This window comes from Podarcis gaigeae (genome assembly GCF_964106915.1).
Source record: "Podarcis gaigeae genome assembly, chromosome: 16".
Lineage (NCBI taxonomy): Eukaryota > Metazoa > Chordata > Lepidosauria > Squamata > Lacertidae > Podarcis > Podarcis gaigeae.
Window position 1 is genome coordinate 14,167,197 of NC_139693.1, and position 57,657 is coordinate 14,224,853.

The window sequence follows — 57,657 nt, forward strand, 5'->3', positions numbered from 1 at the left end:
CAGCCTCCCAGTGGACCTTGGTGCCTTGGCCAGTGGCAGAGGCCTCCTTTCAAACCCAGTTTGGCCCAAAGTAACAGACTTATCCTTGCAACCAGCTAGGATGGAGTGGACCATCTCAGGGAGAGGAGGATGAGCACAGCTGGTGTTCCAGCATCACCCAAAGAGCAGCCCCTGCTTCCCGTCTCTCCCTGAGAGATGGGAAGGGTCATAGAAGCACGATATAGAACCTCTGTTGCATCCAGGAGGTCCCAGGTCCCATCTCCATGTAGAGACTCCATTTTCGAAACCTTACAGAGCCATTGCCAGTAGTCCGACTTGGTATAAGCTGCTTTGGAACTGCTTGGTATAATTCCTTTGGAGTGAGGTTTAGAGACGGCTGGCATGTTGAGATCAGGGCCTGTGTGATATGCTGCCTTGTCCCCCCCCCCATATTCTGCCTGGCCACCCCTGACTCTTTTCCCTTTCCTCTAGGGCTGTGATCACTGCCATCAGCACTGGGGAGGTTTGGCTGCGCAGGGAAGACGGCAGCAAGACCAAAATCTACGTCTCGCAACTCCAGAAGGGCAAGTATTCCGTGCGCAAGGTCTAGCAGCACAGACTTTGGCTCTCTTGCTTCTCCTGGAACAGGCACAGCTTCTCTCTCTTGGAAACCAAGGGACTTCGGAGCAGCAAAGACCACCCCGAACCACCCCAGTTTGGGCTGCAGCAGGTGGAAGGGAGAAGGGCTTGCTTGCAGTTACCTTGGAATCATACCAGCATCGCTGCCCCTAGTGACGGGGGCCCTTGGCGTGGAGCCCTCCCCCTCCAGCCCCCTGTTGGTTCTGCGGCAGTTTTGATTGTGCTTGTCCAGCGTGCCCCTCCCTCCGTGTTTGGGGCTGGGCGTTGACGGCAGCTCCTCTCTTTCTGGAAGAAACATCCAATAAAACACCAAAGTGAAATACCTCCCTTCAGCTTCCAGGCCTGGCTTTTTAATTGGAGACCATCTGTCTATGAGGTTTGCTTGTTTGGACTGAGAAGGGAGGAAATGCTGCTTTGGGGTGGGGTGGGGGGAAGGGGAGGGGAGGGAGCAGTGGCGTAGCGTGGGGGTGCAGGGGGGGCCAGCCGCACCGGGCACAACATATGGGGGCTAGGGTTAGGGGGCGCAAATCCACGGGTTAGGGGGCACAAATTACTTGCCTTGCCCGGGTGCTGACAACCCACGCTACACCACTGGGAGGGAGAGATGGCAGTTAGAAGGCAGATCGCAGACCCTACAACCTCCATTGTCCTCATATTATTGTCCATGCTTGCTGGGGCTGATGGGAGTTCCAATCATTTGGTTGGCTACCACTGTCCTGACCACTTCCCTGTTACTTTTGAGGAGGCAGTAGCAGTGGTGGTATCTGTAAGGCCGGGCGATACATGGTTTTCAGCAATGCAATGTATCATCAGCTAAACATTGCAATATATGGATAAATCACAATGACTGACATAAGGATGGGACTATTATAGAGGCGAACCACAGGGCGGGGCGATAACTGGTTTTCAACATCGAGATATCACCATCTAAGCATCGTGGTATACCGTATTTTTCTCTCTATAAGACTCACCCGACCATAAGATGCACCTAGTTTTTAGAGGAGGAAAACAAGAAAACAGCGCAAAGCCTCCTGAGCGAAGAGGGAGCGCTCCTCCCTCTTTGCTCAGGAGGCTTTGCAGAGCTATCCCTGAAGCCAGGAGAGCAAAAGGGATTGGTGTGCACCGATCCCTCTTGCTCTTCTGGCTTCTGGGATAGCTGCGCAGCCTGCATTCGCTCCATAAGACGCACACACATTTCCCCTTACTTTTTAGGAGGGGGGAAGTGTGTCTTATAGAGTGAAAAATACGGTACCAATAGATCACGATGCCTGAAATAAGCATGGAGCTATGGAGAGGCATTGGCTGGCTTCACGGTTTTTCCCATCTTGTGATTTTTGCCGTGCCTGCCCTTGTGATTCTCTGCGCCCCCCCCCCCCAGCCTGCGTGGGAGAGCTGAGCCATCAGAGTTAACAGGGGCTGCAGAAATCGAAGAGAAGCATCGGCTGGCTTCAAGGTTTCCCCCCACATTGTGATTTTCGCATAGCACACAGACCACAAACACATTGTGATCTGTGGTATGTTGCCAGGTCAGAAATTATGAAACTGATAGCAAAAAATTGACTTCACAAAATGGTTTTGGATATATATATATATAATTGTCCAGCCGTGTGTGTGTTGGGCAACTGATATAAAAGCTTAATGAAATTCATGGGGGCTGAGGGTATCCATGGCTACTAGCCATAATGACTTTCTTCTCCCTCGGCTGTCAGAGGCAACAGGCCCCTGAATTCTAGTTGCTGGAAACTGCAAGTGGGGAGAATTGCTGTTGCTCTCAGGTCCTGCTTTCCGGCTTCCCCAAAATCATCTGGCTGGCCACCGTGAGAACAGGATACTGCACTACACAGGTGTTTGGCCTGATCCTGCAGGGCTCTCCTTAAGTTCTTAAGATGTTTTTGCCCGGGAATTGGCCGAGGCAGTTGGAACAAGAGCAGAAAGACTCAAAGGGATTCCTGACTCCCACCAACCAACCGGATCCTTCCCCACCCCGCTCCCCCCTACCCACTCCCCGCCGTGGCTCCTTCCTTCCTTCTTTCTTCAAAGCTGGGCTAGACCTTTGTTCTGTCTCTTTCCTGCCCGTTTCTCCTTTGCTCACAAGCTCTGCTTCTCAGAAAGCACAGAAACGAACGAGAAACTCTCAGGTGCTAAAACAGAAGAGATGGGAAAACTTTATTGCGGCTAAACAAGAAGAGCCAATTAAGGGTTGTGAGCAGAGGCTTTGACCAAGATGATCATAGAATCATAGAGTTGGAAGAGACCACAAAGGCCATCGAGTCCAACCCCCTGATCTTCAAGAAGACAAACAAAAAACAAAAAAACATCTGGCCAAAATGAAATATTTTGCTGCAGATGAAGAAAATTCCTTCCCGACCTCACATTATTAGCTGGGATGAGTGGTTCCCATTTGAATGCTTGACAGGCAACTCAAAGCAATGAGGCTGCTGTACAGGAAGCTATACAGTCCTACCTCGGGTTACAGACGCTTCAGGTTGCACGTTTTCAGGATATGGACACGCCGAAACCCGGAAGTACCAGAACGGGTTACTTCCGGGTTTCGGCGCTTGCTGAATCGCAACCTGCGCAGACGCAGCACTGCGGGTTGCGAACGTGCCTCCCACATGGATCACGTTCGCAACCCGAGCGTCCACTGTACTTAGGAACTGCCTCATTCAGCCCTACTTGTGTCTGGCAAATACAGCGGTACCTCGGGTTAAGAACTCAATTCGTTCTGGAGGTCCGTTCTTAACCTGAAACTGTTCTTAACCTGAAGCACCACTTTAGCTAATGGGGCCTCCTGCCGCTGCTGCCGCCGTGCAATTTCTGTTCTCATCCTGAAGCAAAGTTCTTAACCCGAGGTACTATTTCTGGGTTAGCGGAGTCTGTAATCTGAAGCATCTGTAACCTGAAGCATCTGTAACCGAGGTACCACTGTAGAACTTCTGCCTTGTTTTGAGCTCTGGGACATGAGCTATGGCACTCGGGTTCCTTTGTTCCTTTGCCCTGTAGAGATCTTCCCTTATAAAATGTTTGGGTAGCTTGGCAAGGGCAATGCAAGCTTTTCATGGAAGTTGCAACCTATATTCTTTGGTAGAGGGCGGCATTCCTTCAAGGGGTGACCTGTCAGGGGGCGGGGCTGAATATTGACAGTGGGCGGAGCCACCAGCAGTGGTGGGTGGAGCCAGAGAGGCAATGGAAACAGGGACTGTGCTGGGGCAGAAGATTAAGGCAGCTTCTGGACACACCAGGGGCCACACAAAATAAAGCGAGGGGCCGCAGGTGGCAGCTGAGCTGGTGGTTGCCCACCGGCACCCAGGATGCTGTTCAGCCCTCAGGGCACTCCCCCAGGCGACACCCCTCATGGACCCTGTTCCCAAGCCATCTTTAGGGGTTTTGGCCTGACTGGAATGAATCCTTGAATTGCGATGCTTCTTACTTGCCTGGATGGGAGTATGTGGAGAGGAAGAGTGCATGCACTCTTTGACCTTTTCCCTCTGGCCCTGCCCACCACTGAGCAGCGGCCCCTTGGCGGTTGTCCACAAGGGAGTGTGGCCCTCGGGCTGAAAGATGCATGCCAGAAATGTAGGTTTCTGCAATTAAAAGACATTTAAGTGCTCTGCCACCCTAGCACAATAAATCCACTTTAAAAAAACCAAAAAAAACCCTGACTTTTTGCTGTTTGGAAAGTGATGGGGAAATGCACTGCAAAGTGTAGGTTGAACAAATGATTAATGGGAAAGTGTATGGTCACCCCACAAGCAATTCAGGATGAATGCTCAGTAAACAGGTTGTCTGGAGGCACCACAAGTGAGACCATATCCCCATTGGATTTAGTTTTGCCTGCACTGACCGGCAGCTGCCGTCCAGGATTTCACACAATGTCTCTTTCCCAGTCCTACCTGTTGCTGCCAGGGACTGAACCAGGGACTGTTCTGTGGCCCTTCCCCTAAAAATGACATAATATTCTAGTCCTCACGATCCTGAATAAAGAGCTGGTTTAAACCACTAGCTCAGTATTGCCCCCAACTGGCAGATGTTTTCCAGGGTTCCATGTAGTGCTATTTTGCAGGCCTGTTTGGAAAGTGTTGGAAATTGAATGCTTCCTTATTACCCTAATGAAAGAAATGTTTTGCCTCTTTCAACATAATTTTAAAACTGTACTGTCAACAGAGTGCATGGCAATTTGATTCCACCTCTGGCCAGGTAGCACTCAGAGAAGATGCCTTCCTTGGCCTACCTTAGACTGTTTGGAAAGTCATTATTATCATTTCTCTCTTTTTCAGCTGTGATCCCTGCATTGCAGGGGGTTGGACTAAATGACCCCTGAGGTCCCTTCCAAGCCTATGATTCTGTGATTCTCACTACTTGGGAGCTGAACTCTGGGAACTGATTTTCCATTCTAGGGCTCCCTGACAAACCTAGAGAAGTAGCAAAAAAAAAAAAATGAGAGTGGGAATCTGAATAAACCTTCCCTGCTAAACAATAATACTTCTGGAGCAAACTTTGCCAATCTGGGACTCTCCAGGTGTTTCTGGCTGCATATCCCATCACCGTGGGAGCCCTAGGTTGGTAAAAGCTATTACAGAGGGGTTTGAAACATGGAAGGCTTTCTGCACTTGCTCAGAGACTCCCCCCTTTTTGTGCTTTCTTCCCCTTTTCTGTTTCCAATCAAACTGACCTGGATAGCTCAGTTGGTAAGAGCATGAGACTCTTAACCTCAGGGGCGTGAGTTCGAGCCTCACATTGGGCAAAAAGATTCCTGCATTGCAGGGGGTTGGACTGGATGACCCCGGGGTCCCTTCCAACCATTTTATGATTCTGTGAAATCTGCTGCTGCTACTCCTTGGCATTTTGCAAAGCCAGCCGCCTCTTCCGTGGCAGGAGCCCTGCGGTGAGCTCAGCCTTCTCAAGATTTCAGCCCATGAAGTAAGAGTTTGTTGTTGAGAGCCAGGTGCCCACCCTCCTTCCCGGTGCCGCTTGCCCAAGCCTCGCCCCGGAGCTGGATCTCAGCCAAGACGTCTTCAGGCAGCTGAGATGAGCGCAGCCGAGAGAGAAACCGAGTGCAATAGGGGAGGCAAAGGAGCACGCCGTGGAGTTGCCGGAGAGAGGAGAGGTGAGTGGCGAGGATGGGGTGGGGGGCTTGCTTGGGGTACCCTGGATTGGGGAGGGGGGCGTTGTAGATGGGAATTCCCTCCCTTCCTCTATTGACCAAACTCGATTGCTGGGAACTGGTGCCAACGGCGCTTCCCCGCAGCAGTTGATTTCCTGGTTTGTGGACTCCTTGCTTCGGGGAGGGCAGTGCCGTCTAAAGGATACAGCTGGTCACGTGGAGGCCACCTCTGTAGTCCCGTTGCTAGAAAGTGTGCTGCGTGTGTGTTTTGTGCGGGGATGTTATACTGGGGTGTGCTGCTGATCAGGAAGGAACTGGGAGCTGAAACTCCTGAGGTCATTTCCAGCTCTGGTTTCTCAGCCGCATGGCAGAGGAGGAAAAAGTTAAGACTTTGCTCCCCCAGGGGCTGTTCAAACCCATCTCCCAACAGCCGGTATGCATGGCCAATGGTCAGGGCTGTGTAGAGCTGGATTTCAGCAAGATCTGTGGAGCAGTTGCCGGTTCCCCCATCTCTAGGGTGAAGGGACAAGCCTCCTTCTGTATCTGGCGCCAGAGGATGGGAGTCACTCTGGATTAAGTGGGTTGCTAGCGTCTGGGGGCACTGGGAAAGCTTTATTTTATTCTGCAGTATTTTATATCCTGCCTTTCCTCCAAGGGATATGATGTGGCGCACAGCACTTTCTCCCTCCCCGTTTTTTATCCTACAACAACGCTGCGAGGTAGACTTAAGGTGAGAAGTTGTGCCTGGCCCAAGGCTTCGTGGCTGGGGATTTTGAACCCAAGACTTCTAAATCGCAGCCTTGACATGCTGAGCCACACTGGCCCTGACCCTACACTCTCTTAACCTGCCCCCCTACTCCACAACTCGTCGGGGGTTGTGCCTGAGTCAGCATGCATAAGGTTGTATCCAGCTCAGTCCTACTCTTAATAGACCCGTTGAAATCAAAACTTAAGTCAGTCGCGCAGCCATTGATTTCAAAGGGTTCTACTCTGAGTAGGACTGAGCGGGATGCTTACCCATGTCCCCGGGGGGCATCTCACAGCTATTATATCTTAGATGGTCCCTGGGCACTAAGACTTTTGGGTTTGCAGAAATGGGCTTACTGGTGTTCACTGGTGAAAGGTGGGAGGTTTGGTTCCTGCGTTGCTGAGCTCAAGAGTGGGATGCTGGCCAGGGCATCTTCATGAACAACGCAAACAAACACCCATCCCTGACCGCTGGCCTTGCTGGCAGGCGCTGATGGGAGTTTGAGTCTACTGTTTGGAGGGCACCAGGTTCCCCAGCCCAGGATTTGTGTATTACTGGCAAAAAAGGCCTTGTCCAGCTCCAGTTGAAAGGCATGCATCCCGGGCCCCCAATTATACGATGTCAGGAGGAAGGAAGAAAGGAAACACCATTCTTCCTCTTTCCCTCTTCCCGCATGTCTTTGCATGTGATTCTGCACCTCATCTTTGGCCTTATGTTGATGTCACTCCTGCCCTGCCCCCTGTGCATGTCAAGAGTTGTGGGGATGGATTATAGAATTGTAGAATTGGAAGGGACATGAGGGTCACTAGTCCAGCCCCCTGTATGAATGTAGGAATCTTCTTGCCCAATGCGTGGCTCAAACCCACAGCCCCGAGATTAAGAGTCTCATGCTCTACCAACTGTACTATGGGAGCCTGACCTAGCTGAGGCCAGCATTTTTGGCTAACTGGCTCAAGTTCCCATCGCCTGGAGTGGTTTTCTTCCCCGCCCCCACCTCCCAACAACCCTGTGAGGTAGTTAGACTTCATTTCCTTTTGTTTCTTACATTTATATCCTGCTTTCCCACACTAGGAGCTCAAGGCGGCATACGTGGTGTGCCCCCCTCCCCATTTTAGCCTCACAACCAAATCAGGTAGGTCACCCGCTGGGCTTAATGGGTGGCTGAGAAGAGATTCAAATCGGTCCTAGCCTGATCCATTGCAACAGATGGATCTGATAGGTTCCTCCCCCCCCCCAAAAAACCCCTAAATATTGTGTGAGGTGGATGTGTGTGTGTTTGAGGATTGTATGTCATAGCTGGGAAATGAAAGATTAACCCTTCTCTACCTGTGTGACCTTCCCCCTCTCGTGCTACAATTAGGCTTGCAGTGGGGAGGGAAAGAAAACGCCTATTGGCTCCATTAGGAGGGTCTTTTGAGAAGAGGACATTGTAGAACTGCCAGGGTCCATGGTTTCCCCAACCACAAGCACTGCAGCTCAGGAGAGGCCTTGATGACTGTTTAGTATTATTATTATGAATTGCCAGCCGTGAATATAGCACTTGTTGTCTCACACGCTCTGCTTGCCGCTGCTTTCATCTCGCTTCTGCTGCTGCTTTCTTTTGTCTCTCCTCCTGCTGGTCCATCCCCTGGAACTGCTCAGGGAGTGCTGAAATTCAGACCTCTCACTGTTTTGACTTCAGGCACACTTTTGCTCCCAGGCCTTCTCCTCTAGGAAACACAGATCTCACTTCTAACCCTCCCCCCCCGTGTTGCTGGTGGGCCCTTGGCACTTAACCAGGTTTTGTGCTCCTTTGGAATGAGGCATAGGGGAGAATGGCGTGTCTTTAAGAAATATAGTTCATTCACACATATTTTTTAATAATAATAATAATAATAATAATAATAATAATAATAATAATAATTTTATTATTTATACCCCGCCCATCTGGGTTTCCCCAGCCACTTTGGGCGGCTCCCAACAGAACATTAAAAACAGAATAAAACTTCAAACATTAAAAACTTCCCTAAACAGGGCTGCCTTCAGATGTCTTCTAAAAGCCAGATAGTTGTTTATTTCCATGACATCTGATAGGAGGGTGTTCCACAGGGTGGGCACCACTGCCAAGAAGGCCCCTGTAACCTCACTTCTTGCAGTAAGGGAACTGCCAGAAGGCCCTCAGTGCTGGATGGTCACCTGTCATGTATGATTCCTGCATCACAGTGGGTTGGGCTAGATGACCCTAGGGGTCCCTTCCAACTCTATGATTCTATGATATTTACATGGCCCGTTTCATTTTTTCCTTGATTTATTTTTACTATTGTTTTAAAGGAGTTTTAGTGTATTTTATTGTTGCTGTTTTTATTTTCCCGTGAGCTGCCAAATTAGCTAAACGAAAGCCATAAGCAAGAATATCACAGCTAAGGGGAGATTAATCCAGATTCCTTCCATCACCCTGTTCCCCTGCTTGCTTTCCTCTTCCCTCCCCATTCCTTTTCCTTCTGTGTCATGCCTTTGAGATGGCTGAGCCTGCAGTCAGGAAACTGCCTTATTTTATTTAAAAAAAAAATTGTATTGATAGCACATGGGAAATGCCATGTGGTTTATACATGTGATGGTGGTTAAGGAACTTGTGGGTGGGAGAGATGGCAAATGGAACAAAGGGGGTCGTTAAGCCAAGCTTTTTCAGCTTTGTTTTGGGTTGGGGGTGAGGACAAAGGGGTTAGCTCTCCCCACCCCAGTGGGAGGCCCATTTCCACAGGCTTCTCCTTCCCCCTGTGGGGCAGGGCAGCTGCTAAGTGATCCACTCAATGCTGTGCTCCTCCCCTGTCTCCAAATTGCAGCTTCTCATGCCACGGAGCTGATTCATAGCCTGCCTTACTTTCTTGTCTCTCGCCCCCGCTGTGTTTTGTAACAGCTCGAGGATGGCTCCCGCCTTCAGCTCATGTTCGATCCAGCTGTGTCTCTGCAGAGGGTGGCAACTTTCCCCTCCCTGGCATGCTCCTGTGCTTAAAAAAAACCAACAACAATGCGATGGTGCTGCAGAAACTCAACAGGTCTCCTTGTATTTCCACACAAGGATAATCTGCACCTGTTGGATTTCTGCAGAGAATGAAAATAAAACGCATAGGACGGAGCTGTTTCTCCATCTAACATAAAAAGAGGATCAGGGCCAAAGACCCATCTAAGTTCAGCCTCCTGTTCTCACGCTAGCCAACCAGATACGTCTGGAAATCCTGAATCTACCCACTTGCGATTTCCATACTACGATTTCCAGAGCCATACTGCCTCTGACTGTGGAGGAAGAAAATGGCCATTGTGGCTACTAGTGTCCTAGCCATGGGCACACATATGTCTGTAGGCCTTCCTTGGTGCCTGCCAGATATCCTTCCCTTTCCCCTCCCCTTGATTTCTCTCTCTCTCTCTTTCTCTCTCTCTCTTTCGAGGTAGGGCTGGGGAAGACCTTTCTCTGCTGGAGAGATGCTGCTGGCCAGTGTAGGAATGGATCTACTGTAGTATGAAACCAATGAAGCTTAAGCTTCAGAGACCCTCAAGCCCACATTGCTTAAAAAATGCGGATCTGGTAGACCCAATTTGAGTCGCACAATTTGAATTGACTCATTTTGTTGTTGTGGGTGGCGCTGTGGGTTAAACCACAGAGCCTAGGACTTGCCGATCAGAAGGTTGGCGGTTCGAATCCCCGCGACAGGATGAGCTCCAGTTGCTCAGTCCCTGCTCCTGCCAACCTAGCAGTTCAAAAGCACGTCAAAGTGCAAGTAGATAAATAGATACCAATCCGGCGGGAAGGTAAACGGCGTTTCCATGCTCTGCTCTGGTTTGCCAGAAACGGCTTAGTCATGCTGGCCACATGACCCGGAAGCTGTACGCCGGCTCCCTCGGCCAATAAAGCGAGATGAGCGCCGCAACTCCAGAGTCGGCCACGACTGGACCTAATGGTCAGGGGTCCCTTTACCTTTTATATTTCAACAAGTTTGAGTCCGTAGCACCAATGTTAGAAAAGTGTGGTGATCTGTCGTGGAACAACACCACCGAAGTCAAGAACAGTGGTGACCCAGACCTCATTGCTGGTTGTGAAAGGGCCCCCAAGAGGGTTCAAGCTTCAGGGCCCCAAAAATGTAGGTCTGCCACCGAGTCAGCATAGACTATACTGAGCTAGGCGGAAGAGCCTTTAGACGCCATGCAAGACAGCTTCCTGTGCCCCAGGTGCTCTGTCATATTTCGGCCACAAGTATACACGCAAAGGCTGCGTACACAGCAATGCCTTTCAAGCACATTCTTCCTGGCACTGCTATTTACCCCTCGCAGAGTTACTATTCTCAGCAAACCTTAACAGATTAACTACAGCGCCCATATTTCTCTGAGGGGGAAACATGCGCTTCAAATGTGCTTCAAAAGCCATAGGCACCAAATCTATGGGCTTGCGGACACCCCTCAAAGTATGTTGGGACAGGGCTGAGCCCCCGCCAATCTTGAGGGGCCAGGCCTTGCAGCCTCCTCCCAACATGCGTGATGTCATAGGATAGAAATGGAATAAAGCAAGACTGGCAGATGAAATTATTAGACTATGCAGAGATGGCAAGATTGACCAGGGAAATCAGAAATCAGGAGGACCAAAACTTCAACAGAGAGTGGGGCAAATATAGACTGTATTTGAAAGACCACTGTAAACACTTGAGCTCTTTGGCAGGCTTTAAATAACTCTTGCAATGATCCATAGACTTTGGATACACTGGAGGACGGTAAACTAGATGGATTTATAATACGCAGTAGAAAAAGTTATTTAAAGAACCCACAGGGGGGAGGAGGGAAGTCCTAGGATTTGGAAGAATCCTGTGTAAAATTTTAACTTTTGCAAGAATAACATTTGTGTGAATGAATTTGCAAAATCTAATTTTTTAAAAATAAGAGAATAAAGTAAAGTCATGCTAAGCAGGGCAGGTCTCTTGGGTTGCCTGTTGTTTGCGCTCCTTTCAGTTCCTGATGCTGGACTCAGGGGAGGTTTTTGTTCCCTCGCAGGATGACTCGGAATCCGATCTATGACTATCCCGAGCCTTATGCCAACCCACGGCACGGGACGGTGGCCTCCCCCCGGAGCATCAGCCTCGTGGGACGACTGCGCCTCACTCAGCCAGTTTGGCTCCAGCTGGGCATCAACTCAGCCGCTGCACTTCACATCCTTCAGCGTGAACCTCCTGGGGTGAGGATCGACAGGGTTTCATCATTAGCACCCCACTTTAGAGCATAGGAGTGATGAGAATAGTTCTTCTGAGCATACTCTGAGTGACCTCTGCCCCACTGGCTTGGGCTGCAACATTTCCCTTTCGACAGAGGCTCCTTTCCATTCAGGAAGCACCTGAACGTCTGAAATTCAGGCTGCAGTGTAGGAATGCATTTGTGAGGGAGACAGCTTCACCTGTTGGATGTCTCCATTTCCACAAAAGTGAGAAGGCAGAACTCCCAGAACAGTTTAACAGTCAATCCGTCTTCACAAGTGACTCTGGAAAATGTAGCGCTGTGAGGGGAATAGGGGCCCCCTAACAATTCTCAGCACCCTTAAAAAACTATAGTTCCCAGAATTTCTTGTGGCCATAGAATCAGAGTGGGCCTCACACACCATTTACTTTAATCCCTTCGCTCATACAGGAAATTTACAACACCAGCATCCCACCTGCAAAAAAAAGGTAATCCAAATGCAGCTGTGATTTCTTGGTATATTCTTGGTATATTCTACAGATTTTGCATTTTTTTTAAAGTTAGCATTTGGAACCTCTTCCCACCTAATGATGCTGCTGTCTGTGTGTCCCTGTTATTATAGTCTACCTTAACCTGCTTTCGTGCTTCTCTTCCCCCTTCTCCCCACTCCCAGACATTTTTAGTGCGGAGATCAAATACGCGGCAATGTCAAGTCCTGTGTTTACGTCTCCCTGACAATTCATCGCCGGCTTTTGTGACGACCCATTGCTTATGCCAGGAGCGTGCAGGTGAGGGTGGCGAATGCATTTGCCTTGCAAGTTCGGGGGATTATTCAAGTGTTCTGGGAATAATTTTCATGGAGGAGAATTTTGGGGAGGAAATTCGTCCCAACTCTGGCCTGGGGTTAACTTTTCTCCATCTGGTTTCTTATGTTCTCCAGTCATCTTCCTAGAGGGCTCGGATTTGACCTTCCCCAGCCTCCTGCACCTCATTGCTTCCTACTGCATAACACCGTAAGTGGCTTGCCACCTTTGAAGACCATCATTATCCCCTATGGTGGTTCAATGACAACTGAGACTCCTGAATATATATATATGAGGGGAGAAGGTCCTTGAGTGAATTGTCTAGTGCTCCTATCTGACCATCTTCTTTTAAAATGTCAGCTTTTGGGGGAAGTGTCAGGGCACAGGGGTTGAGCACAATCACTGTAGGTATGGCCAGGTGTGACTGTGAAAGACACCGCCTGAAACTCTGGAATGCTGGTCAGTGTAGTGCAGGGATGGGGAACTTGTGACCCTCCAGGTGTTGGGAGTGACTCTCCAGATGTTAATCTCAGGGTTGTGGGTTCGAGCCCCAGGCATGGGTGTAGCCAAGGGGGGGGGGGCAAGGAGCAGCTGCCCCCATCAAGTAAAACAATAGAAAAACTTAACTGACCAATCACACCGGTTCTGCCCCCCTAATAAAAATCCTGGCTACGCCCACAACCCCATATTGGATGAAAGATTGCTGAATTGCAGGAGGTTGGACTAGATTATTCTTGTGGTTCCTTCCAAATCTATGATTCTATGATTTCCCACTTAGAAAAAGATATAAATTGAATGTTCTGGTTTCTGGTTTCCAAGTGCATTGTTTTTTCTTCAAAGTTTTGGCTGAGTTTTGACAGACTTTCTCTTCTTCCCTCCCCCTGCCCACTGCCTCAGGGACATCCTTCCTCTCTCTCTGCGCCTTCCTCTGCTCATCTGGGAGGCCTCATCCTGCCAGCAGCTGGAGGCCATCGCTCACTTGGGGCTTGGTGAGTGGCTCAGTGTTGACTCGGTGGTAGAAATCTCCATCCAGCACCAAACCCTGAACAGCAACCTCACTTCAGCACCCCACACTCACCTGCATGGCTTTTAACCTCCTAGGCTCCTTGACAGGGGTGGGGGATACACAGCTCAGTGACAGGCGGGGTCAGGGGTGGAGAACCTTCTCTATCTCACGGGCTGCATTATTTCCTGAGGTCCACTTACCAAAAGTGGGCAGGGCCAGTGGGAAAAGTGGATGGAGCAACTAATCCTACAGTTGGCTAAGTTTCCAGAGACACCTCCCCTCCCTGACTTTCATCCAAGCAAGAGCTCTAGGGCAGATTTTCAGCCAGGCAAAGGACACTCAAGGGGGGGGGGGGTGCGAGGCAGGGCAAGTCAGAGGCAAGGCCTGGGGGAATCCCAAAGGCCAAACAGAGAGGTCTGGGAGGCCACATCCAGCCAGATGATCCCCCAAGAAACATTACAGTGGCACCTCAGGTTACAGACGCTTCAGGTTACAGACTCCGCTAACCCAGAAATAGTACCTCGGGTTAAGAACTTTGCTTCAGGATGAGAACAGAAATTGCGTCACGGCGGTGCTGGGAGGCCCCATTAGCTAAAGTGGTACCTCAGGTTAAGAACAGTTTCAGGTTAAGAACGGACCTCCAGAACGAATTAAGTTATTAACCTGAGGTAACACTGTACTGATCAAGGCCACTGAAAGCCGTATTATGCCTCCTTAACAGTTGTAGCTTCCTGCAAAAAATTCTGGGAACTGCAGTTTGTTGAATGCAGCTTTTTGAGAGGAAGAAGGGCGGGGGTCTCTCAATATCTTTCAGCAACCATAAACTACAGTTTCCCAGGATTCTTTGAGGGGAAGCCATGACTGTTTAAAGCAGTACAGTACAACTCTTAAATATAAAGGTGCAGATGTGGCTCAAGTATAAAACTGCTTCCTAACAATATTAGTCACTGATGGATGCAGATTGCTCCCAGTGGTTGCCTAGCAACCACAACCAATGCATCTCCACCTTCTTCTTTTTTCTGGCCTGACAGATAATCATAGCCAGGCTAGGGCTTTGAGCACCCAGCAAACACTTTTTTAACACAGTTTGTTCTCTCTCTTTTCATCCTCATTCCCTGCCTCCAGAATTTTGGAGCTCATCCCTGAACACTAAGGATTTCAGCAGGCCTATTCCGCCGGTGCCTCTTTCCGGCCCGGACAAGGGCCCCACGAGCGACACCCAGGTGGGGAGCTGTGCAAAGCTGGTTTGTGGACAACCCGCCAGATCCCATGATATTCCAACCCCTCCGCCAGCTGATGGAACACTGCACAAGGATGTGGGCACCCGGCGCCAGGGCTTCAAGAACAACGTCAAGGTCCAAGTGTCCACAGAGGCTGTCAGCCCCCTGTCCCCACCGGCGGTCCCACCGCCCCCCATACCCGTTGGGAAAAAGAAGAAAAAGAACCTGGCCCACCCTCCTGTCCCCGGTGGGAGAAGCCACTTACCCAACCGCAACCCTTTCCCTCAAGATTCCTCACAGGCTGCGGCGAGGTTGGAAACTTACAGCATACCCCAGAGCAAGAAGGAGGAGCTTATGGGTCAAGCTGGGCGCCCTTTAACCCCTGGTCCTTCTTCACAGCAGCCGCTGCATGTTACAGAAGAGGACCAGTCAGGGTTATCTTGCCTGGGTCACTTTTTCCAGGAACAAGAAAGGGGCAGGTTCGGCAACGGAGTAAAAGGCTGCCTTCTTCCGTCTTCCGAGCCTTCTTGAGCGCCGATTCCTGGAGCTGGGCTTTTGGGGGAACTTTGATGACGCAAACGGGGCCAGGAGGTGTTCCCAAAGAAGGCAAGGATGTCAACATTATTAGAGCAAGTGGGTGAATGGGTCCTATCCTAGTTTTTGAATGGGAATCTGGAGCCAGGAAGCGACACTCTAGCCTTCAATGCTTAGGAGAGAGAGAGAGAGAGAGAGAGAGAGAGAGAGAGAGAGAGAAGAAAATGTAATCGAAGGACGGGGAGGGTTGGCGCTCTGGCTTTCCATTTGCCAGCAGGGTGGATGGGATTTGTAGTTTCACAACATCTGGAAGGCTACAGGCTCCCCACCCAAAATATAATTGCATCCAATAAGCTACTGGAACTTTTCTTGTGGTTTTTTCCCTTGCACCTTTAGTTTTTTTAAACTAAACTTGTTGCTGTTTGATGTCTTCTCTCCTAGAGGGGGAAGAGTGTTACACCATTGCTCAGTCATGTTTTGCTGTTAATAAATATAAACTACAATTTCTTAACACAGAAATACTTTGTTTATTGGTCAAATGCATATAAATAACACCAGTATAGACAGACAAAGACCCTGTAAAATAAAATGTTGGCAGGGAGGACTATAAAGATATCCTTTATATTCTTATTTAACTATTAAAAGTGATTTTCACCGCATTGCCTATTGGGAAGTAAATCTTGCTCAGTTCAATGAGCCTTTATTCTGACACATATTTTGCATTGTGGGGATAGCTCAGTTGCTGGGGATAGAGCACCAGACGCTTAACCTCAGGGTCGCGAGTTCGAGTCCCACGTTGGGCAAAAGATTCCTGCATTGCAGAGGGTTGGACTAGAGGGCCCTTGCGGGCCCTTCCAACTCTACAATTCCATGAGTCTAAGTAAGTAGGTATTGGGTTGTGGGCTTAAGCTCCCTACATGGGTTTTACCATTAATGCAGATCTTGTACAATAAAAAGGAACAGATCCCACGTAACAGGGATAAGATAAGACTGTCAATGGCTAGCTCTGCTTCCATGGTCAGAGGCAGACTGTCCCTATTTTCTAGTAACAGTCCTGGATTTACAGGTTTCTGATTTGATCCTGGAATGTCCCACTTTTCCTAAAGACGTCCCTATTTCCATTGGAGAAAAGTTGGAGGGTATGGAGTTATGCAACCCCTGAGCCAAGGAGATAAGTAACTATACAACCTTTAGAAGACATCTGAAAGCAGCCCTACATAGAAAAAAAATTTCTTAAAAAATGTTTACTGTTTCATTATGTTTTTATCTATGTTGGAAGCTGCCCAGAGTGCCTGGGGCAACCCAGTCAGATGGGCAGGATACAAATAAATCATCATCATCATCATCATCATGAAATAAGATGTCCCATTTTTCATTGGGAAAATGTTGGAGGGTATGCAGTAATGCTTCTGAATGCCAGTTGCTGGAAACCATAGCGGGGAGAGCACTCTTGTGCTTGGGTTCTGCTTGCAAGTTTCCCATCAGCGCATCTGAGCGGCCACTGTGCAAACAGGAAGCTGGACTAGATGGGCCACTGTAGTACTAGCCGGCATGCTCCTCATAGGCTCTTTCTCAGCCTGAGGGTTGCATTCCCTGCTAGGCCACATACCAGTGATGTGTGGAGCCAGAGGCAAGAAATGAATGCAATTTTTACCTTGGTATGGTAGGCTAGTTTCTACACCCACCCCCACCCCACCCCCTTCTCTAGCCTCCTTCCAGGCAAGCATGGGGCATTATTAGAGTGCAGTGCCAGTGTCGCGTGTGGAGAAAGTTACGAGGGGCCAGATATAGACTTCTGGAGGGCCACATTGGGCCTCTGGGCCTGAGTTTCCCCATCCCTGCCCTACAGTGTGGGGTGACTTGTTTTTAGACCAAGCCTTCTAAGAAGGAGCCCATCTGTAGTAGCTGCCTCATATTGATGCTCAGTTCTCAAAGGCTACCTAGAGCATCTCTCCTTGCAAAACACCCCTTATCTTATCGTTAACTTATCACTATCTTTGCATCCTGACTCCCCCACAATGCATCTTCTTTTTTCCTTTGGTTGTTCAAATTCCTGGTGCATTTTTCTGCCTATAACTTGTTATCTTCTCAGTTCTAAGGCAACCTTAGCATTAGCTTGTCGAAATCTAGCCTTCCTTTCTTGGCATGCTGTTGATTTTTATTTTATTTTTTGGCAAGCAAGTTTGAGTAAGGAGCATCTCCTGGGTACATTTCTCTCCGCCCCTGGATGTTTGCCTTAATTGCATTTTAAACTCCCCCTTGCCTTCCCACCTCGCTCAGAGCAGTGTATGTGCATTATCATTAATAGCATTTGTTTCCCCCCTCTGCTTCCAAAACAGCTTACATAACATTCAGCTAAAACAAGACAGCCCCTGCCTACAAGCTTACAATCTAAAAGGCACAACAGAAAAGGAAAAATTCTTAGGAGAAGCGCCCAGGGTGGCGGAGGAATGTAATCTTGGATCCTAAGTAGGTGCTCTTTTAATCCATTGGTGGTACTGAGACACAGTGCGGGGATCCTGCTGGTAAAAGGCAGAGGGAGGTGCTTTTTGCCAATTTCTGCTGCAGCCACTCGATCTGCCTCCCATGCTGCCTCTGGTGGAAAGAGTTCCCCAATCCAGCAGGGAGTACAAACTCCAGAGGCTGCAGGGGGAGTTGGGGGTGATCACCTTCTGCAAGCAGAAGCCCAACTAGGATCCAAGACATTGCCTTACGCCATTTGTCCTCACAACAATCCCATGAGGTAGGTTCACTAGGCTAGGAGACAGAGAGAGTACAGTACAGCTAATCCTACCTAACCCAGTGGGAATTTGAATCTGGTCTCTGGTGTATCCCTCCCAGAAATATAGAAGAATTGGAAGGGACCATGAGGATCATCTAGTTCAACCCCCTGCAATGGAGGAATTTCTCAAAGCTAATAATAATTAATAATAATAAAAAAATATTTATATCCCGCCCTCCCTGGCCAGAGCTGGGCTCAGGGCGGCTAACACCAATAAAATAAAATCTCAGTAAAAACAGAATAGGGGGGAAAGAGAGGGAGAAAAAAATACAGTTTAAAATGCAATTTAAAATGCAGCCTCATTTTAAAATAGCTGATAAATCAAGACCATAAGGGGAGGGAAACATAAGGGTCAGACCGAGTCCAAACCAAAGGCCAGGCGGAACAGCTCTGTCTTGCAGGCCCTGCAGAAAGATGTTGTCCCACAGGGCCCTAGTCTCTTGTGACAGAGCATTCCACCACGGCGGGGCCAGGGCTGAAAAGGCCCTGGCCCTAGTTGAAACCAATCTAACCTCCTTGAGGCTCAGGACCACCAAAGTGTTGTTATTTGTGGACCTTAAGGTCAGTGGTAGAGCATCTTCCTGTGGGACATAAAAGGTCTCAGGTTCAGCATCTTCAAACAGGCCTGCCTGAAATCCAGGGGAGCTGCTGCAGGTCTGTGTTGGCAGTACTAAGCTAGATGCGCTCATGGCCTGGTTCTCCAACTGCTCTTTCTAAGGCAGGTTAAATGCGGCAATTAATTTGGAGTGGGGGAAATTCCACAGGGATTCTTTCCCGTTTTTTTCTTGGATGATAGGCGGGGTCAGGTGGATTAAACTGGTGATCCTGCCGATTGCCTGTCTGTCCCATTATCAGGGCAATTGTCAGTTAATGATTAATCAGAATGCTGGGCCCAGGGAACATTCAGAAGGAGCAAGCTGACCCCATGGCAGGACGTGAGTGGGGCTGCTGTGGGTGGGCAGATTTTGGGAGTCGGGGGGGGGGGGGGGGAGAAATGACAATGATGGGAAGGGAACAGTTCCTAAGCCAGGCAAATACTATCCAGGAGCAAATACTATTTGTAGGGCGGATGGAAATTAGTGGGGTTTCTTTCCTGGCTTCCCAAAGGCACAGAAGGGAGAGAGAAGCCTGGAATATGGCAATAGGACGCACTGTCACCTACACCCCCAATACTTCACAAAAGAAACTGAGCTCTCAGGAGGGTCCTCTAAGTCCCCTCCGCAGACACCTTGGTTGTCTCTTGTGTGAACTATTTTCTCCTCTTTGCTGTTTCAACCTCTCACCTCGATCCTCTCTCCTCTGTCCAGCCGTCTGCTGCCAAAGTCCTCTGGCCTCTGGGATCAAAGGGACGCTCCTCTTTCAATCTCAGCACTGGTTTCTTTTGTCTTCTTCCCAAATCCAGCACCGACTCCTTGTTCTTGCCTTGGGTTCTTAGCCATTGCACAACACACGGGCACATCGCTGGTGCATCCTTTCCTGTGAACTTTCTCCTGCAGCATCACCACCATCTACTTCCCAAAGGTCTCCTGCCTCCTCAAATGTTGCGCGTGCGCACACACACACACTGCTTTCTCTCTTGCTAACTCATAAGCTTACCATTGCTCCCCCCCCCAAAAAAATCAAGTAAATAAATAAAAACACTGAACTAAAACTATGAACAATCAGACTGTCTGAAACTGAAATGCTTGCTGAGGTCACATGGAAGATGTTATGGCGCATTCTGGCGAGGCAAATGGCGAACTGACCGATCGTGTTGCAGGTCGCTCGGTTCTGGAACAGGACAGGTGGACATGTTCAGCCACCCCCACCCCAACATAAATCCTGGCTATGTTCTTGGAGATGTGGCAGAACTCCCTAGCTCCCATGCTGTTTACCAAACCTGGGAGAACCCTTATTGGCACTCATGTTGGGGAGGGTTTTTATGTGGGATATAATCAGTGCTTTTTTCTGGGGGGGGGGGTGAGAGGGGTATGCATACCCCTAAACATTTTGTGAGTCTAATGGGAGAAGAAACTAAAAATAAATAAATTTTTAGTTTCTTCTCTAGCACAGTGAATCGTCAGTTCCGTTGCTACCCCTGATGGTGGCCTTTTGTCCATTTACTGTATTTATTTCCCCCGATTTGAACTATAAAATGGTGATTTTCTTGAGTCAAAATGAGAGTACCCTAAACATTTTTTTTTAGAAAAAAAGCACTGGATATAATGGGGAGGGGCTAAACCATTTATATGCCCCCCTTGAAGTGCTTGGAAGAAAGGAGGGATTTAATAATCTTTTGTAAGGCTTTTCTTATTTGTTGTTTTTGCAAGCAGTGTATATATTTTAAGAAATATATAATATAATGGCCATCCGTCACAGATACCTTAGCTGAGATTCCTTGGCGTCCCTTCCAACTCTACAATTCTACGATTCTGTGATAATATAATATAATATAATATAATATAATATAATATAATATATTCTTGCTTTTGACCTTTAAAGCCCTTCACGGCCTAGGACCCTCGTACCTACGGGACCGCCTCTCCTGGTATGCCCCACTGAGGGCCTCAAGGTCCATAAATAGCAACACCCAGGAGGTCCCGGGCCCTAAGGAAGTTAGATTAGCCTCAACCAGAGCCAGGGCCTTTTCAACACAGGCTCCGGCCTGGTGGAACGCTCTGCCTCATGAGACTAGGGCCCTGCGGGATCTGATTTCTTTCCGCAGGGCCTGTAAGACAGAGTTGTTCCGCCTGGCCTTTGGCTTGGAGCCAATTTGATTCCCTCCCCCTCTTTCTTTTTTCCTTTCCTTCTCCTTCTGCGATGAGGCTAAATTTTAATATTTCAATATTTCAATGTATTTTAATTTTGTTTTTAAGTTGTAATCATTCAACTTGTTTTTATTATTGCTTGTAAGCCGCTCTGAGCCCGGCCTTAGCTGGGGAGGGCAGGGTATAAATAAAAATTATTATTATTATTATTCTCTTTCTGTTAAGTCAAGAGATTATCCTCTTTAGGAGATCTAGGTACAAATCCTTACTCCGCCATGAAGCTCATTCTCTTCCTCTCCTGCTCTCCTCCTCTCAGGGTTGTTGGGAGAATGAACTGTTGGGGGTGGGGTGGGGGGCAGAAAAGGGAGGAGATAAAATTGGGGGAAATAAATGAGCCACTGCTTTCCTACCTGCTCCCACAGCAGCAGAAACTTCGCCTCGTCTGAGGATGCGGAAGTTCTGGGAAGAACATTCGCAAAACTCCTCAGTGCGGGAGATGATGCTGGATTCGGGGGCCCAGCAACTCACCCAGGAAGACACCCCAGAGATCATTGCCCTCTTGCCTTGCCTGAAAGGACAGGACGTGTTGGAACTGGGAGCAGGCATAGGGTGAGTCTTAGTGCAGGGAGCAGGGGATGACCCTACTTCTCAAAGGCCAAAGTCTGGTCAAGCCATCTCGCTCTCCCCCTTTCACACAAAATGCCTCATTTTCCTTTCTACAGATAAAGCTGTAATAATGCAATAAAGCCCCAAGGATTTCTACTGTCCTTCCAGGGCCAGAGGGGAACCCAGGAGTCCTGCAGTCTCCCTCCCTCCTTCAGCTATGCAAATCCTGTTGTTTCATTTCCAGCAGAACCAGCTCTACCATTGGGCAGAGGGAGGCAGCTGCCTCAGCCAGCAGATAGGGAGAGTCCTTTGCTTCAGGTGGCCAGCTGTCTTGGCAAGACCTTGATTTCACCCCACCCCCCAAAAAACCAAGCAACCGACAGCAGATTGCCTGCCTGAAGGTTTTGCCCCCAGTGCTTGTTGGCTATGCTGTTCACTAGGAAGGGGGGGGGAAAGCATTTTTTTACATGTTCAGAGGCATTCAGAGCTGGTCTAGGATCATTTGTGGCTTCAGGAGAAGGATAGTCCACCCCCAATTTACATATTTACACTGAAACCAACCAGAGAATCTTATTGAACTACGGTGGTACCTCGGGTTAAGTAATTAATTGGTTCCAGAGGTCCATTCTTAACCTGAAACTGTTCTTAACCTGAAGCACCACTTTAGCTAATGGGGCCTCCCGCTGCTGCCACGCCGCCGGAGCACGATTTCTGTTCTCATCCTGAAGCAAAGTTCTTAACCCGAGGTACTATTTCTGGGTTAGCGCAGTCTGTAACCTGAAGCGTATGTAACCCGAGGTACCACTGTACAAGTGAGGGGACATTGCCCTCCCACACACCCAAGGGTGACAAACAGCTTAGGGGGCACAGGGCAGGGCGCAGAACACACCCATCTTGTGGGAGGAAAATAGAATCCCTGTGATCCACATGTGCAGGGTAAATAATGAAAGAACCGGCTGGGTGCCTGGATTCAAAACGTGCGGCTAAAGTCATTCTCCAGCAGGAGAGGGGCCCTGGTAGCAGAGTTTAAATTCACAAAAGCAAGCAGTAGAATAGCGCTAGGAATACAGGCTGTTAGAGCCTTTTATCCCATTAGGTCCACTTGCATACAGCACCCCTCTTGCATTGAACAGACCACACATTGTTAAGTCATTGTTAAATAACATCTGTGGCAGTTGCTTCACTCTAATGCAAAGATGGGGAAGCTTCTTCTAGCTTGAGGGCCACATTCCCTTCTAAGCAACATTCCAAGGGCCACATCCCTGTGGTGGGCAGGGCCCTTGGGGAGAATCCCAGCAGACAGAGAGCTCTGTAGGGCCGCATCTGGCCCCTGGGCCTGAAGTTCTCCACCTCTTGGAAGCAGCTGGAAACTGCTATGTCAAATCCAGCAACTTTGCACATCCTAGAGCCCCTTTCCTTGCGCTCACCCCTGGGGGAACCCCAGATGCCTTGGAAAATGCGCTGCCAATGCAATGAAGAAGAAGAGTTTGGATTTGATATTCCACTTTATCACTACCCGAAGGAGTCTAACAATCTCCTTTCCCTTCCTCCCCCACAACAAACACTCTGTGAGGTGAGTGAGGCTGAGAGACTTCAGAGGAGTGTGACTAGCCCAAGGTCACCCAGCAGCTGCATGTGGAGGAGCCGGGAAGCGAACCCGGTTCCCCAGATTACGAGTTCACCGCTCTTAACCACTACATCACACTAGCTCTCAAAACATTCTCAAATGAGGCAAAAAGAGGCCCTCTGAGCCCGGCTTCGGCTGGAAAGGGTGGGATATAACTAAATTATTATTATTATTATTATTATCATTATTATTATTATTACCCATTTCAGGGACGAGGGGAAGAGTAGAGGAGAAATGTGCTTGTTGGGTTTGAGGCCTAAGACCTCCCTCTCCCTGCTTTTCTGTCAGCCGGTTCACAGCAGCTCTTGCGAAGCTGGCACACCATGTCACAGCTGTGGATTTCATGGAGAGCTTCCTGGCGCACAACCGACAAGAGAACGGACACCTGCCAAATGTGGATTTCCTACAGGCCGACGTTACCAGCCTGCAGTTGCCAAGCCAGAGGTAGAAACAGATTTTATTGTTGATTTCAGTGGCGATTTATTATACTTTTTCTCTCTCTTTTGGGGGGCCTTGTGAGCCAAATGGAAAGAGCTGGTGGGTCTAATCAGGCCCATGGGGTGAAGGACCCCCACCCTGAAGGTCTCTAGACATCCTGAGCTTCAGACACAATGGTCCAATGTTGGGGTGACAAGTCAATAATCACACCAGAGTGGGGGTAAAAGAAAAGATTTCTGCAAACTGGAGAAAAAAGGCACCAAGTTCCAAATCCTGCTCATCTTTTCACAAAATTTATACAGTTAACTCCATATGTTAATACTTGCTACGCTTCTATTGTCATTTAGTGCAAGCCATCCCCATGGCAACCTAAAACTACTTATTTTTGTCTTATCTCATATTGCAAAAATAGCAGTTACACTGGCTTGGTACACAGGTTAGGGGGTGATGGGATGTCTGGCAGCTTTCGCTTAGTTTGCTTATCAGTACATTTTTGAGGGAAGTGGGAGGGCAAGAGCTAAATTTGTATGTGATGGGGTGCCAGGATGCTTATCAGCTTTGGGCCAGCTTTCTGCTGACTATACATCATAATGTTACATACCGCTCAATAGTCCCGATTTAAGCAGGATATCCCAGAATCACAGAAGCCAATCCCGGCTTCTGATTGGATCCTGGAATGTCCTATTTTTTGGGTCTGGCACTCTAGTGCGTGTCAGCTGGCTTGCGCCAGAGCACCAGAATGAAAGCCGCTTGTTTTTTGGTCTTGCGGAAACAAAAAGCGAGCGTCTTTTGGTCTTGCGCCCTTGCGCATGCGCGAGAGCTCAGGACCCAAAAAGAAAAAAGAAGCGTCCCAGTTTTTGTCCCCGGAATCTCAGAGGGTATGGTGTTCTTTTGGGGTGGAAAAGTTGCAGAGGAGGTTAACCGCCGAGAAGGCCAATGTTCTGTTTGTCTTGATCCGAGCTAATGCGGTCCCTTAAATGTATTTTTAATATCTTCTGCATATCCAAATTAACTTAATTTGCTCATTCAATCATCTACTTTCAATATATACTCTTACGAAACTGCAGGTTATTACAATAACCCTGACAATGTTCTTATCTGTTTACAATCTGTTTACAATTTACAATCTGGAAATATCCAACAAACCATTTCCATTCTTTTATAAAAAAAGTTTGTTATCTTGCTTTCTTATTGTTCCGGTAATTTTTTCCATTTCTGCATATTCCATAAGTTTTTTGTATCCATTCTTCCTTTGCTGGGACTTCTGCTTCTTTCTGTTTTGAGGTGAGTAATATTCTTGCTACTATACATGAATAAGTTTCTACACAGTTTAGGTAGTTCTGTCCCTCAGAAAAGCTTCTGGGTTGTTGTTTTTATACAAATGTTGTTTTAAACATCCTTTTCAATTCATTATATATCACCTCCCAGAAAGATTTAGCCTTTCTCTCTTCTCCTCCCCCCGTAGCTTCGACCTTATATTCTCCAACTGGCTTTTCATGTACCTGTCGGATACCGAAGTGAGTGACGTGGCCCAGAAGATGCTTCTCTGGCTGCGTCCAGGAGGGCGACTTTTCTTCCGGGAATCCTGCTTCTACCAGTCTGGTCAGTAGTTCCAATAGGTGAGGGGGCAGAGCAAAGGAGACCAGTTCCCAAGAGACCCTGGAAGGTCCATAAGTGGAGTTGACATTCAGTGGGTGGTGCAGTTAAGAAATGCCCCTGTAGCAAAATTAACCTTTGAGGCTGAGGGAAATCATCTCCATGCGGTTGTGAGAAAACAAAGGGTGTTTATTGCTAGCAATAACAGCTCAGTGGGATCACTCTCCTGTTGCGTTCTGAAGGCAAAGGAAAGGACTGGACCCTGATTGATAAAATAGACACAAGGCTTGGCCAGCAAGACTCTGGGAGGAAGTGTGAATAGCCACTCCCTTGTCCAGGCCGTTTTTATTAACAAAAGAACTCTTACACAGTGTTTGTAAGAACCAATCAGATTTCCTCTGAGGAATCCTTTTAACTACAAAGAACTACAGTGGTACCTCGGGTTACATACGCTTCAGGTTACATACACTTCAGGTTACAGACTCTGCTAACCCAGAAATAGTGCTTCAGGTTAAGAACTTTACTTCAGGATGAGAACAGAAATTGTGCTCCGGTGGCACAGCAGCAGCGGGAGGCCCCAATAGCTAAAGTGGTGCTTCAGGTTAAGAACAGTTTCAGGTTAAGTACGGATCTCCGGAACGAATTAAGTACTTAACCCGAGGTACCACTGTACTTGAGCATGCATACAAGTTTTAGGCTAACTAAACAGGAATCAAGGAGGAATGCATTTAACAAACCTGGAGGTCATAAACAGGCTCTCTCCAAAAGCTGAGCAAGCCCAAATGGGTGGGGCCTGCTTAACATAGGTAGCTGTTATCTATTAAGCAATACATATGTATAAACTTCCTCCAATCTAAAGTTACAACACAACACAACCAATTATACCATGTGTGGTCTTTCCTTCATTACCTGTTCATTAGGCAAGGAAACAAAGGACTCTATTTTGTCAAATGTAGACACTTAGGGATGTTGTTTACAACCTTGGGACTAAAGCTGCTCCTAGCACAAAAAAAGGCACAAGGCCTCTAGCCTGGCCAGTTAGCTGAGCTTATAGGTCTCTATGTGCATCACCCCATCACTGAGCAAGGGCTTCTCCCCAACCACTTTACCCAGCCCTGAACTCTGAATCCATTGCAGAGGTTAGATTCAGTGCTGGATTTACGTATAAATTAAACAAGCTATAGCTTAAGCCCCTGCTCTCTTGGGGGGGGGGGTGCAAAAAAAACCACTGGATGTACATTTCCAAAATATAAGATCAAAAACAAATAAAACTTACATACAGCAACAGTGTTTTGTGTAGGCTCCTATGATGTAAGAAATGGGCCCCGCCTGCTAGCCTAGTCCCTAAAATATCACTGGTTTGCTCATTTCTATATATAAGGTGCCTACATTCTGCATGTGCAAATGGCTTTAGATACCTATTCGGTCCTATAAATTACCATACAGCATATATTCAGCACAAAAAACAGCAACAATTTGTTGTTGACAAAGGACAGCTGGACATATTAAAGGGCCCCATTACCTTTAGTAGCTTAGGGCCTCATCAAACCTAAATCCGGCCTGGTTGGTTGCCTAGAATCAAGCTCCCAATCCGGAGGCGGCGCAAAACAGCAATGGCAGTCCTCTTTACTTAGTGAAGAGGGGCTCCGCGAAAAAGGGTCGTCCGCTACGGCAAAGCGGAGACCCATCAAGAAAAACCGCAGGCAGAGTGAGCCTGCGGCCGTGGGACTCGGCGGGCGCCCAAAGCCCCCCCGGAATCGAAGAAGGAGCTCCGTAAGGGGCTCCGGAACGCGAAAGGGGGAGCGGCGCTGTGAGTTCATCGCTCTTTTCGTGGCCGCAAAGCCGCGCTGCTGCTGCTGATGAGCGCCGACCTTTCTTCTTGAAAACATCAAAATTGGCTGCTACATACCCGTGAGTAAGGGGAGTTAAACATCGGAAAAATTTGGGAATTTGGTTGAAATTCGGCTGAAAACGGGAGGCGAGTAACAGGAAGTCCGCCTCCCGATCCTGCTAGCCAGATTAAAGCAATTGCGCAGAAGGGCGCTGAAGCGCTTAAAAGGGACTGTAAAAGTAAAACGAGGGTGCATTGGATAGAAGTGAAAAGATAAGCTGGAAATCTTTGCAAAAGTTGTGGATCTTATTTTTGGGACCTTCTTCCTAATTTTGAGCTATGTGGAGTTAAAAGGGACAACCCAGCTATCGGGCTGTCAGTGTGTAAAAGAGAACTGTCAAACTGCTGATACTGTTATTGGAGTTTAAACTGATATATTGACTGAGACACTAGAGTTTAAACATTGTTGCTGGAACATTTCTTGACACCTTGTGGCCTTTCTTCAGGAGAAAGAAAGCCTGGGGAAACTTCCTTTTGTGCTCTGGAACTACTAAAGATTTAACATAGGGAATATAAGAACTTCAATGGCGGACAAGAGTTCTCTCCTTCCTTGAAACTTTGAAATACCCCCACCTAGAGGATTGTGGAGATATAGAGGCCTGGGAACTGTACTTTATTGTGACTCTCTGTGGTTAAATTGTTTACACTCTGGTCTTGTCTAGCTTATGAAACAAAAGAAAACTTGACCTTGAACAGAGGCAGGTGTGGAATGAGTGGCACAGGGAGAACAAGAGCAGCTAAAGCTAAAGAAAAAGAAAAGAAACCAGGGCAACTTGTTCAAACAACCCTATCTCATCAACGAAGATCATCCGTCCCAACAGGAGGTGGAAATTGAAGAGCTTGCTGTAGAGCCTACTGCAGAAGATATGGCAACTGGAGGATCTGAAACAGTCCTGAAACAAATCTTGGAACAACTGGCAATTTTAAATCAAAAAGTGGACAATCAATCATCAAAAATTGACCAAGCTACATCCTCTATTACTAAATTATCCGAGCAAGTTTCTCATCACACTCAGGCAATTGAAAAATTGCAAGGGGCAACGACTGAAAATTATAAACTTGCGGTGGAAGCTAGTCAAAAAGCAGAACAGGCGAACAAAAAGGTTGATGAGATCAGGGGGGAAGTAAGGCCTCTGAAAAGACAGGTAGGGGAACAACAAGCCTACCTGTCATTGGTTGAATTGAAAAGTAAGGAAAATAATCTCAGATTAAGGGCTATCCCAGAACTGGAGGAAGGAAATCTACAGGGATTTTTAACACTTTTGTTCTCCAAATTCTGGGGGATTGAGGAAGATAAGGATTTTAAGATTGTGACTGCCTTTAGACTGGGAAAATTGATAAAGAAGGACAAGTCCAGAGACTGTTTGGTTATTCTGAGATCAAGAGAGGAAAGAGACAAGATACTAGGCCTTCATTTTAAAAAATCTTTGGAGATAGAAGGTAAAAAGGCTGAAATTTACAGAGACATTCCTAAACACCTTTTGGATCTTAGGACCACTTATACAGATTTGACCAAACTGTTGAGATACAACACAATCCCTTATAGGTGGGAGTTTCCGCAAGGACTATCATTTACCTACAAAGGAAGGAAAGTAAGAATTAAAACACCGGAGGACCAACAGAAGTTCTTACACTACCACGAGGAGAACCTCCAGAAAGGAGCCGCAGCTTCTTGGCCTCCACCACCACCGGGACCATCTCCAAAGCCTACACCGCCTGGATCTGGACCAGCATTACCACCTCCGGGATCGGAGGGAAACCTAGACACCCCATTGTAGACCCACCAATTAGACCAGGATGTCGCTGCAGCTTCTTAGTTGGAATATAAATGGCGGAAATTCTCCGGAAAAAAGAAGAAAAGTATTTCACATTTTGAAAAAAGAACAATTGGACATTATTTGCCTGCAGGAAACGCATGTGACAAGGCTCCACAGAAAAGTGCTAATTAATAAAAGACTAGGCCAAGAATTTATCTCTTCGGACAAAGTGAAGAAAAGAGGAGTGGTGATATATGCAAAGGAGAGCCTGTCACCGAAATTCTTATTTAAAGATGAACACGGCAGAATTTTGGCAATTGAAATTCAGACACAAGGAGAAAAATTTTTGATATTAGGAATATACGCCCCAAATGAAGGAAAATCGGAATTTTTCAGGAAGCTGCATGAGATTATGCTGGATTACTTAGACTATAACAACATCATCATGATGGGTGATATGAATGGGGTTGTGTCTGTAAATATGGATAAGTCGCAAAGTGCTAACTTAACGAAAGATGGCAGACTACCTAAAACTTTTTTTGAAATGACTGACAATGTGGATTTAATTGACATATGGAGGGTTAAGAACCCCCTAGAAAAAGAAGGGACTTTCTTTTCTGAAGCTCATCTGACATGGACACGAATCGACCAAATATGGATAACTAGAGGACTGGCACCCAAGACTAGAAAGGTTGGAAATCTGCCCAAAAACCTGCTCCGACCATAATGCTTTGAAAATGGAATTGAGACTAAATACAACCGGATCCTTCAGATGGAAAATGAATGACAACTTATTAAGGGACAAGAAGATTGTTAAGAAGGCCCAAAAAACTTTAAAGGACTATTTTGAGATAAATCTAAATACCACTGTGGAAAAAAGAACAATCTGGGACGCAAGTAAAGCAGTCATGAGAGGGTTTCTAATACAACAAAATATGATCAAGAAAAAACTCTGGAATGAAAAGAAGGAGAAGATATTGGAAAAAATAAGAGATGGAGAGAAAAAACTAAGATCCAGGCCTAAGTCAAAGGAGGTGCTGAGAGAAGTGAAATTTTTCCAAGCACAATATTTGAAACTGATAAATCAAGAGGTGGAATGGAAAATTAAACAAATGAAACAAAGATCTTTTGAATCAGCAAATAAGTGTGGGAAACTGCTAGCATGGCAGTTGAAAAAGAGACAAAAACTTAATACAGTTACAAATCTAGAGATTGAAGGGAGAATGGTTCAGAAACCCGAGGAAATCAGAAAGTGCTTCCAGAGATATTTCAAAGAACTTTATTCACAAGGGCCACAGAAAGATTCGGAGGTGGACCAATTTCTCAAAACCAATGGATTACAGAAAATACCTCTGGAAATGAGAACAATCCTGAATAGTAATATCACACAGCAAGAAATTGAAAGCGCCATTCAGAACCTCCAATTAGGCAAATATCCAGGCCCGGATGGACTTACCTCCAAATACTATAAGGTTCTGAAAGACTATTTGATACAACCTTTGTTGGAGGTCTGTAACCAGATTATGGAGGGGAGGAAGGCACCGGAAACGTGGAAAGAAGCCTTTATCACATTGATACCCAAACTAGAAACTGAGAAGACCCAGCTTAAGAACTACCGCCCCATCTCACTCCTAAATGTGGATTACAAAATTTTTGCAGACATTTTGGCAAGTAGGTTTTAAAAAGTGCTTAATGAAGTGATCCATAAGGACCAGGCAGGCTTTCTCCCTGGTAGGCATTTGTTTGACAACACAAGAAACATCATCGACATTTTGGAACTTTTACAAACAAAGCTTAACACTAGAGCGGTGTTAATCTTTATCGATGCGGAGAAAGCCTTCGACAACATTTCTTGGATGTTTATGAAGAAAAATTTGGAAGGGATGGGAGTGGGGCGGGGGTTTGAAAATGGAATAGAAGCAATATATTCAGAACAAAAAGCTAAATTGATAGTAAACAATGTGGTGACAGAGGAGTTTAAAATTGAAAAAGGGACACGACAGGGGTGCCCTCTATCCCCTCTATTGTTTATTTCAGTTCTGGAGGTGCTATTGAACATGATTAGAAAGGACCGGTTGGTACAGGGAATTGAGGTCGGAGTGAAACAATATAAATTGAAAGCATTTGCAGATGACCTGGTATTAACATTACAGGAGCCAGTCTCTAGTACTAAAAGAGTGCTAGAATTAATTTCTGACTTTGGTCGGGTGGCGGGATTCAAGTTGAACAAGCAAAAAACTAAGGTTTTAGCAAAAAATTTGACAACTGCAGAAATAGATGAGTTCCTGAAAGAAACAGAATTAAATGTGGTTAAAAAAGTAAAATACCTAGGGGTGTATCTGACCTCCAAAAATTTGAATTTGTTTAAAGACAACTACGAGAAATGTTGGTCAGAAATCAAAAGAGATTTGGAAACGTGGTCAAGATTGAAACTTTCCTTGTTGGGCCGAATAGCAGCTATAAAGATGAATGTATTGCCAAAAATGTTATTTTTGTTTCAGACCCTACAGATCGTGGACAAGGTGGAATGCTTTGGAAGGTGGCAGAAGGATATCACTAATTTGTTTGGCAGGGCAAAAAGCCCCGAATAAAGTTTAAGATATTAACTGATGCGAAAGAAAGAGGGGGATTTGCCCTGCCAGACTTGAGGTTATATTATGAATCCGCAGCCTTCTGCTGGTTGAAAGATTGGATTTTACTGGAAAACACTGATGTCCTAGATCCGGAAGGGTTTGACAACGCTTTTGGGTGGCATGCATATTTGTGGTATGACAAGGTTAAAGTGCACAAACTGTTTAAAAACCACATTGTCAGGAGAGCAATTTTAATGGTCTGGACAAAATATAAAGACTTATTGGAGAGTAAGACTCCGAGGTGGCTCTCACCGGTGGAGGCCAAGGCACGTAAGAGACCTAATATGGAAGCCAATTGGCCTAAATATGAGGAAATTATTGAAAAGATTGGAGACAATTGGAGGTTGCAGAGCTTGGAAAAACTAAAAAACAAGGTGCGAGATTGGTTGCATTATGCACAAATTCAAGAGGTCTTTAAAGTAGACAAGAAGGTTGGATTCCAGGTGGAAAAATCGAAACTAGAGACAGAACTGTTAGAACCAAAAAGTAAACTACTTTTGAGAATGTATAACCTGCTGCTTAAATGGAATACTCAGGATGAGACAGTCAAATCCGCCATGATAAAGTGGGCGCAGGATTTGGGGCATAACATTATGTTTGAAGACTGGGAAAGGTTATGGAACACCGGAATGAAATTTACGGCATGTAGTGCCTTGAAGGAAAACATTATGAAAATGATATACCGGTGGTACATGACCCCAGTCAAGCTTGCTAAGATATATCACCTGTCTGATAATAAATGCTGGAAATGTAAAGAGGCGGAAGGGACATTCTTTCACCTCTGGTGGACCTGCCCGAAAGTGAAGGCCTTTTGGGAAATGATTCATAATGAACTAAAAAAGGTACTTAGATTTACCTTACCCAAGAAACCAGAGGCCTTCCTCCTGGGCATGGTGGACCAGAGAGTGCTTAAGAAGGACAGAACTTTTTTTACGTACGCTACTACAGCAGCAAGGATCCTGATTGCAAAACATTGGAAGACACAAGATTTACCCACACTGGAGGAATGGCACACGCAGTTGATGGACTACATGGAACTGGCCGAAATGACTGGCAGAATCCGAGACTTGGGAGAAGAAACAATTGAGGAGGACTGGAAAAAATTTAAAGACTATTTGGAAAAATATTATAAGTTGTATGAATGTTAAAAAACGCACCTTTTAGGAAATTCTAGCTTCAGTAAGGTTAAATTAAAGAAATGGAAATTAAGGTACAAGAAGTCAGAGATAGAATAATGAAACAACTTTATTGTGTTAAAATGAAAACGTACATGATTTGGGTCATAATATATTTGAAATTGGGTAACATGATAAAATGGAAGATACAATAAGTATTGAAACAAGTTAACAAATTGCAGATGTTATGTATCACAGAGAATGCAGGGTTGGGAGGACGCGGGGAAGTCCAGTAGATTTGGAAAAAAGAACAAGAAAATTTGTAACTTTCTTTTTCTACTTTTATAATATGTTCTTTATTCCTTTTTTTTGTATTCATAAAACTAATAAAAAATATTATATAAAAAAAAATAGAATCAAGCTCCCAATCCTATTAGCATCTTTTCCCCCGCAGGAGACCAGCCAAGGGCCTTCAACCCCACTTTTTATCGAACACCTGCAGAATACAATCACCTCTTCACTTCAGCCCATCAGACGTGCGGGGACGAGCTCTACGGATTTGAGATAGTCATGTCCCGATCGGTGCAAACTTACATCAAGGTAACCGCCTCTTCCCTTCCCGTCCTTCTGCTCTGAAGCTGCACCACATGCGGAGGAGCACAGGAGAATGTGCAGAGGGCCTTGCACGCAATCACAGCCACCCCTGAATAGGATGTCATCGGGCAGCGATGGCATCTGGTGCCCGTTGGAACTGGTGGGATGGGAAGCAGAGGACGCCCATAGCTGTTGGAGGCAGCACCAACGCCAGTTGGTTTTAGTTCTGCCTCCGCCCTGTTGAGTTCTACAAGAGCAGCAGCATTGAGACTCAGGAGAAGGAAGTTGACAGGCAGTGACAGTTCCTGGACAGGATGGAAGTAAGGAGGCAAACAGGTAGGGGCTGGCTGAGGGCAGGCTATGGTTTGGGGGGCAATACCCTGCTTGCCCAACGATAGGGCAGGGCCCCCAAATCGAAGGGTGTGGCTTTTTTGCCACTTAATTTTTATTTAGTTTCATTTTTAAAAATATAAATTAACATCGGATTTAATACATAATTTATAAGTTGACCTCCCACCCTTCTTTCACGGTGTTGTTGTTGCCACCCTTCTATTCTTCCTTATGCTTATTATTTATTCCACAGTACTTTCGTTACTATTATTTTTAATTTTCCATCCGCTGCTCAGAATTTAATCCTTCCCAGCGCTTTACTTCTTAGGCCCCGGGCTTTACCCTGGCGGCTTGGTCAGGGGCTCTCGCAGTTTGCCAGGATCTTGGGGACTAGAAACTTGTTTAAAAATTCAGAAAGCAAAAATGAGATGATGGGAATGCCCGTTTCTGGCTTACGCTCCTTTTCACAGAGGAAGCAAAACCGCAACCAGGTGTGTTGGCTTCTCCAGAAAGTCCCCCGAAACCCCGAGGCCACCTGGGGATACGACACCTTCCAGAAGTTTCTAGACAGCGAGCAGTATGCCACCCGCAACATCCGTCGCTACGAGTGGGTCTTTGGGCCTGGGTTCGTCAGCACCGGAGGCCTCACGACCACCAAGGTATCTGGAGCTGGGGAAGGAAGTTGCAGGCAGGTCCAAGACCTCAGGCTTTGGGGAAACAAGCTAAAGATGCCAGAAATTATTAACATAGGAGAACAGGTTCCCTCAAACTGGTGCCTTCTGGACGTTTTTCACTTCAACTCCCATCATCCTTCACCACTGGTCATGTGGGCTGGGCCTGGTGGGAGCTGGACTCTTAGCAACATCCTGAGGGCACCAGGTTGGGGAAGTCTGCAGAGTTACTTGCCAAGGGCATCAGATGCTGGGGAGAAATTATATTCATAGAAATCACAGAATTGTAGAGTTGGAAGGTATCCTAAAGATCATCTAGTCCAACCCCCTGCAATGCAGGAGTATGCAGCTGTCCCATACGGGGATCGAACCTGCAACCTTGGCCTTACCAGCAGCATGCTCTAACCAACTGAGCTATATTAGGTAATTATTTTAACATTCCCTTCGAAATATGCTGAACATTCCCTTCAAAATAAAGTAAGTTTCTAGTCCACATGGTCTTGAATAAAGGACTGGCTTATACTGAGTCAGACCATTGGTCAGTGCAGCTCAGCACTGTTTACACTGGCTGGCAGTGGCTCTCCAGGGTTTGAGGCAGGGGTCTCTCCCACCCCTACTAGGGATTGAACCTGGGAGCTCCTGCTGCACACAAGGCCAATGCTTTCCCACTCAGCTACTGCCCTTGCCCTCCTGCCAGAGACCCACCTACCCCTTCCCCATCTCTCTACAGGAGCTGGTATGTATGCTGGATTTGAAACAGGGCCAACGAGTGCTGGATGTTGGCTGCGGACTCGGCGGGAGTGACTTCTACATGGCTAAGGTACAAGCGCAAATAAACCTTTGAATAAGAATGGTGACAGGACACGGGTGGCGCTGTGGGTTAAACCACAGGGCGTAGGACTTGCTGATCAGAAGGTCAGCGGTTCGAATCCCCGCGACAGGGTGAGCTCCCATTGCTCAGTCCCTGCTGCTGCCAACCTAGCAGTTCAAAAGCACCTCAAAGTGTAAGTAGATAAATAGGTACCGCTCCAGCGGGAAGGTAAATGGCGTTTCCGTGCGCTGCTCTGGTTCGTCAGAAGCGGCTTAGTCATGCTGGCCACATGACCCGGAAGCTGTACGCTGGCTCCCTCGGCCAATAAAGGGAGATGAGCGCCACAACCCCAGAGTTGGTCACGACTGGACGTAATTGTCAGAGATCCCTTAACCCTTTACCTTTAAGAATGGTGATGAAGGTTGGCTCTGGCAGCGTCACATGGTGCTTCCACAAAGTACAAGAGAATGGGTCTCTACTCCCAAAGAGCTTACACAACTAAAATCCAACACAAGGGGGAAGGGGCTGGCTGGAACTGATGGACGTTAGCTTCCCCACAGCTTCTGGAGGGCCACAGATTCCCCACCCCAGGTTTACAGAGCAGCGGACAAGAAGGAATGATGCAAGAGTGCAACTTGTGACATCGCAGTATTGCATCATCTGCCACCATTCCATCTTCTATCAGACTGTATGGCCTTTTTGACATGCATGCCATCCATGTCCCTTATCTCAGAAAACATGGGTTGGCTGTGAGCATAAGAAAAGCCTGTCTGCTGGATCAGGCCCAAAGTATCCTGTTCTCACGGTGACCGCCAGATGTCTATAGGAAGCCCCCAAACAGGAGAAGTGCTGCTGCAACTCTCTTCACCTGCAATTTCCAGCAACTGGTATTCAGAGGCTGGAACACAGCCATCCCAGCTAGTAGATACTGATAGCTGTATCTTCCATGAAGTCTATTTAAGGTTTTATAGGTCAAAACCAGCACTTTGACTTGGGCCTGGAAACTGACTTGTAGCTACTGCAGTTGGGCCGAGATTGGTGTAATATGCTCAAACCGCCTTGCCCCAGTGAGCAACCTGGCCACTGAATTCTGCAGCACCTGAACCGTCTTCAGAGGCAGCCCCACGTCTAACACCTTGCAGTCATCTAACCTAGACATCAGATTACTGCAATGAGTAGGGCTGACTTAAGACTCTAGTGCTGGCAGTGTTGTAGCGTGGGAGGGGGGGCACGGGGCGGTTGCCCCGGACACACAATTGTTAGGGGCGCAAAATTTCAACACCCGGTGCTGCCTCGATGCAGCTAAGCACTTCCATCGCTGGGCTCTGTTGAAAACAGCTTCTCCATGCGAACTAATAATAATAATAATAATTTTATTATTTATACCCCGCCCATCTGGTTGGGTTTCCCCAACCACTTTGGGTGGCTCCCAACAGAGGACTAAAACAGAATAAAACTTCAAACATTAAAAACTTCTCTAAACAGGGCTGCCTTCAGATGTCTTCTAAAAGTCAGATAGTTGTTTATTTCCTTGACATCTGATGGGAGGGCGTTCCACAGGGCGGGCGCCACTACCAAGAAGGCCTTCTGCCTGGTTCCCTGTAACCTCACTTCTCACAGTGAGAACTAGGGAGTGACCTCTCCAGACAATGGAACGACTCTTCTTATCTCTGTGGCTGTGATCTCCTGGGTGGCGTGGATACTGTTAGACAGCTGAATGTGCATGCATTCTCCATCTGTTTCCCTCTCTCCCACCACCTCTTCTGGGCAGCCCTGGGCACTGGCAACTCACGCTATGCCACTGAGTGCTGGAAGCTCCTGTTTTCTTCCATGATGGCCCCATATATTTTTTTTTATGGGGAGGGAATTTTTTAATGGTATTTTCAGCAGTGACAACATAAAAATATGACAGCAAGGATATAGCAAAAGAGGAGAGCAGAAAGGAAAAAGGAAGGAAGGAAGGAAGGAAGGAAGGAAGGAAGGAAGGAAGGAAGGAAGGAAGGAGGGAAACCATACAAAACAGGAGTAAACGATCTCCCATTCCCAGAATGTACATTATAAAACTCAAAGCATTAAACCTCTGGACCACAACATTTTAAGTAAACCTAAAAGAAAATGAGTTCACGGACAGCCTGTGATTATGGTCCCATCTTTGAGCTATCATCTAGCCTTGAGGTGGCCTGACTCTTTCCTTTCCTCCCAAGGAGTTTGGCGTGGAAGTCCTGGGCATGGATCTTTCCCACAACATGGTGGAGTTGGCTTTGGAACGAGCGCAAAAGGAGACTGGATCCTTGGTAATGATGAGGGGAAAGGGAGGGTGAACCAAAGGAAGCCAGTGGCGTAGCGTGGGGGGTGCAGGGGGGGCCGGCCGCACCGGGCGCAACATCTGGGGGTTAGGGTTAGGGGGCGCAAATCCACGGGTTAGGGGGTGCAAATTACTTGCCTTGCCCCGGGTGCTGACAACCCACGCTACGCCACTGAAGGAAGCTGCCCTATTATACTAGTTGTACCTATTTCAGGTCCACCTGACTGATAGGGGGTTCTCTGGGGTTTCAGGTAGGGTAGACATTCCCAGCCCTACCTGGAGATGCTAGGATTGAACCTGAGACCTTCTGCATGCATTGCTGATGTTCCACCACTGAGCTACAGCCCTTCCGAATTAATTAAAGGGAATTAAAGGGGCATCTAGACTGTAGCAAACTGGCTCAATCTCATGTCAGCAAATTCATGTTAAGCAGTTAAAGCTGATTTGTTGCTTTGGGGCAACAAAGAGATGGGGAGAGATTCGTTTTTGTTTGCATTTAAATGAGAAACTACCCAACTTGCACTTCTCGAATCGATACTCAAACCAGAATACAGCTGTCCTTCACAAATGATCACTTCTCTGAGTTTTGAGTTGCAGTTCTCCAACCAAAAACTGTGTACAAGCATGCACGCATCAGTAGCAAGTGTGCATAAAATGCGCATATTCATACAAGCAACAAATATATTTTATATTAATTACGTGCAAAAATATGTACAAAACTGAATGCAAAAATGTGTGTATTAGGAAGAAGTTTGCACTAAAATACTGATGAATTTTCATCAAGATTTTTTAATGTTTAAAAAATCTCAAATTGCTACATAATTCATATATATATATATATATATATATATATATATATAAATCCATAAATTGATATGGAATTCATCAAGACTTTAAATTGTTTTTAAAAAATCACAAATTGCTATGGAAATTTGGAAAACTGAATTTAAAATTGGAAGAATGAGAAACTGAGACAAACTGAAATTAACAGATTCCTTCATCCCTAACTGCTTCCCCTCCCCCAAACTGGACTTTTTGCATTAAGGAAAGTTACAGGAAAAAGCACTGGAAAGTGTGGGATAATTCTAGTTTCGAAGAAACATCACTTAACCTCCCCGAAAGCAGAACAGAAATGAATGCTCATTCAATAGCCAATATTGTTGAATCTCCCTGCAAAGATATCAGGATAAACAGGTCATCTGGAAGCAGCTAAGCAAGTGAAGGCTGTGTACACACCATACATTTAAAAGTACATCACTCCATCCCCCTCCCCCCCAAAATAATATTCTGTGAACTGTAGTTTGTTAAGGGTGCTGGGAATTGTAGCTCTGTGAGGGCTAAACAGCAATTCCCAGGATTCAAGGGGGGAAAGCTAAAAATGTATGTTGTGTAGCTCTCTAAGTCAGCCATCTAAAAGGGCAGATCTCCTGTTCATTTCATGGGAGCTTGGGTGAAAACACTTCCTAGGTCAGGGGTGTCCAAACTTTCTTCAAAGAGGGCCAGATTCGATGAAGTGAACTTGCGTAAGAGCTGACCAGAGTTGCTGAGCTTTTTTTAGGATTGAATTTAGACATGCCTGTCCTAGGTGGATCAGCTGCAATGCTACTTAGTAGGAGAGGCTGCTGCTTGGATTTCACTCCGAAACGTTCTTGTGCCGGCTCTGCTTCTAGGTGCAGTTTGAAATTGGCAATGCCACGCGAAGGACGTTCCCAGAGAACACCTTTGATGTCGTCTACAGCCGGGACACTGTCCTGCATGTGCCAGGCAAGAATGCTCTCTTTGCAAAGTTCTTGGTGAGTCGCCTGCCTCTTAACGTGCAGAAAAATACAAGCAATTCAGCCTCGCATCATTGGGGGCAGCCCTCTGGCGGAATCCAAAAACTGTGTTTTCCCCCAGTGCCCTAAAATGAAGCAGCGCTCAGAGTACATGGGAAACAGCAGTACTTTATTTTATCAATGCCCTTAACAAGCGGTTCATGCCCAATGGGTTTGGGAGGGCCCGGCTTGCCATGCGTCAGGAGAAACCCTGACCTGTCCTGGTTTTCGGGTGTAAAAATGGTGTGAGGGGGGAAACCCGGATGTATGGCAACACGATGGAAAAAGCAGCAGAAACAGCTCCCAAAGCTCAACAATTTGGGGTTCTTCCTTAAAAAAAAAAGCTCACCAACTTTGCAGGTGTTAGGAATTTTGCTTTTTGAAATATGGCAACCCCAGGTAGGGCAGAAGGCAGGGTGGCTGAAATTAGGTGGCGATAGAGCCAATCACATTCTGGTTTTGCCCCTATCTTCCTGCTGAGTTCTGTGAGGAAACACACACAAACAGGAAGCAGCCTTTGGTGTAAACAAAACAGAGGGCTTATTCACACTTACGCTTGTCCAGCTGCTTCCCCCAGGAAAAACTGCTCTTTAGTGTTCAGTTGGAGCAAACAGCAATCCATATTTTCCCCAGATCCACGTTTGTTCCAATTTAGCACTAAAGAGCAGGTTTTCCCCAGGCAAGGAACAGGGCAAGGGGGAAACCACTTTGACTTGTGCTTTCCAGGCACACCTCAGATGTGTCATCATCACCTTTTGTCGTGCTAATGCCTCTCTCCCAGGTGAGACCTTAGCTTGGAAAGAAAGCTTAGTCTATATTTTTCCACTGGCCACAAAGCCAGTGTGGTGTAGTGGTTAAGAGCGGTGAACTCGTAATCTGGGGAACCGGGTTCGCGTCTCCGCTCCTCCACATGCAGCTGCTGGGTGACCTTGGGCCGGTCACACTTCTCTGAAGTCTCTCAGCCCCACTCACCTCACAGAGTGTTTGTTGTGGGGGAGGAAGAGAAAGGAGATTGTTAGCCACTTTGAGACTCCTTCGGGTAGTGATAAAGCGGGATATCAAATCCAAACTCAATCTTCCCTTCAGTACCCCAAGCAATCAAAACCCTACCATTTATCAACTTCTAGGGTTTAAAGAGTCCCCCCTTCCCTGCAAATCTATAACACCATGCTGTGAACCTCCCTGAGATCTATAGATAAAGAGTGAATAATAAACAAACAAACAAATAAACAAATAAATAAATAAATAAATAAATAATTATAATTATAATTATAATTATAATGATGGTATCCTGGATCCTGTCCAACCAGCGCCCTCTGCCCTCAGATCTTACCCAGCCATCTCTCTCTCTCCTCTCTAGTCGTGGCTGAAGCCAGGCGGGCAGCTTCTCATCTCTGATTATTGCTGTGGGCCTCGCCCCTGGTCGAAAGCTTTCATGGAGTACGTCACACGGAGGGGCTACAGCCTTCTCACACCCTGGGAATATGGCCAGGTATGGGTGTGTGTGTTTATGAAAGAAGGCAGGCAAGTAAGAAGGCCATAGCAGGTGTTTTATTTAGATTAAGGCTGCGTACCCTATTTGTAGCCCCAAAACATAGCTTTTCTCAATCCAGAATCATTCATGATTGTCCTTCACATGCTGCTTTCAATCTAGGGCAGGGGTTTTCAACCTTTTTGAGTCCAAGGCTCCCTTGGCCCACTGCATTCTTTCTGTGGCACCCCTGTGGGGCTCAGGAACCCAGTTATGTCACCCCTTGCCTGCAGAGCCCACAGCCTCTCACCCTTTTTCGAACACCCTCCCTTGTGTTTAGGGTTCCTTCAGCCTCATTTCCTCTCCCCTCTCCTTGGGAGTCCTTTGGCCAGCCGCTGCTGCCACTCCTGGTCTCTGAACTGCTCCCCACACCCACCCCAAAGAGAGGTGCCTCCTCACACTGCCCCACCAGGGCCTGGGACTTGTCTGTCCATTCCCAACAGCAAGGGCTGGAGGGCTGGCTGGCTGGGCTCCCTCACCTGCTTCCTTGCTTACTCCAAGGCCACCTCAGCTCCTGGCAACCAGCACCCTTGGCCAGCGCCGGAGGCACCATTCGCCTGGGGAGCTTGTAGCCAGGGCTGCTGCAACAAACAGCTGTGCAAGCCTTTGGGAGGCAGAGACGTGAGAGGGCATCAGAGGGAGGGAGGGAAAGAAGGAGGGACAGAGGCCAGTGTTGCCCAAGGCACCCCTGAGCACCATTCAAGGCACCCTAAGGCATAGCTGTCAACTTTTCCCTTTTCTTGTGAGGAATCCTATTCAGAATAAGGGAATTTCCCTTTAAAAAAGGGAAAAGTTGACATCTATGCCCTAGGGTGCCACAGCACACTGGTTGAAAACCACTGCTGTAGGGAATGTGATCGTATAAACAGGCTCCCGAAAGGCTGGGTGTGCTAGGGGTGGGAGCCATTGATTCTGGCAGAGCTGAATTCAGAAAGGTTCCTCACCTCTCATCCTCATTGCCAACACCTTCCAGGTGCTGCAGGAGGCTGGATTCAGGCAGGTCCAGGCGTTGGACTATACAGAGCGGATGCTGTCAGCCTTGACTCAAGAGCTGCAAGAGCTGGAAAGAAGTCAGCAGCAATTTGTCCAGGTGGGTTGGCAGATTGGAGATGAAACAGCCTAGAGCTGAGCTTGTCTCTCTCCCTGTGTGGCTGCACACACACACACACACACACACACACACACACACACACACCCCTACCTGTTGAAAACTGACGGACTTGGACCACAGGCAGGAACAGCCTGTCCTGTTTCGTCTCCCCTCTGCCAAAGCCTCACTTACCAGGGTCACACGGCTTTGGCTTCCAGCTCCCGGGGAGATCTCGCCGAAACCTGGAAGCTGGAGTCGCTTCTCCAGTGGCTGGGAAAAAGCGAGCAGAAGCAGTGGTAAGATGTCGCCGGAAGCTGCCTCTGCCACTTCTCACTTCTCTGGTGGCAGGAGCAGAGAATTGCCTTGGGATTCCGCCGCCTGAGGCAGCTTCTTCAGTCTGCCTCATGGGTGGGCTGGCCCTGACCAATGATGGCACCATGAAAACAAATATTGGGGGGAGCAAGGGCATTTCGGGGGACTGGGCAAGCAGTTGAAAAGGGCCAAAGTAGAACCAGTGACCTAGGCTGGGAGTGGCATTATGGCCACTCAAAGTAAATAATGCTATGGTGTTCATCTTGGGCTGAGGTGAGGTGAGGCAGGATTTGTCCTTTTTATCAAAATGCAGGAGAAGCACTTTTAGAATATGATGTTTTAAGCTTTAGAACTTGTCTCTTTTTTTACAGTTGTAAGTTGCTTCGAGACCTTTTATGAGCAACAAATAGGTGTAATTAATTGTAATAATCCTCCCCCCCCCCAAAAAAAATATATCAGGCAGCAGGTGGGAGCTCCAGGCAAGCAGATTTCAGACAAACATTAGGCAAAACTTCCAAGGGAGCGGAGAGCGGGCAGTATAAATATTTCTACTGCACCATGAGGACATTTACAATTCCTTCTTGTTCTCTGTTTATTTACAGCATTTATATTGTGCATAATCATAGCATTTCTGAGCAGTGTAAATAAAAACAAACCATACGGTGATAGGGCTGGGGGGGACAACATGATTCAGTTTGAATTTAAAGACGAACCTACCTAATTTGCACTAACTGGAACAATATGTGAACTGAAACAGAGCTATTCTTGAAAATTTGCACTTCTCTGGATTTTGCAAAGCAGTTTCTAACCAAGCAACATGTACAAAAATGCAAAAATGAAGGTAAGGTGTGCATAAAAAAAGCACACCTTGGTGAAATGAAGCATAAAAAACGCATTTTGAGGGGAAATATAAATATATGGGGAAAGACGCTTTGCAAAAATGCATGCATTAGGCGAAAATACTTAAGAAAATGTGTATGTGGGGAGAAATTTGTACTGAAATGCTGATGGATTTTCACGAGGACTTTAAAAATAAGTCCCCAAACTGATGTGCAGATGGAAACAACTGAACTTATGCTTGGAAAAACGAGAAACTGGAAGAAACCTCAATTGACAGATCTGTCCCCTCCCTAGACAGAGAAGAAAACAATAAATTTCACCCCACCAGGGATTGTGAGTGACTCTTCTCTTTCTTCTCTGCCTAGGAATTCTCAGAGAGCGAGTTTGAGTCCTTGGCCTCTGGATGGAGGGAGAAGCTGCAGCGCTGTGCGGATGGGGACCAGCGCTGGGGGGTCTTCTATGCTCTGAAGCCGCAGTAGCTGCTGCCCCCCCCACCCCAAACAGCCTGGGGCGGTGAACTCCTGTCCAGCTCCAGGAGCTTTCTGGCCCAGCAAGCTTTTAATACCATTTACTTGTGTTTTCTTCCTACTGCTGCCTGGTCAGCTTTCAAATCTGGATCCACTGCCTGAGTTTGCAAGAAACTTCGCCTTCCAGTCTGGATTTTTGCTGGTCTTTCAGTCAGATTACTTGGCTTTGTACTATTCCAGGTCTGGCTAGAAGTGTGGAAGGATTTCTCTCTCTCTCTCCCTCCCTTTCTCTGTTTCTTCCCTTCTTTCCTTTCTTTCCCTCTTACTGGAACGATCCCCTCCTCTCCCTCCGCATCTCTGTTCCATCTGTTTTGGTTATTAAAAACTTACTACATTTTCTTTATTTCCTTGTTTATACCACATTTGTGGGGAACCTCTGTGAGTATGTGTAGAAACTGCCTTGCGGTATACAAAATGTAAAATGCTTATCTCTCGCTCCAACCATTTTTACCTCAGGCCTCAATCTCCAAGCGGTCCCAGGGCATTTTCCTAAAAGACAATGTGGCCCTCTGGCTCCCAGTTTAGTTATTTGTTTATTTTCTGATGTCCCACAATATTCTGGGAAAATAAAAACAGTGGCAGCAAATTGCTGCCACCCAGATAAGCTCTCCCATCACCAGGGGAAGGTGAAAATGCACCCCCATCATTGGAGTGCCAGAAATTCCTCATTCCTTGTATACACCAATGACAAAACTCCTTCTCCTGTCACCAACCCCAAGAGGGAAGAATTGGCAGGATTACAGAGCCTCAAAGTTTGGAGAAGTCCACAAAAATCTCTTAGGAAATGACTTATTTCTGCAGACACTCTCAAACCTCTGTGTCTCTTCTATCCAGGCAAGCAAGTCATTTTCCTCCCATCCCTGCAAAACCATGCTGTTACGAGAACCAAGCCAGGTTGTCACCTTGAAGTCCTATAAACCCATCAGCAGGGGGCAGCAGCTCTCCATCTGATCAATAAATCAGCGCCGTGCTGCCACAGTCATACAGTATTTGGAAATGCCAGAACATCTCTGAAACTCATGGCTCATGCCACCTGCCTGAACTGTCTGAGAGCTGATGGGTCCCAATGTTGGGGAGAGGGCTGAACCTGGAGGGCTGTGGGCTGGGACAGGGTGAGCTCTCTATCCTAGACCTTACTGTTCAAAGGGTCTGGGGTGTGGGTGGGTCTGTGGATGCCGTAGCCTCCAACATTTCTCCAATGAAGATAGAGACATCCTAAGGAAAAGCAGGACATTCCGGGTTCAAATCAGTAACCGAAACGGCTTCTCTAAATAAGGATACTTGGAGGGTCTAGGGTGGCTGCTTTAGTTGAGATACTTGTATTGCAGGGGGTTGAACTAGATCAGGGGTCAGCAAACTTTTTCAGCAGGGGGCCAGTCCACTGTCCCTCAGACCTTGTGGGGGGCTGGACTATATTTTGGGGGGAAAACAATGAACGAATTCCTGTGCCCCACAAATAACCCAGAGATGCATTTTAAATAAAAGGACACATTCTACTCATGTAAAAACACACTGATTCCTGGACCATATGCGGGCTGGATCTAGAAGGTGATTGGGCCGGATCCAGCCCCCGAGCCTTAGTTTTCCTACCCATGAACTAGATGACCCAAGGGGGAAACCTTCCAACTACAATTCTATAATTCTATGCTGCTTTGCATGTTGTAGAGTATTGATTTTGTTAAAAACAACAACCAGTAAGTGAAACGGAGCTGGATAGACAAATGATGGCAACTTTCATACACTAATATTTGGAGACAGGCCATAGTTCATTGCTGGAGTGCCTGCTTTGTATGCAGAGCTGTCTGGTTCATTCCCTGGTACCCTTTCCAAAACCCTGGACAGCCGCTGCCAGTCAGTGTGAGTAACACTGAGCTAGATGAACCAAAGGTCGTAACCAAGTACTTTCTTGTTCCCCTGTCCCTCTCACGGGATTTGTTAGCATATAACCATGAGGAAGAAGTGCTCTCTTGGTAACTCTCCCTGGTACCCTTTCCAAAACCCTGGACAGCCGCTGCCAGTCAGTGTGAGTAACACTGAGCTAGATGAACCAAAGGTCGTAACCAAGTACTTTCTTGTTCCCCTGTCCCTCTCACGGGATTTGTTAGCATATAACCATGAGGAAGAAGTGCTCTCTTGGTAACTCTGTGCTGCTTCGCCGTGGACAGAACACATTTTTGTAGAGGCTTGTATAATGCAATATTTTATTTGGAGGAAACGGCAGGAATCAGCCCAGAGGCCATATCTATTGAACTACCAAGACATTTCCCTTTTTATATTCTTTACTGAAAGATTAAAAAGTACATAATTGCAAGTGCACAGTGTTAGATAAGACACAAAAGAAGAAGAAAAGATAGGACCCATGTAGAAAACAAACAAATCAAGTTATTGTGGTTAACCAGACCTTAACCTAATACAGTATTTATAAAAATGAATTCCAAATATCATTGAATTTGTCCATGGCAAGTCTACATTTAGGACGAGCTAAGCTGTGTAGCTGCTGGATATGTAACAAGGATAACGCTTCTCTAAAACATATGTTTTCTACAATATTGATAAGTTTTTGGCAGAAGGTAGTAGGGACGATCAAAATGACTGTACAGAATGATCTCAAATTTGCAGAGGGAAATATGCTTTTGGATTATACATGGAACCTAACAAAGGGACAATATGAGTGGAATCTCCATGCCCTTACTATGGCAAAAAGACAGGTTATTGATGAACTGGAAGAATAAAAATGCAGCTGCCTTCAACGATTGGATTGAAGATACGTACAAACTCACTGCACACGAACGAGTTGCGTACAAACATGAACAACCAAGACATTTTAAAGAATAATGGCATGCCCACTTTCCAGAACATGCTCGTGTGTTTAAGGTGACCATGCGCTCTCAATAATAACATCACCCTTTGCTTCATAATTGACTGTTTCCCAAACAAACATGGCATTTCCAGGAATATTGTCGTCAAGCAGGGCGCGCTTCATTTCCTCCTGGGACAGCACCCTCTCCCACATCCTCACGTCCAGCAGCTCTCCAACATAGGAGTCCTTGATGTCAAAGCCGCCCCCCATGTTGTCTTGATCTTGACCAAGCACAATTGATGAGTCTGCGCGGATAGAGTATCCTTTCTTCAGGCTCCTGGGCGGCAGACGTTTTCCGTTCACCCACAACCTGGCCAGCCCTGTGGCAGAATCCCAAGATGCACACAAAGTCTCTCTTTCAAGCGACTGTTTTTCTGGGGTCAAGAAGGTCACTGCTTCACCTCCCACATAGAAGCTGTATTGGTTGGGTTTGTACTTGTAGATGATGATATCGTTGTGGCTGTTCCGGGTGGCATAAGAGAAAAGGCTGTAAGCACGGGTCAGGTCCGTGTAATGTTTCAGGCACACGGTGAAGGCGGTCAACGGCTGCTTCGGGGAGGCCTTCAAAACCACATGGGCAGTATTCGATGCTTGCGGAAAAACGACTTGCTTCCCAGAGAGGCCTGAACCTGAAGGAAGAGGGAGGAGGAAGAGAGAATGTTGCAGCTGCCTTCAATACTTTTTAAAAAAGTTTTTTATTAACAATTTCAACATAGCAAATTATCAAAACAAATCATCTTCATTATTCCCCCCCTCCCACCTCCCCAGCAAACCCTCCTTCCCTCAGCTCCTCTCTCTGGTTTCTCAACCTATGTTAACCTCTGCATATTGTAAAATTGTATACATCTTTATATTATATATCTAATATATTATCCCTCAGTAAATTTGTGTATGTTTATTCAAAACCTGCCAAGGAGTCCAGTTCATTTTGTGGTCTTTTTAGATAATTTGTAAAAGGCTCCCATTCTTCCTTAAAGTCACAGTTGTCTTTGTCTCGCAGTTTGCATGTCACTTTCGCCACTTCTGCATAGTTCATCAATTTCTCTTGCCACTGTTCTTTTGTCGGGGTTTCCTCATTCTTCCATCCTTGTGCAATCAAGACTCTTGCCACTGTTGTCGCATACATAAATATATTCTTTATAGCTTTCTTCAAAACTTTTCACCTGAGCAGGTGCAACAAAGGGGAGATGCTCAAGGGAGCCTCTCACTTCTCCTTGGTTGCTCAGCTGCAACACAACAGCCCTGCAGTGCGGCCAGTGGGTTTTCTTCTCCGGTAGTTGCTGCTGCGACCCTCCTTGCTCTTGCAGACCCAGATGGGAGGGGACTTTGGCATGCACCAGGGCAATGACATGTAAAAGGGTTCTGAGCCAGTGCCCCAGCACTCCTCAGGTCAAACCCCCTCCACCCAGTGCTTATGTGGCTTATGTGTGTTTTCCAAGTGAAATGGTCCATGCCCTGCTCCTTCCCACCTCACTGTCAGAGACTGTGCTGAGGAGGGTTGCACTGAGGAAGGAAAGTGGGAGCCACCCCCTCCCCCTGATCCTGAATCTTCCCAGGAGCAGGAGGACAGTATAGGTTTGGAACAGCGGTGTGCAGAGGGGCACAGTTCAGAAGGCAGAAGCTGGGAAATACTGGATAGGGAACAGCTAGCAGAAGAAACGCTGGAAGCGAGAGAGTTAACAGATTCAGTTTCTGAACAGCATTCATCCCCCACCCCCCAGAAAGCGTCCAAACAGAAAGGGCAGAGGGTACAAACTCAGATTACAAGACATAGGAATGACATAGGGGGGTGACCCTTAATTGGGAGCACCGCCATTTCTAGAAGACGTGTTCTTTGTTCTCTCGCTGTGATTATTAAAGAATCTAACTGGTAAGACGTTCCTTTCGTTTGATCTTCTTATCTGCTGCCATGGGGGGAGGAAGTCAATTCCCCAAAGCTTGACATCCACCTCCCTGGTCACCTACCTTGCTGGCCAAAAGACTGACAGGCATTGAGGAGGAAGAAGAAGAAGAAGAAGAGAAGCACCTTCATCTTGGCCGTCTGCAGAATGAACTAAGGCAAGGCAGAAGAGGTGTCAAGAAATGGACTTGGGATGGTCTCTCGCTCTGAAAGAGGAAGAATCTTGCTTGAGAGCTTCAGGCTCCACGCAAAATATACCCTCGAGCTGCGAGGGGTGTGGAAGCATGTTTAGGAAACTCCTTTCCCAGGAAAGATTGCCTAATAGTTGCATCTGATGCTTCCTCCTTTAAAATTCTTCAGAAAAAGAGGTTATAAAGCGAACTGCACATAAGATAAAAAGTAACTGAGCCTGTAGCAGGTGGGGTCCTTTCTGGAGATAGTAGAAATGGCCAGACTTGCACACTTAGCGTATTTTTCGCTCTATAAGACACACCCGACCATAAGACACACCTAGTTTTGGGAGGAGGAAAACAAGAAAAAAAATATTATGAATCCCAGAAGCCAGAACAGCAAGAGGGATCTCTGCTTTTGCTGCACAGCGATCCCTCTTGCTGTTCTGGCTTCTGGGACAGCTGCGCAGCCTGCATTCGTTCCATAAGACGCACACACATTTCCCCTTACTTTTTAGAAAGGGGGAAAGTGCGTCTTATAGAGCAAAAAATATGGTACATTGCTGAAACACAGTCTATGTGAAGGTTGTTGAATCTTCTGCAATCCCTGGGGTTCTCCTCCTGTTTCTCAGATTTTTTTTGATTTTTTTTTTTAAATTACTATACTGCTTTATATTTTTAATAAAAATCCCAAAGCGGTTTACAGCGCATTAAAACAATTAAGGAGCCTCTTTTGTAGGGCTGGTGAGTCTGGGCCCTGCCCCCTAGGCCAGGTGGAAAGGGCCTTGCAGGAAGCGGCCTTCACGCCTCACAGCTGGGCGATTTTGCCCCCATTTCCTGTCAAACCTCACTGCATGAGTTTGATATTAGATGGAAATGACACAGTAACGTATGAAGTCAAAAGCTGAAAAGGGGAAAAAAAGGGTCGTGAATAAGGAGAAGCGTGGCCATCATTTAAAAAAAAATAAGCATATATATTTTATTGATTTTTACTATGCTCGGTCCTTGCTCCTGCCAACCTAGCAGTTTGAAAGCTCGCTAAAAAGTGCAAGTAGATAAATAGGTACCACTCCAGCGGGAAGGTAAACGGCGTTTCCGTGCGCTGTTCTTGTTCGCCAGAAGCGGCTTTGTCATGCTGGCCACATGACCCAGAAGCTATACGCCAGCTCCCTCGGCCAGTAAAGCGAGATGAGCGCCGCAACCGCAGAGTTGTCCGCAACTGGACCTAATGGTCAGGGATCCCTTTACCTTTATACCTCCTCACATATCATGATATTAAAAACCAGATATTGCCCAGCCCTGCTCTATATCATAAGGGTGAAGTGCTTACCCTGAGATAGATGAACTCACTGTGAACTTAATTCTTCTCCAAAGAAGCAATTGGGCAATTGCCGATAAAATCTATCACGGTCACATTTGATTTCAAAAGAGGAAACTCCCCCATGAACAAGATGATTGGTGAAAAGGAACTAGAAAGGCAAAGGGTTGTATCACTCCAAAATGCTTGGGGGTTGCTTCAAAACACAACATGGTGTCAGAAGTTCAACTGTATACTGCAGATTAGGAAAGGTACCATGAGGGCCAAAAGGACAGTGGCATGGTGAAGAAGCAGAGTCAAAGAAGCTATTAGAGGCAAGAAGACTTGTCCAAATGAAGAGAACATAAAGGAATGGAACTTTGGCAGAAAGAACTGTCCCTCAGCACTGTGTGGATGGGGACCAGCGCTGGGGGGTCTTCTATGCTCTGAAGCTGCAGTAGCCACCCCCAGCTCCTCACAACAACCTGGAACAATGAACTCCTGCCCAGGAGCTTTCTGGCCCAGCAAGCTTTTAATAGCATTTGCTTGTGTTTTCTTCCTACTGCTGCCTGGTCAGCTTTCAAGTCTGGATCCAGTGTGGCTTTTGCTGGCCTTTCAGTCAGATTACTTGGCTTTGCACTATTCCAGGTCTGGCTAGAAGTGTGGAAGGATTTCTCTCTCTCTCTCTTTCTGTTTCTTTCCTTCTTCCTTCCCTCTTTCTTTGCTTTCTTTCCCTCTTACTGGAATGATCCCCTCCTCTCCCTCTGCATGTCTGTTCCATCTGTTTTGGTTATTAAAATCTTCTTCCCTTTCTTTGTTTATATCAAATTTGTTTAGTTCAGAGGTGGGGAAGCTTTGTGACCCTGTGTGGAAACTGCAGTACAAAATGTAAAATGCCCATCTATCACTCTGCCCACTTTTAAAACCTCTGCTTCCGCCCACCAGCTAGGAAGTTTGCCCAAAAGGGAATGTGGTGCTCAGGCTGAAAAAGGTTCCTGACTCAGTTTAGTTATTCATTCTGGGGGAATAGAAGGGTGGCTGTGATCACCTCTCCTGTAACAGAGGAAGGAATGTACTCTGGAATGAGGAACAAATGTGTACAGAATGGAATGGCAAGAAATAATACCCTTCCTTACTTGGGATGCGGGTGGCGCTGTGGGTTAAACCACTGAGCTTCTTGGGCTTGCCGATCAGAAGGTTGGCGGTTCGAATCCCCGCGACAGGGTGAGCTCCCGTTGCTCGGTCCCTGCTCCTGCCAACCTAGCGGTTTGAAAGCACATCAAAGTGCAAGTAGATAAATAGGTACCGCTCCAGCGGGAAGGTAAACGGCATTTCTGTGTGCTGCTCTAGTTCACCAGAAGCGGCTTAGTCATGCTGGCCACATGACCTGGAAGCTGTACGCCTGCTCCCTCGGCCAATAAAGCGAGATGAGCGCCGCAACCCCAGAGTCGGTCACGACTGGACCTAATGGTCAGGGGTCCCTTCACCTTCACCTTACTTGTAATAAGAAATAAAGCTGAATGGGCGCCATCTTACATCAGGGCCCTCCAGATATTGCTGAGCTGCATCTCCCCCCAGCTAGCATGGTTGGTAGTCCAAGCTGATCGGATCTGCACTCAAATCCCAAAGGTTCCCCAGTCTTTGTATACACTTAGCCCCTTCTGTCACCAAAATGGTACCATTTACACCCAAGAGGGAAATATCAGCAGCAGGGCCGGATTTAGGTTTGATGAGGCCCTAAGCTACTGAAGGTAATGGGGCCTTTTATATGTCCAGCTGTCCTTTGTCAACAACAAATTGTCACTGTCTTTTGTGTTGAATATATGCTATATTGTAATTTATGGACCTAATAGGTATCAAAACCATTTGCCCATGTTGCCATGCAACCAGTCCATGCAGAATGTAGGCACCCTATATATAGAAATGAGCAAACCAGTGATATCTTAGGGAGCAGGCTAGCAAGTGGGGCTCATTACTTACATCATAGGAGCCTACACAACACAAAACACTGTTGCTGTATGTAGGTTTTATTTTATTTGTTTTTTATATTATATTTTGAAAATGTACATGGTTTTTTTTTCCTTTAAATTTTTTTGGGGGGCCCAAAAGAGTGGGACCCTAAGCTATAGCTTGTTTAGCTTATACATAAATCCGGCACTGATCAGCAGGCTTACAGAGCCCCAAAATTTGGAGAAGTCCCCTCCAAAAAACCCTCTTAGGAAACCTCTCATTTCTGCAGACACTCACAAGCCTCTCTCCTCCAAGCAGGTCAGGCAAGAGTCATTAACAAGAGTTCAAGGATTCAGCAGCAAAAATGCTCCAGGAGGACCAGTGAGAGGGGGGGGCCTGGAGAGCATTCCAAGGGCCAGAGAGAGAGAGAGAGACCTGGTCGCATTTGGCCCACAGCCCTGGTTTCTGACCCCTGCTGTACGTCATGTGATGCAGCAAAGGCTCAGCCAAGCTTGTTGGCAGCAATGGAGTGGGGGGAGATAATAAAGAGTGTGTCTAACGAAGCATATATTTAGAGATGTTCAAATCCCTATCCCTGCCTCTTAAATCCCTGCTGTTAGATACCAACCCAGGTTGTCATGTTGAAGTCCTCTATATATCCACCAGCAGGGGGCAGCACTTCTCCATCTGATCTCTAGATTGGTGCCATGCTGCAGCAGTCATACATGGAACCCCCAAAGCTTTGCTGAAACTCAAGGGGGGGGTATCTCTCCATGAAGGGGGGTCTCTCTCCATGAAGGGGGCGTCTTGCATCACTTGGCAATGTTGAAATCACATGGCATGTCAACTGCACATAACAGGCTCGTGGGAATAAGCTCAATTAAACACAAAAAGACCTCTGAACAGACATGTAGACTATTGTCGCGTATGTTAATTGCACATTAAATTCTTATTTACCGTATTTTTCACTCTATAAGACACACCCAGCCATAAGACGCACCTAGTTTTTAGAGGAGGAAAACAAGAAAAAAAATATTCTGAATCAAATGTTGAAGAGGCTTCACGTGGCTAAGCCAGAACAGCGAGAGGGAACGCTGCGCAGCTCTCCCTCTTGCTGTTCTGGCTCCAGCGATAGCTGCGCAGCCTGCATTCACTCCATAAGATGCACACACATTTCCCCTTACTTTTAGGAGGGGAAAAGTGCATCTTATAGAGTGAAAAATACGGTAAGTGTCTGGACTCATGGTCCTGTAAAGCAGGAGACATTCTGAAGTCTGTCTACAACGTGCTGAGTTTCCATTTGCCTTTTTGTTTAGTGGGGGTGGGATTTCTGCAACACACACACACACATTTACCGTGAATCTGCAGAAAATAATGTTACTTGCCACCCCAATCTCTGATAGGTGAGGGACTCTGGAGACTCCTGTACTTACCCAGGTTTGGCTTCCTTGGAATGAAGGTCAACAGAGACTGTGGTGTCTTTAGGATACACAATTTTATTTACCCATATATACAACCTAAGAATCAGACAGACCTTGCTTTGTCTTTAGGTTTTCCAGGGGTGACATGTCTCTGTGTGCCCCACCTTCTAACTCTCACACACACTTCAGTCTATTGTTATTCTCCTTACCAGCCAAGTGAGAGAGGCTGGGGGGAAAGGCCCACCCACTTTGGTTTTATGGCACAGGGCAACTTCTTTGGGTATGCTGAATTGTGGTACTTAAGCCAGCCAGCCAAAGCCGTTCCTTGCCTTGCACATTCCACTCTTGCAAATACAGGATGGCAGGTTTGGAAGGGGACCCTGAGTTTCATCTAGACTGAAACTCCTGCAACTAAAAAAAAACTTGTACGTGATCGCAAAGTGCGATTCCATGAGCCAGAAAGGAAGGTATGAGGGAGGGGAAAAGAGCCTCTGCCAACCTGCCTGGGTCTGGTGGTCCGAAGGCACGAGCAAATCTTCAGAATGAATAATCATCGACACACCTACTGTACATTATCCATCGACTGCTCCCCATTCTTTGGCTGGCTGTATGTGTGTGTGACACAAACACATTCCAGGTTTCCTTACAATGAGAGGATTTTACTTCCAAAAAGATTTGGGCACTGTTTGTTTGGGATTCCTCAACAGAGCTGAGTGCAGTACTGGGTCTGAGGATTTACAAAAAGTCTTTATAGCCATTGGCAAAGAAAAGTCAGGGTTGTGCTTGAGAGAAGCAGCTATGTCTGCACTTTCCTTCCTTTGTGAGACTTGGAGGGATTTGGGGGATCAACTGAAAGAAAAGTACTTGGGTTATGCTGTGCCTAATGTATATTCTGCAATCCAGACCCTTCCTCCGAGAATATTCCCTTGGTAACATAGTTTTCTTCCCCTATCCTATCACTGAGTATGCTCTCTGGCTCAGAGCCAGGCGTTTTGAATGATATTTATATGGGCAACGCTGCATGTAAGGATTACAAAGGGCTACAGTAATCTCCATAAAACATACAAGGACATCAGTGAACTTTGGTACGACTGCCAGAGAGGGGAGGGGGCCAATCTCTGCAAAAGACTTGCTGCCACCAGCAAATGCTTTTCCCTTGAAGCAGAGGTGCTGCCGAATTCTGGTGCCGGAGGAGACTCTTGAGAGTCCCATGGCCTGCAAGAAGATCAAACCTCTCCATTCTGAAGGAAATCAGCCCTGAGTGCTCACTGGAAGGACAGATCCTGAAGCTGAGGCTCCAGTACTTTGGCCACCTCATGAGAAGAGAAGACTCCCTGGAAAAGACCCTGATGTTGGGAAAGATGGAGGGCACAAGGAGAAGGGGACAACGGAGGATGAGATGGTTGGACAGTGTTCTCGAAGCTACCAGCATGAGTTTGACCAAGCTATGGGAGGCAGTGGAAAACAGGAGTGCCTGGCGTGCTCTGGTCCATGGGGTCACGAAGAGTCGGACACGACTAAACAACAAGAAATATATGAGAGAGAGAGAATAAAATGTCCTGGACAAATCAATTGCCACCACGCACAAAACAACAATTAAAGGTTGTGGTTGTTGTTTAGTCATTTAGTCATGTCCGACTCTTAGCCAGGTTTTAACCTTGAGCACACCTGTTAAACTTTGATTCTCATTCACCCACAGACAATGACTGTGAAGATGATGCGAGCCAGGGAGAACAGAACTGTGGTTCTTCATTCACATTTCACATCTTTAGGCCTTGTGTGTTTTCCTGTTTGTTCCTTGCTCGTATCTGCTAAGTGTATGGGATGAGATCATACAGTCCCCATCCAATTCCACTTTGCATCCATTTGAGGTCCAGCCCTGATTGCAAAAGCCTGCAGATCTCCACCCCTTTAGAGCTGACAAAATAATGCACATTTTGCCCAGGTTTCCCACCCTTCCATGTGTGTGTGTGTGTGTTTGTGTGCCTGTGTGTGTGCGTGCACAGCATACATTTAAAAAACATTTAAAGCACACACACACACAAAACCAAGTTTGTGTGTGCTTTAAATGTATGCTGCATATGCAGAATTACCACTCACATTGCTACAGTTCCCAGCACCCTTACCAAACTATCACTCCCAAGATTCTTGGTTGTGTATATGCTTTAAATGTCCTTTCAATGTATGGTGCATATGCAGCCTCCGTGTGTGTGTGTGTGTGTGTGTGTGTGTGTGTGTGTGTGTGTTTGTGTGTACAAATGTGCAAATTGGTTTAACTGAGACGCAGCTGCAGTCCCTGTGATTGCAACTTCACTTTGTCAAGCTGCCACAATTTATTGATTTGTTTATTTCATTTTTATCCCACCCTCCTTCCAAGGAACTCAAGGAGCTGCACATGCTTCTTCCTCGCTCTCCATTTCACCCCCACAACATCCCTGTGAGGTGGGTCAGGTTAAGAGATTGTGACTGACCCAAGAGGCATGACCAGAGTTCTGGGACAAATCCCAGCCAGCCATAAACACTCGAGGTGCAAAGGGCCCTTGAGGAGGCCTGGAGAGCAACTTCCAGCCCTTGTAGACAATCCTGAGCTAGAGATGGACTCTGCAGGAGGAGGAGCATGCTTGATCACAAAGGTACAGCTCCTCTCCTAATTCCGCAAGCGGCGACCCCAACATCCTGAAGCAAGAGGTTCCAAAGGTCAATTCTGCAGTGCAATCTGTGGCTAAGTACCTTCCGAAGGACGTTTCCACTGGAGAAACATCATGTCAATCATTTTAAAGCTGCACTGTTTTGCTCTTTGACTGGGTTGTGTTGTTGTTGTTTTGGTGGGGGTGGGGATGGGGAAGAACTCAGGCTGGATCTAGACACATCCTAGAAGCGTTTCAGATAAACGAGTTGCAAACTTTGTATGGGAAATCAGGTTAGCAAAAAACAGAACTCCACAGCGCCATCTCTTGTCACAGTGTTAGAATGCATAAACAAGGCGTATAAAGTGCTCTTTCTTTGCCAATTGTAGCTGAGTCCAGTCTCCTGTTCTGCTGATAACCCTTCCTTCCCAGTCTCTCGCCCTGACCCCAGAAACACTGCAGCCCCAGCTTTTGGCTCCATAGAGTCTATGATGCTGGGAATGATGATGCATCAGGTACCCCACCCTGTTCACATGGGGGGGGGGCTGCCTTGCTGATGCTTGAAAGGGCTGGAGCTTCTCTGGGCTGGTGGTCATGTCGGGAGGGATGCAATCTGGGTCTGGGAACATCCAGAGAATCAATCCAAGACTCAAAAGGCAAGAGATGGAGAAATTCAGTGATGAGAACCAGGGTGGGATGGAGGCAGAAAGAGGCATCCATGCATTTGGGGGCTTAACCCTAACATGGAGTGAACCCTTTTGGCTCTATTTACAGTACTTTGCATCTGGGTTAGGATTTTCCTGAAATAAGAGTCTGCCAGGCCTCTACAATTGCCACCTTTCTCTCTCCCCCACCCCCTTTAACACCTGCAGGACAGGCAGAAATTCAAGAGGAGAAGTTGCCCTCCCCCTCCAGTCAATTCAGCTCCACACTTTGGGGAAAGTAAAACCTGTTATATTTCTTTTCTGCTGCTTTGTTCCGCTATTAAATATGGTAGCATCTTGCCAGGTTGGGTGAGTGAGGTCCGATCGTCTTCCCCGAGTTCCCAGAGCTCAGCTCTCAAACCTGCATGCAATAGCAGGGAAACATGGGCATTTTCTTTGCAAATTGCTTGGGGAAGACAGCATCCTTGAGCATGAACAGAGGGTGTTCTTCCTTTGCAGCTGGGTAATCATCACAGCCAGGCCAGACAGAGAGCTTCTGAAATTTGAGCCCCAAACACCTCTTGCAAACTACTGGTAAGCACAGGAGGGTGGTGGGACATTCCTTGAAAAGTAAAGATTCACTCCCCTCCGAAAAAATACCCTCCAGTCCAAGACACACACAAACGCCTCTCCTTTCCCCCTGCAAACACCCCCTCCCCATTCTTCTGGGGCTGGTCTAGGGTTCCATATGCAGCAGCAGGGGCTGAGATAGCTGTCTGGATTGGGGGGGGGGATTCCACCCCCAGAGAAGGAAAGAGAGAAGGAACTCAGTGTCCCACCCCCAACCCCTGTGGCGCACGATGATGTCTCTCCCACCCTCTCAGCCTGGGACAGAGCCAAGTGGGGAAATGGCTTTTGCTAAGAACGAATATACCCGTGAAAACATACGAAAATGAACTATATTATTAGGAAGTGCTTGCAAGCACGTGGGCGTCCGTCCAAACTATATACTTAAATGCGTTTCTTAGAAGAAGTTACCTTTTAAGATGCTGAAAGATTGCTGCATTGAACTAGTTGGTCCCTTTCAACTCTACGATTCTATGATTTGCACGAGGATTTTTTTTTTTAAAAAAAGGAAAAAAGTGCAACCCCCCCCCCAAAAAAAAAAATGCTGCAGAAATGTGGGAGAACCGAATTGAAGATTGGTAGGGGGGGTGTAAAATGAAAGGCCGAAACTGGCAACCCTTTCCTAGGGGACGAACTCCCTTTTCGAGTCGGACGTGCCCGCCAGGACCCGCTGAAGGTGGACGGGACTTGCGGAGGAGAGCCCAACGCGCGCTGGAGGGCGCAGGAGGCGGCGCTGGGCTGGGCGCGACCCGGGAGTGGATGCGCCTGGGCGGGGCGCAGGAGGGCGGCTGCTCCGCGGGAAGGAAGGAAGGAAGGAAGGAAGGGCGGACGGCTGCGCTGCTCATGGCTGGCGAGGAGCGGGGCCCGGCGCGGCTGGCGCTGCCTTCTTTGCCCGGGGCGCCCCGGGAGCGGCTGCAC

The 57,657-nt window shown here is 47.0% G+C and overlaps 5 protein-coding genes and 1 long non-coding RNA gene across 17 annotated transcripts in view; 4 read left to right on the forward strand and 2 right to left on the reverse strand.

Annotated features, from left to right (window-relative positions):
* BRMS1 (BRMS1 transcriptional repressor and anoikis regulator) overlaps window positions 1-945 on the forward strand; it is a 17,613-nt gene extending 16,668 nt beyond the window's left edge. For all 5 annotated transcript variants that reach the window (XM_083716347.1, XM_083716348.1, XM_083716346.1 and 2 more), the window contains one exon: window positions 472-945. In XM_083716347.1, the coding sequence (XP_083572473.1) occupies window positions 472-589 (118 nt within the window). In that variant the 3' untranslated portion in view covers window positions 590-945. The remainder of the gene's footprint in view (window positions 1-471) is intronic.
* A 3,998-nt stretch (window positions 946-4,943) lies between these two features.
* Window positions 4,944-15,745, forward strand: RIN1 (Ras and Rab interactor 1). Of its 3 annotated transcripts, XM_083716341.1 has the most exons (7): window positions 4,944-5,725; window positions 6,378-6,452; window positions 11,487-11,667; window positions 12,337-12,451; window positions 12,604-12,676; window positions 13,364-13,455; window positions 14,598-15,745. In XM_083716341.1, the coding sequence occupies exons 2-7, from the start codon at window positions 6,382-6,384 to the stop codon at window positions 15,221-15,223; spliced, it is 1,158 nt and encodes a 385-aa protein (XP_083572467.1). In that variant the 5' UTR covers window positions 4,944-5,725; window positions 6,378-6,381; the 3' UTR covers window positions 15,224-15,745. The 3 variants fall into 3 exon arrangements, with proteins under 3 accessions (XP_083572467.1, XP_083572468.1, XP_083572469.1); XM_083716342.1 differs by lacking the exon at window positions 6,378-6,452 and having other exon boundaries at window positions 4,972-5,725; XM_083716343.1 differs by lacking the exons at window positions 4,944-5,725; window positions 6,378-6,452 and adding an exon at window positions 7,542-7,602.
* A 1,196-nt stretch (window positions 15,746-16,941) lies between these two features.
* On the forward strand, window positions 16,942-43,586 carry LOC310833636 (uncharacterized protein). 4 transcript variants are annotated; one of them, XM_083716300.1, is made up of 12 exons: window positions 16,942-17,969; window positions 21,178-21,364; window positions 23,277-23,432; window positions 24,892-25,028; window positions 32,873-33,018; window positions 33,813-34,001; window positions 34,744-34,833; window positions 37,029-37,118; window positions 38,800-38,922; window positions 40,304-40,435; window positions 41,448-41,564; window positions 43,082-43,586. In XM_083716300.1, the coding sequence occupies exons 2-12, from the start codon at window positions 21,204-21,206 to the stop codon at window positions 43,193-43,195; spliced, it is 1,455 nt and encodes a 484-aa protein (XP_083572426.1). In that variant the 5' UTR covers window positions 16,942-17,969; window positions 21,178-21,203; the 3' UTR covers window positions 43,196-43,586. The 4 variants fall into 4 exon arrangements, with proteins under 4 accessions (XP_083572426.1, XP_083572424.1, XP_083572425.1 ...); XM_083716298.1 differs by lacking the exon at window positions 16,942-17,969 and adding an exon at window positions 18,441-18,943; XM_083716299.1 differs by lacking the exon at window positions 16,942-17,969 and adding an exon at window positions 18,441-18,943 and having other exon boundaries at window positions 21,181-21,364.
* On the reverse strand, window positions 20,942-35,602 carry LOC310833678. Of its 2 annotated transcripts, XR_014558872.1 has the most exons (4): window positions 35,226-35,602; window positions 33,013-33,249; window positions 24,929-25,085; window positions 20,942-21,089 (listed from the first exon to the last, which is right to left on the reverse strand). It is a non-coding gene; the product is annotated as an uncharacterized lncRNA (long non-coding RNA). The 2 variants fall into 2 exon arrangements; XR_014558873.1 differs by lacking the exon at window positions 24,929-25,085 and having other exon boundaries at window positions 35,226-35,599.
* A 1,841-nt stretch (window positions 43,587-45,427) lies between the features above and the next one.
* Window positions 45,428-48,249, reverse strand: LOC310833669 (C-reactive protein-like). Its single transcript, XM_083716363.1, has 2 exons — window positions 48,069-48,249; window positions 45,428-46,732 (listed from the first exon to the last, which is right to left on the reverse strand). The coding sequence occupies exons 1-2, from the start codon at window positions 48,133-48,135 to the stop codon at window positions 46,113-46,115; spliced, it is 687 nt and encodes a 228-aa protein (XP_083572489.1). The 5' UTR covers window positions 48,136-48,249; the 3' UTR covers window positions 45,428-46,112.
* A 9,069-nt stretch (window positions 48,250-57,318) lies between these two features.
* RNASEH2C (ribonuclease H2 subunit C) overlaps window positions 57,319-57,657 on the forward strand; it is a 4,793-nt gene continuing 4,454 nt past the window's right edge. For both annotated transcript variants that reach the window (XM_083715446.1, XM_083715447.1), the window contains exon 1: window positions 57,319-57,657. This exon is cut by the window's right edge and continues 88 nt beyond it. In XM_083715446.1, the coding sequence (XP_083571572.1) occupies window positions 57,334-57,657 (324 nt within the window). In that variant the 5' untranslated portion in view covers window positions 57,319-57,333.

Bases quoted from the DNA above. Each gene is read 5' to 3' on its own strand.
- RIN1 (XM_083716341.1), top strand. From the start codon at position 6,382: ATGATGTGGCGCACAGCACTTTCTCCCTCCCCGTTTTTTATCCTACAA. The intron at 12,452-12,603 runs GTGAGGGTGGCG...TATGTTCTCCAG, and splicing joins CTTATGCCAGGAGCGTGCAG to TCATCTTCCTAGAGGGCTCG. The intron at 13,456-14,597 runs GTGAGTGGCTCA...CCCTGCCTCCAG, and splicing joins CATCGCTCACTTGGGGCTTG to AATTTTGGAGCTCATCCCTG.
- LOC310833636 (XM_083716298.1), top strand. From the start codon at position 18,892: ATGCTGGGCCCAGGGAACATTCAGAAGGAGCAAGCTGACCCCATGGCA. The intron at 21,365-23,276 runs GTGAGTCTTAGT...CTTTTCTGTCAG, and splicing joins GAACTGGGAGCAGGCATAGG to CCGGTTCACAGCAGCTCTTG. The intron at 34,834-37,028 runs GTACAAGCGCAA...TTTCCTCCCAAG, and splicing joins GTGACTTCTACATGGCTAAG to GAGTTTGGCGTGGAAGTCCT.
- LOC310833669 (XM_083716363.1), bottom strand. From the start codon at position 48,135: ATGAAGGTGCTTCTCTTCTTCTTCTTCTTCTTCCTCCTCAATGCCTGT. The intron at 46,733-48,068 runs GTAGGTGACCAG...CTCTTCCTTCAG, and splicing joins TCAGTCTTTTGGCCAGCAAG to GTTCAGGCCTCTCTGGGAAG.